The 69,850-nt window shown below is 48.0% G+C and overlaps 4 protein-coding genes and 1 long non-coding RNA gene across 26 annotated transcripts in view; 1 reads left to right on the plus strand and 4 right to left on the minus strand.

Moving 5' to 3' along the window:
• LOC102990752 (porcupine O-acyltransferase) overlaps positions 1–657 on the minus strand; it is a 16,025-nt gene extending 15,368 nt beyond the window's left edge. For 6 of the 9 annotated variants that reach the window (XM_055081504.1, XM_055081503.1, XM_055081502.1 and 3 more), the window contains exon 1: positions 194–319. The gene's annotated coding sequence lies outside the window, so the exon portion shown is untranslated. Of the gene's footprint in view, positions 1–193 lie in introns of all 9 variants that reach the window. The other 3 variants (XR_008616331.1, XR_008616330.1, XM_007115719.2) reach the window with 2 other exon arrangements.
• A 5,594-nt stretch (positions 658–6,251) lies between these two features.
• On the minus strand, positions 6,252–17,898 carry LOC129391700 (uncharacterized). Its single transcript, XR_008616332.1, has 4 exons — positions 17,005–17,898; positions 13,420–13,625; positions 7,829–10,133; positions 6,252–7,374 (listed from the first exon to the last, which is right to left on the minus strand). It is a non-coding gene; the product is annotated as an uncharacterized lncRNA (long non-coding RNA).
• Positions 17,899–23,406: 5,508 nt separating this feature from the next.
• Positions 23,407–34,826, minus strand: FTSJ1 (FtsJ RNA 2'-O-methyltransferase 1). Of its 10 annotated transcripts, XM_024116913.3 has the most exons (14): positions 34,783–34,821; positions 34,560–34,701; positions 32,862–33,031; positions 32,517–32,586; positions 32,328–32,418; positions 31,901–31,979; positions 30,432–30,484; positions 30,293–30,346; positions 30,104–30,206; positions 29,918–30,001; positions 29,114–29,217; positions 28,827–29,024; positions 28,569–28,610; positions 26,345–26,902 (listed from the first exon to the last, which is right to left on the minus strand). In XM_024116913.3, the coding sequence occupies exons 2-13, from the start codon at positions 34,697–34,699 to the stop codon at positions 28,578–28,580; spliced, it is 1,179 nt and encodes a 392-aa protein (XP_023972681.1). In that variant the 5' UTR covers positions 34,700–34,701; positions 34,783–34,821; the 3' UTR covers positions 26,345–26,902; positions 28,569–28,577. The 10 variants fall into 10 exon arrangements, with proteins under 10 accessions (XP_054937482.1, XP_023972684.1, XP_007115789.1 ...); XM_055081507.1 differs by lacking the exons at positions 26,345–26,902; positions 34,783–34,821 and adding an exon at positions 23,407–23,453 and having other exon boundaries at positions 34,560–34,688; XM_024116914.3 differs by having other exon boundaries at positions 29,114–29,211; positions 34,560–34,826.
• Positions 34,827–40,861: 6,035 nt separating this feature from the next.
• On the plus strand, positions 40,862–49,998 carry SLC38A5 (solute carrier family 38 member 5). Of its 5 annotated transcripts, none has more exons than XM_007115731.3 (16): positions 40,862–40,943; positions 42,377–42,430; positions 42,487–42,586; positions 42,930–43,045; positions 43,136–43,209; positions 43,768–43,860; positions 43,987–44,065; positions 45,775–45,857; positions 46,173–46,231; positions 46,333–46,455; positions 46,667–46,746; positions 47,412–47,512; positions 47,767–47,882; positions 48,682–48,826; positions 48,920–49,023; positions 49,523–49,998. In XM_007115731.3, the coding sequence occupies exons 2-16, from the start codon at positions 42,378–42,380 to the stop codon at positions 49,622–49,624; spliced, it is 1,428 nt and encodes a 475-aa protein (XP_007115793.1). In that variant the 5' UTR covers positions 40,862–40,943; position 42,377; the 3' UTR covers positions 49,625–49,998. The 5 variants fall into 5 exon arrangements, with proteins under 5 accessions (XP_007115793.1, XP_007115794.1, XP_007115795.1 ...); XM_007115732.3 differs by having other exon boundaries at positions 42,511–42,586; XM_007115733.1 differs by lacking the exon at positions 40,862–40,943 and adding an exon at positions 41,939–41,957 and having other exon boundaries at positions 42,511–42,586.
• Positions 49,999–68,591: 18,593 nt separating this feature from the next.
• The window catches only part of LOC102994465 (protein SSX1-like), a 5,581-nt gene continuing 4,322 nt past the window's right edge, over positions 68,592–69,850 (minus strand). The window contains 2 exon segments of the mRNA XM_007115734.2: positions 68,592–68,692; positions 69,679–69,818. Of these exon segments, the coding sequence (XP_007115796.1) occupies positions 68,592–68,692; positions 69,679–69,818 (241 nt within the window).

A 69,850-nucleotide genomic window follows, 5' to 3' on the forward strand; every position in this document is an offset into this window, starting at 1 on the left:
TCCCGGCCGCCAACAAAGCCCTGCCCAGGCCCGGGGGCTGCAGGGAGGTGGAGGTGGTGGTAAGGGACACAGCAGAAGGGAGAGTTGGAAAGGTGATGGAGAGGGGGCCCTAGCACACGCGCTGCAGACCCGCAAGGGGAGGCCGGCTCAGGATGCGAGCGGGAGAGCCGCACGTGCACTACCGGCGACCTACCTGGCAGTAAGAAAGCTGCGGTCCAGGGGGCCGGGGACGTACAGCCGCCGCCACCGTCGCCGCCTCCTCCGGGCAGCCTCCCCCGCAGGCCGCAAGGCCGGGACCAGCTGCGGCTCCCAGGGCGGCGCGGAGAGCGGGCCCTTTAAATCCCGGGGAGGCCCGGCCGGCCCGCTCGGCCAATAAGAGGACAGGAGCGGGGCGGGGACGGAGGAGGAGGGGAGCGGGAGGATTGAGGGAAGGAGGAGCGGGAGGTTGAGAGGAGCCGGGCGCGGGAGGACGTCGGCGCGTGAAACGTTGGATCCCGCACCTTTCCGACCTCTTGGTGTGCCAGTCCCTGAAGGGTCGCGTCGGGAGGTCTTCTGGCCGTCCAAGAACAAACTGTCCAAAAGCCAAATTCCTAATCCTTGGAAGCCGAGATGGGAAAGACGGGGGAGGGAGGAGAGAAAGTCCGTTTCCCCAGCCATCCACCTCGCCCCCGAAACTGCCCACCCGCTCACGTCTTCGTATCACTGTTGTGCCCCCTTTTCACAGATGGGAAAATAAACCGAGGTCTCTCCTTTCCCATCCTTTGAAGGAACTATGGGAATTTCCAACCCTCTCCAGCAGCAGGGACCGGCCAGAAACACCAGTACTGACTGTCACCTAGGAGCAAGAATTAGGCGCCTGTGCTTTCCCCTAGGGACTCCTTCCGGAGGCTAGTACGGAGCACCGATTGGGAGCATTTATAAAGCACTTACAGCGTCCCCAACAATGGTTTGTATTGGGCCCTATCTGCACCAACTCTGAGGATTTATGCAGCACTTGCTGTCTGCCTACCCTACCCTGCAGTGTCTGGACACTTCGCTCTGTCCCTAGGCTGATGAAGGGCCTTTTTCCAAAGGAGCATTTATTGGGCACGGACCGCATGCTTACTTAGCTATCAGGTGGAAGGGAGAAGGAAGCCAAGGTCAAGCTGGACCCCACCCTGACCTGAGGAGCTAAGGAAAACAGGTTCTAATCAGATTAATGCCTGCCTGTATGGAGCTGGGCAAGCCATGCCCACTCCCCGGGCTTCAGTGTCCCTTTCTGTTAAACAAAAGAGTGGGATTAGCAGTTCTTTGCTTGGAAATACCAATGGCAATTGAAGAGAAATGCATGTCTCCTCTCTTTAAAAAAATGTTAACATGAAGTTAAATGGAGTTTTAACTCATAAATGAATATGCATATATTACAAATGAAAAATATTTAACAGTTGACTCTTGAACAATGCAGGTTTGAACTGCACAATCCACTGATAGGTGGATATTTTTCAATAGTAAATACTACGGTACTACACAGTCCTTGTTTGGTAGATTCCTGGGATGCGGAGGAACTGTGGGTATGGAGGGCCGGCTATGAATTATACACAGATTGAAACCCCCCCCCAGTTGTTCAGTGGTCAACTGTAATGGATAATTGCATAGGCCAGATGCACAAATATTAATTCCTTTCCTTAACAGCAGAATACAGGCCATAAATTTTATGACTTAGACTTCATTCTAATTTTTTCCTCAGTTTTCAAACATACTCAAATCGAGTCAACAATGACCCACAGCACAAGCAAGAAATATTTCCTTTGGTTGCAAGACCTGGCATTTAAAACTGGAAGATCCTCACTATGCGTACCCTGAGCTTCACAGACTTGATTGTTTCCATCTAGTCTTTTGATGTGTGTGACAAAGAACTAGTCTCTAGATTCTAGGACATATGAAGGGCATCTACAAATCAATAAGAAAAGGACAAACAATACACTAGAAAATGGACAGTAGACATGAATAGGTAATTCACAGCAGAAGTCACCTGAAATGGCCAATATGTATAATATATGAAAAGATAACTCAATCTCTTTATCAGGGAAATGCAAAATTAAAACAACAGATATGATTTCATATCTACTAGGTGTGATATTTCATATTTTTACCGCTGGAGCTTAGTAGAGAGTGGGCACTCAATAAATATCTGTCAGGCATTATAGCCTTTGTAGTCATTCTGGGTTATAATTTCTAGGACATTTTAAAAGGTCTCCCTGTAATTAAAGATGAAAATTAAGACAAAGAGATCCCATTCTTTGCTTATTAGATTGACAAAAAAATTGCCAAGCCTCAGAATAATGTTTTCTCTCTCTCATTTTGTCGCTCTTTTTCTCTCAGTATCTATCTATCTATCTATCTATCTATCTATCTATCTATCTATAATTTTTTCTAAAGTATTTGATCGTAGTTGCAGGTGTGATGCCCTTTCAATTAAATACTTCAGTATAAAATTTCTAAGAACAAGGACATTTTCTTACGTTCCTACCAGCAGAGTATGAGGGTTCCAATTTCTCCACATCTTCACAAACACTTTGTTATCTGACTCTTTGATTCTAGCCATCCTAGTGGGTGTGCCAATACTGTCCTTTTATAGGAAAAGGAAATCCTAGGTCCCGAGCTGCATTCCTTTAACAGGTCTTTTTGGTCTCTTTCAATCTGAAACAATGTCTCCATCTTCCATTAACTTTCGCGATCTTGATTTTTTCGAAGAGTACAGGTCAGTGCTTTGGAAGAATGTCCTTAAATTTGGGTTTATCTGATGTTTCCTCAAGATTAGATTTGGATTATGCATTTTGGGCAGGAATTCCACAGAAGTGACGCTGTGTTCTCCTCAGTGTATCCGGAAGCACAAAGCATTGGTTAATTCCAAATTGTTGGTATTAGCTTTGATCATTCGATTAAGGTGGTGTTTTCCAGGTTTCTCCACCGAAATGTACTCTTTCCCCTTTGTAATTAATAAGTATCTTGTAGGGACATACTTTGAGATTATGTATCTTTCCTATTTTTCGTCAAACTTCCACTCACCAGTTTAGCATCCATTGGTGATTCTTGCCTGAAGCAATTACTACTATGATGGTGGCCATATGATGATTTTCTTTTACATGTATAGCTGGGATTCTACTGTGAGAAAGAGCTTTCTCTTCTTCCCCATGTATTTATTTATTCATTTGTTTATTTGTATCAGTGTGGGACTCGTAATTTACAGGTTAAAATCAGTTACTATCTTTTAAAAATTAATTTATTAATTAATTTATTTTTGGCTGGTTGGGTCTTCGTTGCTGCACGTGGGCTTTCTCTAGTTGCGGCGAGCGGGGGCTTGTCTTCATTGCGTGCTTCTCTTGTTGTGGAGCACGGGCTCTAGGTGCGCGGGCTTCAGTAGTTGTGGTGCGCGGGCTTAGTTGCTCCATGGCACGTGGGATCTTCCTGGACCAGGGCATCAGAACTTTTTAAATCTTTTCAAACTTAAACTCCATACCTGTTAAACATCAACTCCCCTCCCCTCGTCCCCCAACCCCTGGCAACCACCATTTTATGTTCTGTTTCTATGAATTTGGCTACTCTAAGTACCTCATGTAAATGGAATCATACAGTATTCGCCCTTTTGTAACTGGCTTATTTCACTTAGCATAATGTCCTCAAGGTTCATCCATGTTGTACCATGTGTCAGAATCTCCTTTTTTAAGACTGAATAGTGTTCCATTTTATATATATATACATATGCCACATTTTGTTTATCCATTCATCCATTGGTGAACACTTGGGTTGCTTCCACCTTTTGGCTATTATGAATAATGCTACTATGAACACAGGTGTACAGATGCCTCTCTGAGACCCTGCTTTCAATTCTTTTGGTTATATGTCCAGAAATGGAATTGCTGTATCATATGGTAATTCTATTCTTAGTTTTCTGAGGAACCACCGTATTGTTTTCTGCAATGACTGCAGCATTTTACATTCCAACCAACAGTGCACAAGAGTTCCAACAAGGTTATCCTAACCAACCCTTGTTATTTTTTTGTGATTTTATTTATTTTTATAGTAGTCACCCTAATGGGTATGAGGTGGTATCTCACTGTTTTTTTTTTTGTTTTATAAATTTATTTGTTTATTTTAGTTTTGGCTGCATTGGGTCTTTGCTGCGCACGGGCTTTCTTTAATTGCGGCGAGCGGGGGCTACTCTTTGTTGCAGTGCGTGGGCTTCTCATTGCGGTGGCTTCTCTTGTTGCGGAGCACCGGCTCTAGGCTCAAGGGCTTCAGTAGTTGTGGCACGCGGGCTCAGTAGCTGTGGCTCACGGGCTCTAGAGCGCAGGCTCAGTAGCTGTGGCACACGGGCTTAGTTGCTCCGCGGCATGTGGGATCTTCCTGGAGCAGGGCTCGAACCCGTGTCCCCTGACTTGGCAGGCGGATTCTTAACCACTGCGCCACCAGGGAAGCCCCTCACTGTGGTTTTGACTTGTATTTCCCTAATGATTAGTGATGTTTATAATCTTTTCATGTGGTTATTGGCCTCATTTATATATATTCTTTGGAGAAATGTCTATTCAAGTCCTTTGCTCATTTGAAAATGGTTGTTGCTGTTGTTGAGTTGTAGGGGTTCTTTGTATGTTCTGGATATTAGCCCCTTATCAGATATATGATTTGTAAATATTGTTTCCCATTCCATGGATTGCCTTTTCACTCTGTTGATTGTGTCCTTTGATGCACAGAAGTTCTTAATTTTGACATAGCCGACTTACCAATTTTTTTCTTTTGTTGCCTATGCTTTTGGTGTCATATCCAAGAAATCATTACCAAATCCAATGTCATGAAGCTTTCTCTCTGTTTTCTTCCAAGAGTTTTATAGTTTTAGGTCTAACATTTATATGTTTGATCCATTGTGAGTTAATTTTTGTATATGATATGACCCAACTTCATTCTTTTGCATGTGGATATCCAGTTTTCCCAACACCATTTGTTTAAAAGAACTGTGATTATTTATTTTAATGCTCAAATTGTTCTAGTTTTGGCCAGTGGGAGTCTCTTCGAGCTGGCTCCTGTGTCCTTTTGACATATCTCCATCATTTTTTAAAGCACATCTTTCCTTTAGATCACATCAAGATGTTTCAGGCTCATCTTGTACTTTCCCAGTCCTGGCCCTGGACTCAGACATTTCTCCAAAGAAACTTCGTTTTCTTTGAGTGGATAATGGCACTTAGGACACCAAGATCTGGGCACTAGAAGTGCTCATTGCTTCTGTAGTGTTGCTGATTCTAGGCCCTCTCCGTGGACAGAGTTAGGATATAATATGGATGTGTATATGTTGTGAATCCATATACACATATGTATGTAAATCCACACACACATCTATCTTTCTACTTATACATTAAAATCCATGAGTTCCTACTGACGTCTGTTGTACAATACCAATCCAACACCAGAGTGTTCATCCGAGCCTTTCTCTGTTTCCCTTTCTGTTTGTAACTCCCTTCTCCAACAGTGAGAAACCTGATTCTCATTAGCCACAAGAATTTTACTTATTTGCTCAGTCGTAAAGTACACATTCAGTAGTTTCAGATTCACTAACCTGATTCACTGTGGAAGAGAAGTCTACCAACTAGAGGTCAGTATTTGTTACAGTCCATTTTGTCTGTAGCCGTATGGATACCTTGTTCAAAAGTTACCTTAGTTTGGGAATTCCCTGGAGGTCCAGTGGTTAGGCCTCTGTGCTTCCACTGCAGGGGGCACGGGTTCAATCCCTGGTAGGATTTTTTTTCACAGCTTTCAGAAAGTTTTTTATTGGTTGCAATGATATAAAATGCATCATTTGAATTCCCTCCTGTCATTAAGTGCTTGCTAGCAACAGCATAAGAAAACTTTCTGTACATCTGACAAGCTCAAATGATTTATTTCATGCTGGAAGGGGAAAAATAGCAAACACCACTCTTAACTTGTCTGTCTATAATTAACCTCTCTCTCTCTCTCAAGGCTACGTTGGTTAAAATCAACGGACAACCCCTTTTGTAAACCCAATTTGTAAATTTTAATGTTTTCATCAGAATAGTCTTTTATATCACTCTCCAACAAGAAACAATAAAATTACTAACAGCAAACTTCAATACAAGAACGCTCTCCAGATGAACAACTCAAACAAAATGTAAAATGTAAATCCCGTATAACACAATTGAAGCGTCCAAAACAATTTAAATAATTTTAAATATTTTATTTTTAAACTGCTACAAATGCTTTATACAATATTTCAACATAAAGTCCCCATAACAGAAATGTAACAAAATGGGAATGATAGTGAAAGGGTTAAAGTAGCACAAATTCACCAAACAAGTACTAAACTACAAATTTTAAGAGGTAGATTACTTTTAAAGTTGAGAACAACAACAACAACAACAAAACACGAATAAAACAGCCATTTTCCACCAACTCAGTCATTAATTAGAGGGAAGGCATATAATAATGCATGGAGAAATGATACTTGTATACTCAGATACAGGCCAATTCGTTGGGTTTTTAAAATCTCTATTAGAGACTGATGTGTAAAACCTGATAAGTAAATTCATTTACCCTTAGGTGTAGACATACATCTATACAGGCCTGTGATGTATCCCGGGCACTGATATATTGCTACTGTCTCCGATAATATAACAGTTATAAGTTAGTGCCAGATAATAATCTGAGAGGATAATGTCCATTTGGATATATAAGCATGACACTGGAAGAGGCATAAAAGAGTCCATATCCAATCTGGTTTCCTCTCCATTATGCTGGCAATCGGCTTGTGATAAAAAACAACAAACAAACAAACAACAAAAAAAAAACAGGCTAAGAAAGAAGCTAAATGCCTCTGTCTACAATTCATTTAAAGGAAAGGCATCAAGAGCTGGTGTGACCAAAACGTTATAAAACGAGTGCATCAGAATCCGTCATCCCTGAAATCTACAACAAACTATTGATAAAACAGCGAACTCGCTTTGCAAGATTAGGTTCAACTCATTCCTTTCTCTGCTCTGTGCCAAAATCCAGGGCCACGCTCAAGTCTGAGTTACCAGTCCCGTGAAGAGGAGCCAGGTCAGCTAGCCCATCCTATAGCGCCCTCCTCTGTGCATCTCAATCACCTGCGAGCCCAGCACGTGTGTTGGGCGCCAGCGAAGGAGCGGATGCTTGACTCTAACCAGGGCAACAAGAAGCCCGCTGGCAATCAGCTGTGTGGTAGGGTTTCTGAGTCAGCTTCAACTGGTCTTGCAAGCTTGGTAGATTTCGTATCCTTTGCCGTAGTGCTTATCCTAAGTTGAGCATGCATTATCTTTATTTAGTCAATTAAGGTTTGTTTTGTTTGGGGGGCTTTTCTACAGGAAGTTCCTAGAAAGTAAGAAAACTGAAGATAAATGACAACATAACACAACCTTATACGAACTGACCATGTTAAAGAAAAGGTGGGAAGACCATGGGACAAATGTTAAGATAGCAACAGGATGACTCGGAAGGTGTGTGGGAACGTGGGTGTCCCACGCAAAAGGGACATGCTGGGAGGGACACAGACAGTCTCCTTGGAGTTATGTGGCAGAGATGGTATGTGAGAAATCAGCACCATTTTGTTTTTTTAACCCATTTCATGGTAAATGGAAAAGCTTGGTCTGGAATTTCGTTTTGCTTCTCCATCACTTATTTACATGTCCTTAACTGGCTGCAGTGGGAATATAGTATTAAACAACAACAACAACGAAAGCAGCTCTAAAAGCAGCGCTGAAGAATGTAAAAATGCCTTGGGATTTACACAGATCAAAGATGGGTAAGAAGGGAGTCGAAAATGTACCTCTTTCCTTATCTTTTTGTCTTACAGTCCATGGAAATGAGCCTTCAGCAACAGCTCTAAATGCAGTCCCACCGACAAGCCACAGGTGGGCTCCAACCCGACCCGTGGAAGGTGAGCCCGACACAGCATTCGCTGGATTAAGAGCTGTAACAGGAGAATCTAGTCGGTGGTATGCCTCTGCGGCTTTGTCCTAAGAAAAAGATTTGGAGCACATGCCTTTTTCACACCCAGATTGGCACAATGGCTTGTGCTACAGGAAATGACCAAATGGCAAATTCTGCTGAGCTCTCAGGGTAGAATGGAAAACTGACGTCATTCTCATGGCTGACTGCAAGTGTATACTTGAAAATGTGGAATCCTAAACTGGCATTTGAATGTAAAACGTCTGAGTGCTGAGGACTAGCCCTTAATCACAGTTATGATGAAACACACAGGAAAAGGGTGTGCTGCCAGTTCAGGGATGAGTCCTCGAACATGCAATGGGGCAAGGACAGCGAAATCACTGAAAACCAGAGTGAAAGTGGATATTTCCAAACCTGTGATATGAAATCACCCCTGAATAAAATTTACAAATAGAAATATACTGAAAAGGGAAGAAGACTAGTTAAAACAACTCCTTGGGCTTCCCTGGTGGCACAGTGGTTGAGACTCTGCCTGCCGATGCAGGGGACACGGGTTCGAGCCCTAGTCTGGGAAGATCCCACATGCCGCGGAGCAACTGGGCCCGTGAGCCACAACTACTGAGCCTGCGCGTCTGGAGCCTGTGTTCCGCAACAAGAGAGGCCGCGATAGTGAGAGGCCCATGCACCGCGATGAAGAGTGGCCCTCGCTCGCCGCAACTAAAGAAAGCCCTCGCCCCGAAATGAAGACCCAACACAGCCAAAAATAAATAAATAAACAGACCAATGAACCGACATTAAAAAACAAAAAACACAACTCCTTGCCCGTGTAATACAACAAACATGGAAAAGGACGAAGCCTCCACTAAGAGCCCTGGGCTGACACAGATGGACCATCACATCCCCAGGCCTGCGCCTAGGATCCCAGCTTTATACCAAATTCACTACAAGGTACTAAGACGACCACAACTCTCTGAAGAAACTCCCACTCTTCTGCCCAGATGATCAAAATATGATGTCCCACTGAATGCTCATTTTGTAATTCCCAAAGATATTTCCCAAGTTTATGGTCGTGGAAGCCTGCTTCTACCATCTACAGTCAGAATAATACCCGTGTCTTCTTAACTGATTCTTCCTTGTTTCCTTTTAGGCCAAATTTCATTCCAGCAATGTTAACTTTCAAACAAAGCACAATAATTAAAACTAACTGGAGCAAAGAATAGAGACACCATTTTATTAGGCACTTCAGTCCTTTGCAGTCTTAAGGGCTCTTCAGAAGCACTGGATGAACTTCACCCAGACAGTTTTCCTTTATAGTAAGTTAATTTTTTCATATCAACTTTACCCTCGAACTGTATAAATGGGATCCAGTACAAAATAAGTGATTCTTTCAGATACTATCGGAAACAAAGGAGAATACACATATACATTCTAAAGCATCAACCACCTGGGAAATGTTTTTTAGTACAGTCTGTGAAAACGATGGCATGTTCTGGGTTCTTTAACCTTGAAAAGGACAGTTCAAGATATTAAAAAAAAAGTTACTTGAGTTAGTTCTTCCTGGTCGCCTTCAGTGAAGCTGTGTTTGAAATATGATTAAGGTTCATTTGTTTCTGTCTGTATTCCATTTTAGGATTTTACCCCATCCTTGTTAACTTCATTTATTTTTTTAAGTATGTGAAACATTAACATGGTTTCAAAAGTCAGAACTTTATCAACAAGTATGTTGTTGTGACAACAAGAAGTGTCACTTCTCTGTCCCATTTCTTCTAGCTGGCCCTCACCCAGCCCTCTAGGCAACCAATCTCAATATGTGCTGGTTTAGCCTTCGCATGTTTCTTTTTTGTAAAGGTAAGCAAATATACGTATGTTTTCTTATATCATCTTGTTTATTACACAAAGGGTTGCATACCCTTTTATGCACTTGGCTTTTTTCCACTTAACAGTATGTCCTGGAAATCACTCCTCATCCATCCACAGCTTTCTTCCTCGATCTTTTTACAGCTGCATAGGACTCCCTTGTGTGACTGTACCACTGTTTTATTCGACCACTGTCTATGTATAGGAACTGACGTTGTTGTCAATATTTTGCAATTATCATTCATGCTGCAGTGAATAACCTTGTGCATATGTATTTTCACATTGTTGGAGGTGTATCTTCAGGGCCAATTGCTGGAAGTGGATTGCTGGGGCAAAAGAGAAACACGTATGCATTTTTGTTAGATGTCATATTCCCCGGCATTGGAGTTGTAAAAAGGGCATTTTTAAAAGCGCAAAGAAGAAAAGCTGCTATTCACAAGAGAAACCAAACAGTCTTTCTTGCTGCCATTCAATGGTCCATGTTGGTTTTAAGATTGAGGGATTTACTTTCACAAAGACTGGTTTTAACAGAGTGATTTAATTTCACCAACATTGTCGGAGCCTCTGCGGGTGGCTGCACCCTCCCCCACACAACCTGATGCTGCTATAAGAGCCGCTTATTTCCCAGAGGCAGCAACTGAGGTCACATGTGATAAGCCACATGAGGGGCCATCTTGGACAGGCGATTCAAAGCCTGTCTGGGCTCTAGGCGATTTTAGAAATTAAGCATTTGTTTCTTTGTGAGATCCCAGATCTCCCAGAAAATCTGATTAAAGCCCTCTCCTTAGGAGCACGCTGAGAAAGAGAAAAGCAGGCCCCATATCCAGGAGCTGGCGTCCAACTCACAAACAGAACTTGGTGTCCTCCCGTTGAATGTGAACAGTTTTGTAGCACATCAGCCTCAGACAAGGCCACTATGCAGCCGCCACAGATCAAGACAAAAACAAGACCACTCCATAATCACGTCTGAACACAGACAGAGTGTGAGGATTGTCCGAGCCACAAAAATGACCAAGTGGTCCCCTAACCTGGCTAATATGCTGCTTCTTTACCAATTACAACTTTAGCCTCACTTTAATCTTCCCTCTTTCTAGATAAGATTTACTGATACGTAATCACAGAATCACTCCACTTCCAATCCAGAGCAAAGCCCTGCTTCCTTAAGCCCTCTCCCAAATCACCTAACACCAGCCCAAATCCCAGAAGAAATCCTCTCTAGCACGCTCTTACTAAGACACCCCACGGTTCCCCACAGTGTGAGCTGTCTCTTGTTGCAACGAGCAGTCAACCCAACTTGTTCAAGCACAGGCGTATTCCTGGGGGTCTTTGGCTGGAGGGCTTTCACAGCACTTACAGAGTTCGCTGAAAATTCAAGGGCTCCTTGAAACCTCTGGTCCACAGGCTCTTAATTAAATGGCCTTGTGCCTAGAGCATCAGTAATGTCATTAAATAGATGGAAAACGTAAGGTCTAGAGAGATTAAGTGACTTCCTCAAAGTCCCAGCCCCAGAGCTGGTAGCTGGGTGGGAACTGGAAACCATGGTGGCTGACCCAAAGGGTTTCATCTTCCCTGGTCCAGCTGCTCCGGGTGGCAGAGCCTGGTCCCTCACAGACCCTGTCACCAGGAGCATGCCTTATTCCCATCTCTCTGCTTCCCTTCTCATACCTCCCTGCCTTTGCCCACGCCATGCCCTCTGCCTGGAATGCCCTTCTTCTGCTTCTCATCCTTGAGCTCTCCTGATTTCCCTTCAAGATCCAGCTTGGTATCACCTGCGAGGTGGGGGAAACCTTTCCCGCCTCCTGTCTCTGGCACTCCCATACCCTGGGCCGACCCTCCCTTCATAAGCCTTGTCACACAGAAGCTCCTGTCTCCCCACTAGGCAGGGCCTGCACATCTGTTCTGTCTGGGGCCCCCAGTGCCTGTGCTGGGCTGGGCTGGGCTGGGCTTCCAGGGGATGTCCAGGGAGGGCTGACTACAGGACTCCATCAAGCAGGTGACTAGAGTGGGTGAGGGAGGGGAGGTGCTGCTGGCCTCTGCCTGCCTGGAGCATGCCTGGAATGGGGCTGCCAAGAAGACTCTCTGGATCTGGGGGGGCACTGACACTCACCCTGCAGTCCTACTGCCTTCAGCTTCCTGCCCCACCACACCTGCAGGCTGCTGCCCGTGTTCCTTCCAGAGCCCGCTTGGGCCTCTCCATAGCTCCTGGCTCCCCAGAGCCCCCTGGTACACTGTCCCTTACCCTGGGCCCCTCTGGTGCCCCAAGATCTGACTGCACCGACCTCATGTCGAGCTGTTAGAGGTGTGGGCTTTTCCTAACTGGGCCTGACACCGGGAAGGCTGCAGCACGGGGGTTTGTTCAGCCACCAAGCCCCATCCCCTGCCAGGGATGTCATCCCAATGGCACATCCTCGACTGTCCTCCTGGCTCTTGGTCCCTGTGAAAGACAACACCATCCCACAGAGCCAACAGAGCCCAATGCTCCTGACAAGGGGCCTTGGATGGTTTCTTAGATAAAAATTCAGCTACACTCAGGAGATTTCAGAAGCTGCTTCCGTCGAGGAAATTCTTAAAAGAGCCCCAGCTAGGAGTGGCCTCCACTTCCTGGTTAGAGATGCTCACCAGCACAGCCGCCCAGCACTCCCCTCCCTCCTCTTCCCTTGGCGATGCGGCCATGCATCCTGCAAGCCCCCCAGCTCTGCAGAGCCGGGTATGTTGGGATGCACATGCCTAATGCCCCCAGCCATGCTGGGTCCCTCACACGTGTCCCCAGAGCACGTGGCATGAACCAGAGTTCACGATTGCATCTGCACACCAACCAGTCGTCTATGCATCCCTCTGTCGTCCATCTGTCCGTCCATCTCAGAGACAGTTCCCACAAAGGCATCCTTTCTGAGATTTGGAGTCTTTTTGTTTCTTTGAATTGCAGGCTGGGTTTGACACACATGGCTCCTTGGGGCTTGGAGCAAGAGTGGGCTGGCCACCCAAAGGTCTCTGGCTACACTCTCTGGGTGCTGGCTCTTTTGCTCAAATGTCACCCCTGGCTTCCCAGGGTCAGGAATGAAAGGTCCCTCCCCCTCTTTCCAGTGTCAACTTCTGCCTCGGCCCTTCATCCACCTGATTCTTCAACCACACTCATCTCTCTTACACCTCCCAAAATTTATCCATGCTGTGCCCACTTCCAGGAATGCCCTTCCTTCTCGTCTCTCTTGGGGTTTCCACAGAATTGATCACAGAATCATGCAGTGAGGTATGCCCGTGGATATCTCTCCAGCTAGACTGGGGGCTGCTTAAAAGCAGGGGTGGACATGATTCAGATCCATAACAGTCTCTAGTTACGTTGGGGGGGGGTGGATGGTTGGGTAGGTGTGTGAGTGGACGGATGGGTGGATGGATGAGTGGATGAATGAATAGGTGGGTAGGTGGGTCACTGATGGGTGCATGAATGGGTGCAAGGCTAGGTGAGTGGTTGGGTGATCGGTGAGTGGGTGGGTGGATGGATGGAAGAGAGGGTGATGACTGTTCTAATGTTTTGACCTGCCCTATTTGCTTCCTGGAGCCTCCCGTCTGACCCTCCCACACAGAACTTATCTGTAATCATCCAGAAGAACAGACCTCCCTCTTTAGGAAGCTCCTTCCTGGGCTTCCCTGGTGGCGCAGTGGTTGCGCGTCCGCCTGCCGATCCAGGGGACGCGGGTTCGTGCCCCGGTCCGGGAGGATCCCACGTGCCGCGGAGCGGCTGGACCCGTGAGCCGTGGCCGCTGGGCCTGCGCGTCCGGAGCCTGTGCCCCGCAGCGGGAGAGGCCGCAGCAGTGAGAGGCCTGCGTACCAAAAAAAAAAAAAAAAAAAAAAAATCAGGAAGCTCCTTCCTCAGTGTTAGAAATTGATGCTTGATGAATACACATCTACTCAACAGCTTTGGAGCAGAACTGAAGTGACAGGTTGACAGCTGGACAGACAGAGCCCTCAGAGGAAGGGAAAAGAACTGCCTGGGAGGGCCATCTGCCTTGCATGGAGACCTAAGATAGGAAAGAGATTTCTCTTTCCTCCTGGGCTGCCTTGGGGCCTCTAGATCCACTGTGTACTTGGAAGTCTCCCCAGAGACCTCTCCTTCCTATTGCCACACTGCCCTAAATTCCACCATTAGATTAAATCGTTTCCAGTGAGGCTTTGCCTTCTTCAGATAGCCTCTGCCACAAGCACGTTCACCGCTTCTGGAAGACATTGACATTTTAGTATAAAATACCTGTCACGAGAGGCAGAATTTCTGGGGGCTGAGAGAGATGAGGTTTACTGAGTCCATCCCTCAGCCCCTACAAGTTCCCCAGGCAGGCCTCAGGTGTGACCTAAGGACAAAAATCTCCTCTACGTTAGCCTTGCGCACCTGGGCACTTGGGCTCTTGGCCGACTCTGCCTCTCAACCTTTTGAGCAGCTTCCTTATTGTGAAGGGGCGTGCCTTTCCCCTTCTGGTCTGCAGTGCTTATCTCTGAAAGCAGGGCCTGGGGTGGGGAGGAGCTTCAGTTTCCAGCTGTTATGCTCTTGGAGACCATCTGTTCCTCCCTAAAAGGTGGCTGCAAAGGTCCTCAGCAGCCAGTTCCCAACTCCAACATGCCCATTGTGCAGATGGAGAAACCAAGGCCCCAAGAGGTGACTTCCCCCAGGGAGCCCCACAGTCACCTGATGGGAATTCATCTTTCCTTGTGCTCCTCCCCGCTTCGTCCTCTGGGTCCCAGGATCCCCTGGGTGGCAGCCATAGGGGTTCCAGAGACAGTGAGCCAGACACATCCTCGCTGGCCAGGGATCTGACTCACTGATCCATCACCCAGGGAGCACTTGCTAGGTGTCTTAGCCCAGGATAGAGAAGCTGGGCCCTGCTAGGCCAGCATCTGGAAGGGGTCCCAAGCATCCTTTCTAAGATGTCTGCCATTGGAAGTTCTGCAAACAGACCTAATGACTGGCAGCTGACATTTATTTAGTCGTTGCTCTGTGCTGGACTATTTAAAGAGCTTCTCATCGGTTAATCTGCTCCGCAGGAACCATAATTACCTGCATTTCATCGATAAGGCAGCTGAGACTCAGCTGTTGAAACAACCTGCCTGACAATAAAGCCCTTCCCACTGGTGTCACCAGCCCAGTGGCCCAGGATGGCAATGGGGCATTTCAGCACCTGTGTGTCCTGAATAAGCCCAACACAACTGGCACTGTCCAGGACGGGGAAGGGGAGCTGGCTGTGTCTTAGATCTGAATCAGGGCACAGCACTGAAGGTGGGAACCAACAGGGGGGCCCCTCACCCCAGAGGGTCATTCCACATCCTCAGGGTTGGGGGGTGTCACAGCCCCTCTTTTCCACACCCTGTGCAAAGCACAGCCCTTCCCTCCAGGAGCAGGGCAGAGCCCAGGATGGCCTGGATTCAGCTGTCTCCCCACCCCAGCCCCTGAGGCCCCCTTCCCCTCCCACCTCTGTACCTTATCTGTACTATGACCTGGCAGATGCGGTTAAAGAAAAAGTTCCAAAATGGTAATGTCACGACTCATACACATATAAAGTGAACACACGTCAAAGATTTTACTTAGGGTTTTTAGTAATGAGAACTGCTAAGACGTTACAATCAGCTCAAAGGAGAATCCGCAGAAAAGACATATATAGATGAATTTGCCAATTGATGCCCTAGGATATTTGGAGTCATCCTTTCTACAGGGTAGAAAGCACTTTATCTCGACAGGACAAAATTCACTTGCATGTTTAATAACGGGACTCCTCAGTTCTGCGCATGTTAACTCCTGTCTCTATAGAGTTTGAAAATGGCCCAGCCAGAGACAAGGGTGCTGCCCCTATGGATCGGATAAGCCATAAATGTCCCCTAGACACACGAGCGTTCCATTGAAACGACACCTGGGAATAGTTCTGCCCATTTAAAAGCCTCCCACAGTTTTTCCTGACAATGTATAGCACTGAACTAGACATTGGCTGAGACTTTTTGCAGCTCAGAGGCCTTCCTGAGTTGAGGCATGCCCAGCCCCTGTGGTTATATCCGCTTTCTGACTCATCTATCTCCTCACTTCTTTGCTTTTGAGACCTGGACGCTGAGGGGCGCCACTAGCTCACCTAGGACGTTTGCAAACTTCAGGAAAGGACGCCCCGGCCCCAGGCCAAGACCCAGGGATGCAAGAGGAGCCCAGGCCACATCTCTGTCCCCACCTGCCTCCTTGGCCGGGTGTCCCTGGTCAGGGCACAGCCTGCCCAGCTGTGCACGGTGGCCTGCTGCCCCAATATTATACAGTCAGTAGTGGTGACCCCCTTACTAAAAGGATCTAGAAGAAAGCGATCAGCTTGGGGCTGAGGTGGGGGCCCTGACACTACACCTGAGGGGCTTTTTTGGGGTGAAGGGCTAGGGTGCTGAGACTAGAAGGGATACCTCTCTGCTCTCTGCAAACCTGCTGTACATTTGGGTCAGCCTTGGAGCAGCAGTCCCCCTGTCCAGCCAGAGCCAGGAGGAGGGTTGGGGGTCCCTGTGCCTCCCCCTCTCTGTCTGGGCAAGTTGGTGGGGGACTGGGGCTGGCAGTGGAGCTGCCCCCTCCTAGCCCAGGGTGGCTGGCCTGCCAGGCCTGGCCTCCCCACTGCTGACAGGCCAGAGGGCATGGCTCCTTCAGCCCCTTTCCGAACCTTGCCCCAGGAGGAAGGGTGTGAAGACTCAAAGGTAGCAGAGGAGCAGGACAGTGGCCCAATGCTGGGGAGCCGCTCTTCTGCCCGCTCACTGTCTGTGGTTTACTCTTTCAGGCTAAATGCTTCCCTGGGCCTGGGCTGCAAGCAGGCAAGCCATTTGACAGCAAAGAGTACTGAGGCCCGGGAAGGGTGGTGGCTTACCTGGGCCCCAGTGGCCCTGGGAACCCTAAACAGCTTCCTAAGTGTAAGCTGCCCATTCCAGGGACAGATCAACAACTCCCCCACCTACCAACGCTAATCCATCTCTAGGCCCCTCCCAGGCCTGGCCTCTGGGTCTCCTACAAGCGATGAGAGAGCCAGATGAGGCTTCCTGACCGAATGAACACCGCCTTCCTACTCCTAGGCCTTGGCCTTCTGAGTCAAGGCCTTTGCCTTGACTTCTGTCTTCCTTTTCCTGTCCCTGCACGTCCAGGCCCTCCCTTGCCCTGGGCCCTCTTCCCTGTACCTTCCTACCCCACCCTCTAGGAAGCCTTACCTGAGTCTCTGCTCCCTGATCTGAGCAGCTTGCTGGCACTTCTGCTTTGTATCATGGAGGCTTATAAGCATTGCTCATCTTTCCTGGAGTCTGGAGTTTGGTCACATGGTCTCCAGGGTGCCAGAGCACACCACTGTGCTCAACTCAGCTGAATGAAGGAAGGGGCGTTTTCCTAGCTCTAGCTTTGTCCCAAGTAACAAGGTTGGAGAAAAGCAAAACGGTCCTGAATTCCACTCCCCGGCCTCTGCCAAAACCTGGATTCCTAGAGAAAGCACACTTCTTGGTTTCCCTTACAATCCCCAGCCAGGTGTAGGTGGAAGGGAAGCAGCATGCCCATCCCCCACACAGATGCCGTAAGTGTGCCCCCAAGGACACATGTGCACAGACACCAAGATCCAAGCTCATGGGCACATCTGAACACCTGAGCACATGCCATGCATGGGCCCCTAGGGATACACGTATACACATGCCCTTACCCAGGCCCATGTCCACACATGAAACCATGCACACACATGTGCATGGGCCCCCAGAGTTGTACATGCACAGATAGTGAGGCCCAGGACTGTGGGCACACCTGCATCCATCCACACACACACACATGCACATTTATACAGGGCCCATGGACCAATATGCACCTGGGTACACACACATTTATGGATGCCCAGGGGTACGCGTGCACAGACATCACAGTCCAGGCTCCTGGGCACTTGTGAGTCCATACAAACACAGATGTACCTTCATGAACCCCCCAGGGGACATGAGCACAGACAGCCAGGCCCATGGAAATAACTCCAGCCATGCCTACACACATGCTCAGGCCCAGGCTCTCAGGGGTACATGCTTACTGACACCCAGGCCCAGCCCCATGTGTGCACCTGGTCAAGCACACTGGCAAATGCACCGGCACCCGGGGTATACAAGTACAGACACTACACACACAAGCCTGGGCCAACGGGCTCCTCTGTACCTGTGCACTTACACACAGCCACGCATGTGCACCCTAGGGTACACCCATACACACACAGACACAAACACTCAGGCTTGCGCCCATGGTTAATAGGGGTTTGAACACGAAATCTCCTGCATAAGCATATCCCGGTGTGTGTACACTATTTCTATTCACAAACACCCTGATCAGGGTACAGGCCCCCGTGTCCCTGCTGGGCTCATCTGCACCCTAGTATCTCCACAGGTGCACACTTGCACCTGTGTAATGCACATACACACCTGCACCCAAACCAGCAAAGCCTGAATGTACATGCATGTACCACATATGCGTGCACGTGTGAACACTGTAAATGTGCACACACAGACATAAGCACACCAGGCATGCATGCAAATAATTTCACACATGCTGGAATGCACACTGTGCACACACACACGTCCATGTGGGCGTGCACACCCAATCACCCTTGGAAGCTTTCAATCACCAACTCTGCCTGGCTGGTAATTGCTTTCAGCTCCTGTGTCTGGCAGAACTTTCTTGTGAGCTGCGGTCTGTGATCTATGATCCACCCCAACTTTCCTCAGCCCCTGCCACCTAGAGAGATTCAGACATTTGTCCCTAACCTTGGGCTGCCACCAAGCCTGAGATGACACCATTACCGATACTCTCCCAAACCACGGCACCAGTGGCTCTAAACTGCATACGTGTTATGTGGGAGAACAGCCTGGCGTGGACCAGGTTTGGGTGGGGCTTTAGAAGGAGGCTTAGGGCGGTTCTGAAAACTCCCCAAACAATTCTTTTTTTAAAAAATTTTTTATTACCCCCAACAATTCTTACTCATCTTGCAGTGTGGCTGAGGATGTCCTGTGGATACAGCCCCCAGAATCCGATTTGTGGGAGTGCTGTGGATTTCACCCTGTGTTTCTCTGGCTACACATCCCCTCTCTGAGCTTCAGAGCCCCATTCAACTAGACAGGGAGACTATACTGAATTTTACTTCTTTCACTTGAATGCCTGCTGTCCTCAGACATGGCCAAAATGAGTCTCCTGGAGTCAGATCTGAAACTGAGAGGCAAAGTATTGGTTTGCTCAGTGGATTAGGGCTGCCATAACAAAATACCACTGACTGGGGGGCTTAAACAACAGACACATTTCCTCAAAGTTCTGGAGGCTGGAAGTCCAAGATCAAGGTGCCATTCGAGTTGGTTTCTGGTGAGACATCTCTTCCTGGCTTGCAGATGGCCACCTTCTCACTGTGTCCTCACATGGCCTTTCCTCTGTGCACGTATGCATGGAAAGAGCTCGCTGGTGTCTCTTTCTCTTATAAGAATCCCCCCAGTCCTATTGGATTAGGACCAACTCCTATGACCTCATTCCTCATTGAATTATGATCTCCTTAAAGCCCCCATCTTCAAAAACAGTCACATTGAGGGCTAGGGCTTCAACACATGAATTTGTAGGGGGACACAATTCAGGTCCTAACAGTCAACAAACAAAGCGCTACCTTGAGCTGTGGCAGGATGGCTACAGCTCCTCCTTTTCCTCAGATGCGTTCCTGAGACGTGTCTGTGCAGAAACCAGATGGAGAGGAGGAGTAACAACAGGCATGATCGCAGCCCGTCTTGTAGACATAGAATTCCTTACTGCTTGCAAAGTACTGCACTTTAAAAAAAGTCATATTTACTGAGGTATATTTTACATACAGTAAAATGTCTCCTTCGCAGCATACAGTTCTCTGAGGCTTGAAAAACAAAACTAGTTGGTTAACTGCCACTAGTAGGAGAGAAGTTCTCTCACTTCAAAATAGTTCTTTGAAAAAAAAAAGTTCTTTGTGTGGCCATGCTGAAGTCAGTCCCTCCCTCCACCCCTAACCACTCCCTGCCAACCACTGATCTGTGTGCTATCCCCACAGTTTTGCTTTTTTCCAGAATGCCATATAGATGGAATCGGACAGTATGTAGCCTTGTTATTCAGGCTCCTTTCACTTAGCCTAGTGCATTTGAGGGTCATCTATATTGGATGCATCAGTAGTTTGCTTTTCATTGCTGAGTAGTGAGGATGTGTCAGTTTCTTTATTTATTTGCCAGCAGTTGAAAGACATGTGGGTTGTTTCCAGGTTGGGGTGATTGCAAACAAAGCTGTTATGGATATTTGCGTATAGGTTTTTGTACAAACATAAGTTTTCATTTTTCTTGGATAAATACCTATGAGTGGGATTGCTGGGTTGTGTGGTAGGTGTATGCTTCACTTTATAAGAAACTGCCAAACTGTTTTCCAAAGTGACTTAATCATTTAACATCACTACCAGCACCATAGGAGAGTTTCAGCCTCGCCAACACTTAGTATGGTCAGTCTTTTTAAGTTTCGCCATTCTAATAAGTGTATAATGATATCTCATTGTGGTTTTAATTTGCATTTCTCTAATGATTAATGATGTTGAGCGTCTTTTCACATTTATTTGCCATCTGTATTTCCTCTTTGGTGCAGTATCTGTTCAAATCTCTTGCCCATTTTTTAATTGGGTTGTTGGTTTTCTTATTATTGAATTGTGGGAATTCTTTATATATTCTGGATACTGGTCTTTGTCAGATAATGCATTTTGAAAAGATTTTCTCCCAGTCTGTGGCTCATCCTTTCACTTTTGCATTATACATTTATATCTATTATTTTGTTTCATTTATACTTTCAACAAGTATTTATTAAGTGTGCCATGCACTGCTCTAGGTACTAAAAACACAGAAGAGAACACAACAGGCCCACACACCTGTCTTCAGGGACTTCCCATGCTCAGTATTATTCAATAGGCAATGGAAAACACTAAATTAACATGTTGGATATTCTACTTGTCCCCTCATCCCCGGCAATCCATTCTCCCTCCTTCCCTGTCCTGCCCTGTGTCCCTGTGTGGACTTCATCAGCCATGCTCTGCCCCATCTGGCTTCCAGCTGGGTTGGTCAATGAGAGACCCCGGTAGGTGACTGGACAACACAAGGACAGAGAAAGCCAGGTGTTCACTGGCTGGGGCTGGGTTTCAGCTTCTCCTGGGTTTCGGGAACACTGTTCCCTTTCCTGCCCCTTCAGGCCTAGGAATGGTGGCAGCACCCCTCTGATGTCCCTGGGTAGCTCGGCAACCTTACTGGTTTACTGAACTCTCTGCACCTCTGTAATGGTCCCTTCATTCAGGTCTCTTCGAAATTCCACCTGTGTGTGCTTTGTGTCCCTCCACCCCGACTGCAGGGCCCTGGCTGACTCAACAAGTATATATATTATATACTATTAGGATGTACTAAGTGCTATGAAGAAAAACAAAGCAGGATGCAGGGATACAGAGGTGCTATTTTGGATAGTCAGGGAAGGCTTCCTAAGGAGATGATCTTTAAGCAGAGAAAACGAAGGGGGAAGCCATGTAACTGTGAACGATGTACATATCTTGGGACGAGTGTTCAAGCACAGGGGAAACAGCAGGTGCACAGGCCCTTTAGTGGGAATAATGCTTTAGTGTGTTTGAGGAACATCAAGGAGGCTAGTGTGGTTGGAGAGAATAGGTGAGCAGAGATGCTGGAGAGATTGGCAGGGCAAGAATTATTATACTCATCTGCCAAAGGTGGAAACCCAGGGCCCAGGGAAAGGCAAGGCTGGCCTGAGGTCCCACAGTGAGGTCATCTTCATTCAATCCCCATGACTTTTCCCCAATATATCCTGTGTTTCTGAGGAACAGGGGGAGGGCTACCATATGCCCCAACGAGAATGTACAGCCCCCTGGGGAGGCCTGTCAAGTGGTTATGGTCCTGGCTCCTGGGGCCACTGCCCTCCATGGCTCAGCCTGATCTCTGATCTGATTTAAGGACTCCAGTCTGTCCTCACAGCAGCCAGAGGGTCCTTTTACAACCCAAGTCAGCCCACGGCCCTCCTCTGCTCAGACCCCTGCTCTGAGATCTCTCTCAGAAAAAAAGCCAAAGTCCTCCCCGTGACCAGAGAGGCCCTACAGAACCAGGCCCTGTAACCTCTCTGACCTCACCTCCTGCCACTCGCGCCTCGCTCACTCTGATCCCGCTCCACTGGTCTCCTCACTCTACCTCAAGTGTGCCAGGTATGCTCCTGCCTCAGGGCCTTTGCACAGGCTTTCCCCCTTTGTCTGGATTACTCTTTCTCTAGATGTAACCCCTCCTGGGGTCACACTGACTGGTGTATGGATCCTCCCAGTGTCACATAGCCTGGGGTGCGGCCACTCCTGGGATCAAACAGATGACAGGGTAGACATTCATGAGGTCACTAGATTTGGGTGTAAGCAATCCTGGGGTCACACACTCGGGTGTGGAGGCTCTAGGGCGTCACACAGCCTGGTGTGTGGTCACGCAGGATGGGGAGTGGCTACTCCTGAAGTCTCATGGGCTGGGATGTGTTCCCTTAGATTCCTACAGATTGGTGGGTGGACACTCCTGGAGTCACATGGACTATGATCTGGTACCTTCTCACACAGGTTCAACTTTGGACACCATCCGAGTCACAGACTTTGGGGTCTGGACCACAGACTGGGACAATGACATGACTGAGGACACATACACTGGGGAGCCACTGTAGTCAAAGGACTGTGGCGTGGACACTGCTGGAGTATCATAGGCAGGAGTGTCCACGCTCCAGTGTATGTAACACCAGGAGGACCCACAGTCAGCCTGTGTTTATCCAGAAGGAGACCTCTGTAGTCATGCTGCTTGCAGTGTGCCCTCTGCTGAGATCACACCAACCGCAGCAGAAATGCCTCTCAGGACAGGCAGATGAGGGTGGACAGTGGTGTGATCACACCGAATTTGGTGTGGGCATTCCTCTAGTCACACTGAATGGGTGACCAACGCCCCTGTGGTCACAGACACTGGAACATGCAGACTCCTTTGGTCACACAGATGGGGGGTATCCTCCCCTGGGTCACCCAGACTGGAGTGTAGACCCACCAGCCGTCACAGGCATGGGACTTTCATACTCCTGTGGTCACCCTGATGGGAGCACACCCTCCTGAGGCCACAGGCACTGGGTATAGACACGCTGTGCCAGCAACTGTGGGGTTTGGACAATACTGGGTCACATACACTCGAGATTGGACATTGCTTCTGTCACAGAAACTTAGGTGTGGACGTTCCTGGGCCACGAGACTGGAGTGTGGACACCTCTGTGATCACACAGTTTGAGATGAGCACACTCACGATGCCACTCACACTGTGCTGTGGAACCTCCCAAAGTCACACAGACTAAGCCGTTGCCACTTTTGGACTCTGATTGTGGGGTGGACACTCCTGGGGGGTCACAAAGGCTGGGCTGTGGACGTTTCTGTAGTCAAACATTAGGATGTGGGCACAGCCAGGGTAAAACCCACCGGACCCATTGGGGTCACAAAGACAAGGGGAGGATGTGTTTGTGGTCACACGCACTCAAGTGTAGACACCCCTCTGCTCACCTTGTTTGGGATGTGGACGCTTGTGGCATCACGCAGACTGGAGTTCAGCTACTCCTAGGGTGACAGGGATGACGTAGTAAATGAGCCTGTGGGGCCACAGAGACTGAGGTGGGGACACTCCTCGCTCCCACAGTGGGTGGAAAGCTCTGGAGTTGCAGGCTGGGGAGTGACACCCTGGTGGTCACAGATCCCAGAGCATAGAGACTTCACTGATCACACAGCCAAGGGTGTACCATCCTAGGGACACATGGACTGGGTGGTGGCCACTCCTGTGGTCACACAGAAAGTTGATCATCCTGGGGTCATGCAGACTATTGTGTAGACCCTTCTGGAGAAACACGAGCTGACTGTGGGTCCTCCTGGGGTTACATACACTGGGGTGTGGACACTCCTGGTGTTTCAAGCGCTGAGGAATGATCACTCCTAGGGGACACTGACTGGCAGGTAGAAAGCCAACAGTGACAGACTGGGGTGTAAACAAACAATGCTTTTGTAACACAGACTAGGGGTGTGCTTTCCTCAGGACACACATTGGCGTCTGGAGACTCCTGGGGTCAGACAGAGGGGGTGGACATTTCTATGGTGACAAAACCTGACATATGCTATTGGTGAGGTCACCCAGACTGGGATGTGGGCACTGCTGCTGACTGACATACTTTGCAGTGGGCACCCCTGTGGTCAAATAGACTGGAGTTTCTACAACGCTGCAGTCAGAAGCTTTGGGATATGCACACTTATGGGGTCACACAGACTATATTTTGAATACTCCAGGTGTCACACAGACTGGAGTATATACCCTCCTGTGGTGACACAGACTACACTGCAGATACCCTTGGGGGGCAACAATGACTGAGGTGTGGTAACCCTGGGGGTTACAGCGACAGGGGAATGGACACCCATTGTTGTTACACAGTCTAAGCAATTGACAAACCTGCAGTCATCTGACCAGGGCGTGTACACTCTGGGGGTAACACAGGCTGTGTTGCGGAAAGCCTGGGGTCACAAAGACTGGAGAATAAACATTCCTGTCATCACAGACTGGGGTGGAAACACTCCAGGAGTCACTCAGACTAAAGTAAGTACCCCACTGGAGACACACGGGCTGGGACGGATGTACCTCTGGGGACAAACTGACTTTGGCGTGGAAAATTCTGGGGTCACACTGAGGGGCGTGGACACTCCTGGAGTCGCAAGAATAGGGCCACGCAGGTGGAGAGTGGGCACTCCCAAGCTCAGAGAGCAGGCCTAGGCCGGGTGGGCCCCTCCTCGGCCACACACTTGCGGGTGTGGACTCCACTGGCTAGCACAGACTGCGAATTAGACACTGCTCCCGTCAGAGAGACTTTCGGTGTATACTTCTGACATTACACAGATGGGGGTGGACACCAGGAACACACAGCCCGAGGTGAGTATGCCCACAGGGTCCCAAAGGCTGGTGTGTTTACGCTCCTGGGAATTGAGATGTGGATACTCCTGGGATTATACAAACTGGGCTGTCCACACTCCTGGGGCGTCACTGACTCTAGTGTGGACACTGCTGAATTTACATGGTGATGGGTGTGGACACACTACCTTTTGTGTGGACACTTCTGTTTTACATTCCTGGAGTCACACAGACTGGGGTGTGGACATTCCTGTGGTCATACTGACGTGGGTGATAAGACTCCTGGGTTAACAAGCTGTGGTGTGGGCCCCCTGGGGTTAGACTCAGTATGGATACTCCCAGGGTCACAAAGTCAGGTATAGAAACACCTGGGGTCACAGACTGGGATGTCGGTAGTCCTGAGGTCAATGGATGGTGTTTGGACAAAGAACAGTGATTTTCTAAAGATAAGCGAGTAAGCTGCGGAAACCGGGTCTGCCCATGTAGCTGGTGTTTGTCAGCTCCTGTTTGCTAAAATATAGAAATTCAGGACGGCAGTCATGGCACACTTTCTGATATTCCTTTAAGAGAGGAGTTCTTAATGTAAAAAATTTGTTCTGGGGAGTTCCCTGGTGGCCTAGTGGTTAGGATTCTGGGCTTTCACTGCCGTGGTGCGGGTTCAATCCCTGATCGGGGAACTGAGATCCCACAAGCCATGCAGCACAGCTAAAAAAAAAAAATGTGTCCTGGGGAACCCTTTGGAATCTGATCTGATCAAGTCTGTGGACCCCTTCATAGAATATTTTTGAAAGCATGCGTGTGCATGTGCATACACACACACACTCAAATACACAGGATTATGGAAACTAAATAAACAGCATGGAGGTTCCTCAAAAAATTAAATAGAACCACCATATGATCCAGCATTCCCCGTATCCCAAATATATACTTCTGGGTATATATCCAAAGGAGATGGAATCACTGCCTCAAAGAGCTATCTGCACCCCAATGTTCATTGCAGTATTATCTACAATAGCCAAGATATGGAAACAACCTAGGGGTCTGTCGACAGATGAATGAATAAAGAAAATGCGGTATACGCATATGATAGAATATTATTCAGCCATAAAAAAGGAAACCCGCCATTTGTGACTACGTGGACAGACCTTGAGAGTATTATGCTAAATGAAATTAGTCAGAGAAACACAAATACTGTGTGATCTCACTTATATGTGGAATCTAAAAATGGGTGAAGGTGGTCAAAAGGTACAACACTTCTAGTTATAAATAAGTTCTGGGGATGTAATATACAGCATAGTGACTATACTTATCAGTACTATATTGTATATTTGAAAGTTGCTAAGAGAGCAAATCTTAAAACTTCCCATCACATGAAAAAAAACTGTAACTATGTGAGGTGATAGATGTTAATTAAACCTGCAGTAGTTATCTTGCAATATACACATATATCAAATCATTATGTTGTACACTTTCAACTTACACATTATATCAATTATATTTCAACAAAACTAGAAAAAGAGTTACCATGTTAAAATGAAACAACATTGGGATGCTATATGAACTTTTTTTTATTAATACATCAAATTTTAAGACCTTATTCAAAGTAGTGACCAACGTGAACAATATTTTAAGATGCCTGCAACGACTGTAACATAACATAAAAAAGTAACTGTGATCTGTATTCGTGGAAGTTGCAGGCACTGCCTTTACTTATTGCGATTTGATGCCAGCATTCAGATCCGGGAGTATAGCTAAAATTTCAGTTATATTAGTGAAAATAAAGATGTAATATTTCCCTCCATCAAATCCACACATAACACTGACTTCTACCCAGGTTAAGAACCCCCACTCTCAGGGTGAATTCTGGACATAATCAGGACACGGCTGGAAAGATTTAGAGAAGAGGCAAGACCCCACTCAAGAATCCCCTCTGCAGTGCAGACGGACATTCCGTGATGTTACTTTCCTCGCTGTGTTCCTGGTGGTTGCTGCAGGTTCCCACTCGGAGCTTGTATGTTCAGGACCGGTTGATGAGATATTTGAAAACAAGTTCATCAACTCAAGTTCTGGTTTTCCTGACAGCAAACAGCTTCCGAGTCCTTATCAGATTGCCAGCTAACTAAAGGTCAAAGTAAAAGGAAGTTTTAAACCAAAATATGTTTCCCCACTGTCTTCTACTATAATCATTGTTTGCTCAGCTACTAACATTTTTTGAAGTTTTCTCCTTTACTTTCATTGTGAACCATAACACACAGAAAAATGCATAAAACATATAATGTTCATTATTTGATGTGTAGTTCTCCACTGCGAATAAACCAGGATTTAACGATCCATTCTATAGCTGATGGATATTTGGGCTGTATCTAGTCTGGGGGTACTACAAATAGTGCTGGCTAGGGACATTCTAGTACTCATTTCTTAGGAGTGGAACTGGCACACATGCAGCTTTAGCAGATAACGCCTAACAATTTTCCAGTGGCTACACCATTATATGCTGCCATGGGTGTATTCAAGAGTTCCAAATGCTGCACATCCTTCCAGATGCTTAGTATTGTCAATCTTTTTAGTTCTAACCTGCATTTCCCTGATGAGCAGCTTTTCATGTGCTTACTGGCCATTCTCATATTTTCTTTTCCTTACTGACTTACAGCAGTTTTTTAAATATCAAGGATACTATACATAGGGATTATAAATATCTCTTCCCATTGTGATTTGCTATTTCATTTTTTTAAAGATGTCTTTTTTACTTCTTATTTTAATCGAAGACTTGGTCTGAATAACCCGCAAAGCCATTGCCAGACAGGGATGTCCTCTAATGTGGTATCCTGAGGATGCGAAGCCCTCCAGCACTGATAGGTTTAGCCCAGACTGTTCCAGGAAAACTGGCTCCTCACTGCTCCCTCACATACCAGGCAGGGTTCCACCTCAGGGCCTTTGTATTTGCTATTTCCTCTCCCTGGAATGCTCTTCCCCTAGATAAACACACGATTCCCTCCTTCATCTTCTTCAGGTCTCTGCTCAAACATTACCTCAGTGAGACCTTCCATGATAACCTTTTTAAAAACTGCAAACTGCCACCCCCTAGAATTCTTGACCTCTTTACCCTGCTTTAAAAATTTCTTCATATCTCATATTACTTTTACATTATATATATATATGTGTGTGTGTGTGTGTGTGTGTGTGTGTACATATATAGAGAGATAAAGATAAATAGTTTGTGTATGTGTGGGTGGAAACTCCTGCATTTAGACTGTGTTATTGCTTATCACCTCTTTCCCAAACTAGAAGCTCTGAGGGCCAGGATATTTGTCTGTGTTGTTCCCTGCTCTATCTTCAAACCTAGAACAATGCCCAGCACACAGCATATGCTCAATAAATGTTTACCGAGTGCCCCAATATGTAAAATACATATATAGAGAGATAAAGATAAATAGTTTGTGTATGTGTGGGTGGAAACTCCTGCATTTAGACTGTGTTATTGCTTATCACCTCTTTCCCAAACTAGAAGCTCTGAGGGCCAGGATATTTGTCTGTGTTGTTCCCTGCTCTATCTTCAAACCTAGAACAATGCCCAGCACACAGCATATGCTCAATAAATGTTTACCGAGTGCCCCAATATGTAAAATCCTTAAAGCAGTTCCTGGCACATAAGATCAGGTGTTTTAGTAAAGGTTTGCTGACTGAAATCTTACCAGTTGATGTAAAAATTTCAAAGGTGAAATTTTACTCAGCTTTTTCTTAAAGGTGCCATTTACTCAAATTCTTAGACAAAAAGGCAAACTTACCTTAACACCTTAAGGCGAACAGTTCATTTCACTGTCTTCCACCTACCCAAGAAAAAAAGAAGGGATTCAGATACTTGGCTAAGCTTTTCCATTCACTGTACTTGGTTTTACCCATTGATTTTTATAGCTATTGGGAGGCGGGGAAGAGAAGTTTGTCCCAGAAACCATGTGATTTGGGGCAGAAGGAGGCACACGAGGAGGGGGTCACTGTGGGCACAGAGAAAGGGCATTAAGGGCTCTGGGCCCATGTTTCCAGACCTCAGAGGCCAGCAGGGTGTGGCGCTGTGGGGTGGCCAGGGACTGGGGCAACGTGTCCACTGCGCTGATGGGGCAGTCCTGGGGGCGGATCTCCTTGGCCAGCCGCCCCTTCTTCTTCAAGGTGCAGGCCTCCTGGTACGGTGGTGAGATGGGGGGCTGCGTGGGCGGAGTATACTTGTATTCTGAGCCGTCCTCTAGCTGCAGGGACACATGTCGGCAGGGGGTGGTGAGGACCTGGGAACCTAGGACAGCACCCCCCATCCACCCACTGTTGGCTAGGTGCTTACATCCAGTGGGTAACTGCGGTCCGAATCATAGGCGCTCAGGTCCCCACAGGTCACAAATGGTACAATGATGCGGGTGGGACCATCTAATTGGTTGAAATCTGGATCTGACAAGCAGGGAGAGATGAGGCAGGACAGGGCTGGGGTGTCTGGGACCAGTTGTGACTCAGGCTGTACCCAGGATGGGTAGCGAGGCCTCCCTAACATATCCACCAGCTACTGTTACCCTCCTTTACCAGAAATCCTTCATTTGGTTCAGATCACTTCCTCAGAGAAGCCCTCCATGATCACCTGTTCTAAAACACACCACCCCCCAACCCACTTTTCTCCAACTGCACTTATGTCCACCTGCCATATTCTGTCTGGACTTTGTCTCACTCAAGTGCGCCTGCCACAAGAGCCGCTTTGTGCTTTTTCCCTCTAGGGGTCAGTCTGAAGGCCCTCACAGGGTGAAATTCCCACACAGGGGTGGGGTTTCCACCTGGGGTGTGACTGAGTCTTCTTAGTCTAGAATCTCTGCGGGCAAGTGGAGTCTCCCTTGGGGTAGAACTCAGGATCCTCCCATGACAGAATTTTCACCAGGTCCAAGAGTTACCACTAGGCCACTGGGCTAAAGATCCTCCTGGGACAAAATATCCATACAGGGGTAGAATTTCCAGAGGGTGGGGCTGAGGATCCTTTTGGGACAGAATTCCCCTAAGGGGCAGAGTTTCCACCAGGGGGTGGGGCTGAGGGCCCTCCTGGGACATAAATTCCATTGGTGGACAGACTCTCCCCAGGGATGGGGCCCAGGGCTCTGGCTCTCACCGTAAGAGTGGTCCAGCAGGGGTTTGGTCAGGTCCGGCAGGAAGCCCTCAGGGGGGTCATAACCCTTACAGACAGCAAAGGCCTCTGTGGGGATAAGGTTGAGAGAGGGGCGACTGGCACCACCACCCCGTGCGGATGGGTCCCTGAGATGCGCACCCTCCAGCCTGGCCCCTCCACCCCACTGACCAATGCTGGAGTTCCGGCTGCTCTTGGGCTTGGCACAGAGCACAGTGGAGAAGAAGACACGCAGTTGACTGTAGATCAGTGTCACATCCCGGCCTCGGAAGATCTGCAGGGTGGGGAGGCAGAGATGGAGGCATGAGGATGACCTTTGGAGACCCCTCTCTACCCCCTACCAGGTTCCCTGAGCCTTACCTTGGCCACAAAGCAGCCCCCTGGCTTCAAGACATGTGTAGCAATGTTCAGAGCCTGTGGGCAGGACAGATGGCTAAGGATGAGGTGGAGACAGCCAGGAGGGGGCCAAACTGAGGCAGGGGCAGCCAGGGTTACTCACGGCTAGGAGGAGCTGGGCCTGCATATACTCATCAACATCATGGAGACCGGTTACTGCATCAAGAGAACAGCATTAGGGGGCCATCCAGTCTAGCTATGCTCCTGTTCTAACCTCCCAGAGAGGTTAGAGCGCTAAAAACATTTCCTAGGCTCTCTTACTGCTAAGGTTCTGCATGCAAATACTACCTGCCAGCTAGATGCGTACTCTGAACTCCTAACCCTTAGGCACTCATTTTTATTCTCAAAACAACCTCAGGCGTGAATATTGTTATCATCATTTCTACCTCCAGTCCTGACTGTTCCTCTTAACTCCAGACTCAGATCAGAACAAACATCTCAGACACAATACATCCAAAAACAAACTCCCGATCTTCCTGCCCAAACCTGCTCCTCCCATCATCTTTCCCATCTCATCTGATCCTTCCAGTTGTTCAAGCCAAAAACCTTCGAGTTACCTTTGACACACACCCACCCACCACTCTCTCCTCACACCCACATTTAAGCCATTAGCAAATCTTCTCAACTCCACCTGGAAGACTGCAGCGGCCTCCCCTCCCCAGGTCTCACCCCTCACACTGCTCACAGCAGCCAGAGGGATCCTGTCACAACCCAAGTCAGGCACGACCCTCCTCTGCTCACAACCCTCTCATGGTTTTCCCCACGCTCTCATCTCAGTGAAGAAGCCAAAGTCACCACTGTGGCCCAGAAAGATCCACACAAGGATCTGTTCTCACCTCTTACAACTCTCCTGCTCACTCACTCCAATCCAGCCACACTGATCTCGCTATTCCTCACACATGCCAAGCACCCTCCTACCTCAGGGCCTTTGCATAGGCCAATTCCTTTACCTGGATTGTTCTTCCTCCAGACGTGCCCCTGGACCATTCCCTTGACTCCTTTAGGTTTTTGTGCTAAGGCCAATGAGGCCTTCCCAACTTCATTTAAAAGTCCTACAGGCACTCCCCTCTTCCCTCTCCTTTTCATTGACATCCCATGGTACCTATCACCTTTTGACAGGCTACATAGCTCAATCACTTGTTTCTCTTCTGTCTGCTCCCACTAGAACACCAGCTCTATAAGGTCAGAGATTAGTAGAGTTTTATTCACAAATATTTTCCCAACATGTACAACAGTGCCTGACACACAACAGGTGCTCAGTAAATGTGCTGAATGGATGGATGGCTAACTAACTGAAAAAAAAAGAAAAACAGTGAACACTAAGATGGAATTGGACAGCTGCAGAGAGATGAGCAATAAGAAGATGAAAGGGTGGACAAAACCCAAACGGTAGAGTACAGGGAGGGAGAAGACAGAGGCAGAGAATAGGAAACAGAGGTAGGGAGAAGTTGCTAGATGTAGGAACAGCTGACAGTGGAGAGGAGAGACAGTAAAAGAAGCCAACAAAGGCAGGACATACAGAGAAGGACACACACAGGGCCCCCGCCTGGCCTCCCAATCCCTGCTGTTTACCATCAGGAGCCCCGTCGCACACCACTAGGTCCGCGGGGCAGCCCTCAAAGTGCTGGATGATCTCCTTGGCAGTGGACAGCTATGGAAAAGAGGGAGGATGAGTGGCCCCAAGGTACCCCCTCCACAGCCCTCTAACCCCACCTGCCCTTGGCCCTGGCCCACAGCCCCTGGGTCAGCCAAATTCTCAGGCTTTGCCTAAGACTGGGCTCCATCTCTGGGATCATTTTTTTGCTGTCTCTCTGTGATGATGACAGGCTGGCTCTGTTTCTCTGCTGTTACACTCTCTTGGGTTCTCTCAGTTACTCTATCTCTGTCTGTCTTTCTCAGTCTTGTTTGTCTTTCTCTTTCTCTCTTCCACTTGCCGTAGCCCCCACGTTGGGGGGCCTTTGCCCAGGATACACCCCAACACCCCAAGCCATGCTCTCACCTGGGTGATATCCCCCTGGATCTGTAACACACCTGGTAGTGGAGCCATAGCCTGAAGGTCCACGGCCACCACGTGGCCGGACCCCTGGCCCCTGTGGACAACACGGTCCATGTCAGCCCAGTTATCACTCCTGGTCCACCCTCCATCTAACCTGCCCTCCCACCCTCCCATCTGGGACTCCACACTCACCCAATCTTCTGGCTCAGCACCTGGCTCCAGCTGCCCGGGGCCGCACACAGGTCAACTGCCCGCGTCACACCTGAGCATACACAGGAAGGTGTAGTGGTCAGCTGCACCCACCTCTCCAACCTGGGACCCTGCAAAGTTCACCCCTTTCCCCTGGGGAGCACCCGTATCTATCTGCTGCCTAGATGCCCATCTCCTTTCGTGTACCTGCCCATCTTCCTGACTGGCCTCTGCCCCATAGACCCTCCAAGTCAGCCCACCTACCACAGGGAGCTCTGTAGACCTAGCCCACTTGTCTATTCCTTTCGCCCACCCCATCCCCCAATGACTCGCCCGCCAAGTGGGGACCTTGGAAGAGCTGGAATTCCTCGTCAAGTTGTAGCAGCTTGAAGGCACTGCGGGCACGCCAGCCATTCTCCTTGGCTAGGCGGTAGTAGACATCCCGCTTGTCCTTTGACGTCCGTCCCATCTCACACACTGTTTGCCCAGGGACCTGCCAACAGTAAGCTGACGCCGCCCTATATCAGTAAGTGGGCCATCACCTACCTCTGCAGGGCAGCGAGAACCACAAAAACTAAACCGGGCTCATCTGACCCATGTGACAGCTCATTCAACAGGTGGGAAGGCTGGAGCCCAGTCACTAACCCCAATGAACTCACTGAACCTGAAGGACCCCACCACTGAGCTCTCAGGCTCCATCACTAACCCCACAGATCCCCCCCAAAGATCCCACAAACCCAACACTTATCTCATAGATGACCCATTACTGACCCTGTCCACCTCCCACTGCTGTCACTCACCCACCACATATTAAACCCCACTATCAACCCTTCTCTGACCACCTTATCCCCAATAACATCTCACTGTATTCCCAGCTCTCCTCATTGCCCCTAGAGTCATATAGCCCTACTAGCCCCCCATTAATCCCTTGCTTTCACCCCATTATCCTCATACTACCTCACTGCACTCCCCACCTCCTTAATCTCTCTCCCCTGAAGTGATTAGGCCCCCAATAATTCCTTTATTACTACATCTTTATCGCCGCCCCCCCATTAATGCCTGGACAATCATGGCCTATTAGCTCCCCATCGAGCTCTCAATTGCTATGATTTATCAGTCCCCATTAACCTGGCCCTCCAACTGATCCTTCATAGATCACACCACTAGCCCCCTGTAACCCTTCACTACCACACATTCATGTTAATCCCTGATAATCATACATCAGTTCCACATTCTCCCCTCACTGCCCACCCTTCTCCCCACCCAACAGCTTACTATTACCTCCTCTTTGCTCACTCTGCTCCTATTAATTCTTCAAGGATCATACCATCATCACCCACTAAAATCTTTTTATTACAACACCCCTTCAGCCTCTCATTCTCTCTTCTTTGATCACTACTCCCATTAGTTCCTTGATCATGACTTTTACCGGCCTCTATTATTCCCTCCACAGCCGCACCATTATCCTTTCAATCACTATGCCCCACCACTCTTTATTAACCCGTTGAATATCATACCTCCATCAGTTCCTCAAGGATCACACTCCTATGTGCCTCCCATTATCTTCTAGTTGCCCACTCTACCATCCCCTCATTAACTAATGAACACATCCCATTGGCCCCCTTGAACACATCGACTAAAACACGCCTTTTAGCCCTCACCGATTCCCCAATATCACTCCCACCAGACCTCTATTACACCCACGCAGCCCATCAAACCTCCACACCCACCCATGAACAGCCCTCTGGCTACACCGCCGGTCCCTCCTCATCATTACCTGAAAGCCCAAGTCCCCACTGGGACCACAAGACCGGCTCCGCCGGTATCTGGACCTCTGCGCCCCCCGCCCACCCCCAGACCATCCCGCATGAGTGGTCCCCTTCTCCAGACAAACCTTGGGTCTGGAGCCTACCTGGTGCCAGCTGACCGGACTACGCAGCTGCAGCGCCGAGGGCGAACTTGCCTCCTTCCCTCACCGGCGGGGCAGCGCAGGCATGCCTCAACCGTCTTGGCCGGGACCCAAGTCCTCCGCGCCCCAGGGCCTACCTTAAACTTTCGGAGCGGGGAGAAGCGGAACGAAGGAGACCGGTCCGCAAGCAGCCCGAGCCTCGGCGAAAGCACAAACCGGTGAGAAGTCGTAGGGCTTCAGTTTGTATTCTTAGTTGATCCGAATGTCTGTCGCGCATGCCTAAGGGTGACCGGAGCGTGGAAAGCCTGTCATCGTGGAACGCGGTGGCTCGCGCAAAGCGGGGACCCGACCTGAACGTACCACGTGAGTTCCGGCATCTTGCGCCGACGTAGCCGGTCAGGCGAACTGCCGTTCCCAGCATGCAACGGGCGCGAGTAAAGCCGCCGAAGTCGCGCACGGCATGGCCGAAAGGTCGCGAGGCACGAGAACTGACTTTGTTCTTTTGTTACAAGGCGAAAATAGACGTACTCTCCGCCCCTCCCTTCTTGTACAATAGTATTCCTTGAGCCTGTGGACTACATTTCCCAAGATACAACGCGCGCGGCGGCACCTATTTATTTTTCGCGCGCCGCGAAGTGCAATCACCTCTGGGGTAGCGAATTTGAGAGGAAGGAGAGTGCGTTAATTAAGTGCGCGAGCGCGCAGAAGCTGCTCGGCTGCAATTTCAAATCCCACTTCCGCTAATTGATAGCGCCTTCTGACTGTTACCGTCTCAGAACTGCGGTTTCTCCTTCTGTAAAATGGGGATAACAAGTAGTTCAGACTCCACAGAGAGTCATTGGCAGGATTAAATAGGTGTAGTTCCGCACACTGTCTCTAATTCTGTGTTCTTCAAACACTTTTAACTCGGACCTAGAAAAAAAAAACTGCATCTCGACCCAGTGCACAAGCAAATATAGTAATGGAAACATTTGTTATAGCGTTTACCATGTGCCAGGCACTCTTTTGAGTGCTCTCAGTGGTGTGCTGGTAAATGGTTAACAATCAGCTATTTAGGTGGAGAGGGAGAGGAAGCCCTGATTTCTAACATTTGCCAGTTTCCATGGTTTACATACTATCATGTTGTCAGATTTCAACTTACCAAGGTGTAGTCACGGAACACAGAGTCTGGAAGAGACGCACTAGTGCACCAGTGTGTATTATTTCTACAGTACAATTAAAATAGGGATAAATGATCTCAGGAGCATAGAAATAATGAAATGTAGTAAAATAATAATTAAGAAGTGATAAGTTTTGAGTATTTATCACCTTTTAAAATCTAATTTATTTAATTATAAGTTTACATAATTTCATTTTTAATAATAGGTGTGTTTGCCCCAGTTTACAGATTAAGGAAAAGGAGACAAAGGAGCATATATATATATATTCGATGTGTAAACATACACCATTTACTGCATATGTGATGATATAGAAATATATAGTGATGTCTAATATTTACTAGTATATAAATTATATATTAGAAAATAAATATAAATATGTCAAGTGGAAATATTTATTTATGCTTTTCTGTATAGTTTATGTATAAAATATACATATCTTATATAAATGTATATGCTGATAAATATATATAAATCTGCTAGTATCTATACATATCTACTTACTAAAGTAACTACTAAATGTAAATATACTATTAAGTATATAAATATGTCAGTTGGTGATAAAAGCTATGAAGGATAATAAAGGAGGGTGAAAGGATTGGAGAGTAACAGGGGTTGAATTGCTATATTAGACAGTGTGGTCAGGGAAGGCTTTCTGACGAGGTGACATTTGAGCTGAGACCTGAAGGGGAGCACACCCTAGGAATATTTGGAGGAAGAGCATTCCAGGCAGAGGGAACACCCAAGTGCAAAGACCCTGAAGTGGGAATGAGCTTGGCGAGTATTCAAACAACTGAACGATAGATTCATCATTCCTTAGAAATGTGAGCTTCGCTAGGCAGGGGTTTCTGTTGTTTTGTTCACTGCTGCCTCCCTGGCACCTAGAATAGGGCCTGGCACACAGGTGGTGTTCAATAGATGTTTGCTGAATTCACCCTTTTGTTGCTTTGTTCCTTCACTCTTTCCGTAGTGGTGTGCTCTGCATTTATGTGGGGCCCTGGGAGGAGGTGTAGACGGCCGCGCAGAGACTCTGGAGAGCCAGAGAGGAAGCCACAGCTTGTCAGCAGAGTTCAAGGGCATTGTGGGGGGTGGTGGGAACATGGCTCCCCTGCAGAGGTGAGCAAGTGTGAGAAAGCAAGGGTTCAAGCCACCAGGCACTGCTCCACAGAGAGGAGGGGGTGCCAGGCATTGGGGGCCCATGTTCACCCTGTGGGATGCTTCCTGTTTTCTTGCCTCTCACAAAGAGGATGTTTAATTTTTTGCAAAGAAACTTGCTTCCTCCAGCAGGGCTGGGGGGATTGGGGGACAGGAGCCAGGCTCTGAACTCCCCAGGCTCTTCCCGAAGTGGGGTGTCCGCCTGAAGCTCCCACCCAGCACCCCACTGAGTGTAAAGGTGTCCTCCCCTCAGCCTCCTGGAAAGGTCAAGGAGAGGGGAGCTGCCAGGCCGGCCCTGTGCCGGAGGGCATCTTACCACGTGAGGGAAAGACGGGGGTGGTCCAGGCACAGGGGACCAGACACTAACTCAAAAAGCCTTGCAGTCCAGGGGCTGCTTTGAGGGACGGAAGAGTTATCTGTGGGGAGCCTGCATGAAAGGAGAGATTAGAATCCAAACCCAGATCAGTGGGGGGATGCCTTCACTGGCAGAGAAGAGTTCATTAATTCCTTTCACAAAGATGTTATTGAGCGATTACTGTATGTCAAGCATTGTTCTTAGTGCTTCACCTGTATTCATTCATTCAGTCTTCCCCATGGCCCTGAGTTAGGCAGTAGTAAGCCCTGCGGGAAGCTGAAACAGTGAGGTTTCGAAACTTGCTCCTGGCCACACAGCTCCTAAGTGGCAGAGCTGGGAAAGCTTGCACTGTTAACTGCTTTGCTCCGTGGCTCCCTCCCCTGAAGACTGCTGAGTAGTGTTTTAATGAAAAGCAGGGGTCTGCTTAGAAGAACTGACAAGATCCTAAACTGACTTTTAATAGATTCTATAGGAATCCCAAATGTCCCATGAGGGTCTGCTTTAATGAACCAACAAAAGCCTTAAAACGACCCTGAGAAAGGGCCCTACTTTGATGAACGAACAAAGCGTTCTTATCCCTGGCACGGCCTCAAGGCCTCGGTCAAGCTTAAAGACATCTGTTCCTTCTAAAGCAGGCTGCCTCTGCAGCCAGATTTCACTTTCCCTTTGTTTTTCCTCCTACCAGCATATGTGGAACACCTGCTATTTGCAATGCCCTGAAACTTAGCTGAGCTATGGGGTGCAGAGCTGGATGAAGATTTGCCCCTCCCCTAGAAGAGTTCACTCGGCAGAAATAAAAATAATGATGATAATATGACACTTGATAAGTAGCATTCATTGACCTCCAGCTGTGTGCCCAGTTGGCCTTGTGCTGGGCAATGTTGGAGGGCAGGGCTGGCCCATGGAGAGGAGGACAATGATCAGAGGAGGAAGCTGCTGCTGGGAGGTGGTGGGTGAGGGCATCTGTTTTTTGTTGAAGTTTCACTAGTTCTTTGGATGGGACACTTCAAACTTTTCTTGAAATCTAGACACCTGCCTAGCCAGTCCCCATCCCCCCGCCCCTTAGTCATTTGGGCCAAGGCCTCTGCTGACAGGTGTCTCTTTCCCTGGCTGGCCTGGAGCACAGATGTTTAATGGCTCTCAGGGGGGAAGAGGAGAGAGACGAGAGACACAGAGTAGGCCGGGATAGACAGGGGAGTGGTGTGTGTGTGTGCACCTGCTGGCTTGTGCCCGCACGCCTGTGTATGAATACCCTGAGGGTATCTCAGCTACCTGTACATGTTCCCAGCAAAAAACACATGTATGTGAGTTCCACATGTGTCTTACTATGTTACTTGCCTTGTTGTGTCTTGTGTCTATCGCTGCCTATCCAACTCGTGTGTTTCCTTTTTGACCACTGTGTGTTGGTCCCATCTGCTTGTGCAATTCATCTATATGGGGCTGTGTGTGTGTGTTCCCTGGGTGCTTATGTGTCTCCTTTGTAATGCTTGTGTGTGAGAAGTGTGTTTATCTGTCTCTCCTCTGTGTGTGTGTCTCCGATGTCTGTGTGTCTTTCTTCTCTGGCACCATGTTTGCACCTCTCCTCCGTGAGTGGCTATAGGTGTGTGCTCCCTAAGGGCATTACTTCTGGTGCCAGTGTATGTTCCCTTGTTTCCTCTTCATGCAGCTTTAGGTGTATTTTCTGCATTTCCTCTTTGTAATGATAGTAAGTGTACTCTCTGCATCCCTGTTTCTCCAGTTTGTGAGCCTATATATGCATTCCCTGTGCATTCTTCCCTGACTTGATTTGTGTGAATAGCTGTGTATACACGTCTGTGTGCACCTGTCTGCTTGAATGCAGTTGTGCATGTGTCTGTAACTGCGGCTTCTCTGTCTGTACAATCGTGTCTGCCTGTGGGTGCCTCTCTCTCTGTGACCAGAGCTGTATGTGGTCACAAGTTCATACACAAATTCACATGCACAGAGGTATCATGATAGAGGCTGAACCTGGATGTTAGCCTCCAGGGTCATCTGAACCTGGAATCGCGTGTGTGGGAGATGCTGGGCCTGTGTATGATGTTGTCGGCTCTGTAGAATCATATTTGTCTGTGTGCTCTGGCTCTGTGTGTGGCTGTGAGTCTGTGTGTGATTTGCCTGTTGGTTCTCTTTGGTGTGGCTGTGAGTCCGTGGGTGATGCTGTCTGTGAGTCTGTAGTGGCTGTAAAGCAGTGTGAGCCTATCCCTGCATCCGTCTGTGATCTCTGTGTGCAGCTCAGTGGGTGATGATACTTATAAGACTAAGTCACTCTGTGTGGCTGTATGTGGCTGTCCCATGGCCTGGGCTCTCCATGTGCTGTTTGCGCGTGTTCATATTGGTCAGCCTGTATTCTCTGTGTGTGGCTGGGAGTCTGCACGCGAGTTTGTACCTCTGTGGGTGATGGCGAGCCTGCCTCCATCTCTAAGCCCCTGGATGGGGCTGTGATCCCTGAGTGTGCAGGAGTCTCTCTCCTGCTGTGGGGAAGTGAACGCCCCATCCCTCACCCTCCTCCCACTGCGAGTGGGGTGGGAGCCTCCAGGCTAGCTTTGAAGCCCCAGCCAGCCCCTGGCCTTTCCGGGAATTCTGTGCTCCCTGTGGGGGGTGGGCAGGTGGGTGGAGGGGCCGGGACAGAGGCCTCTTGTCCACCTGGGCCTCAAACAGCCCAGTCGAGTCGGGCCTGGACCCCATGTCCACCCCGCCTGACTTCCTGCAGGAGACACATGCTTTGCCTGGGACAGACATGCCTGTCACATGCCCGAATGGAATCAACTGACAGACCCCTATTTAAGAGAGACAGGCAGACAGACAGTGGGGCTCCTCCGTTAGGGTGTGGACAGGCTCCACCCAATGCCTAGGCTGGGGTCCAGGACTTCAGGGTGTGCCTAGTTTGCAGACAGTGTGTATCCACACTCCCCGCCCAACTACAAGTGCCCTCCCTGCCTCCCTCTGGGGACCCCCCCCCAAGATCTAGGGTCCTCTCTTGGCTGGGCTGTCTGTCTGAGGTCAGCCTCTGGTGGCCGGGCCGGGCCTCTCCCTGCACCTGTCCCACTGCTGTCCCCAGGTCTGTCTGCTCCTCTGCCTGAATCTGACTTTCTCTGCCTGTTGCCACCTGCCCCTCCATGTGTCTCTCTGCCGCAGCCACTTGCTCTGTCCCTTTGAGCCAGTGTGTCTGTTCCTAACCTCTGGGGATGTGTCTGGCTGTGTCCACCTGTCCATCTGCATTCATCCAGGAGCTTGCGAGAGCCTCTCCTTGCCCACCGTTTCTGAGTCTCTTTCTTCGCTGACTGTCCCTCTGCCTGTCTACCACTCCCTCACACCCTGTCTTTCTGTCCCCTCCTGTTGTCTGTCCTTGTGCTGTTTCTTCCGCCTGCCTGTCTCTATTTGGGATTGTTTCTCTTCCTATTGCTGTCTCTCCTCCTGCCATCCATCCCATCCTGCTGTATGTCTGACCCCTGAGTCAGTTCTGTCTGTCTGTCCCTCTCTCTAGGAGTGGATCTACTCCCTTGATCTTTCAGCCCATCTCCCCCACCTCCCCCGAAACCTCTGTTTCCCTCCATGTGGGTTCAGATGAAGGGAGGCACACACACACCCCGACTTCCCCCTGCCCAGAACCAGAAGAGGGAAGCTGAATTAAAGTTAAAACTTTACAGGAAAAAAAATCCGCCTGCCAGATGGGGCCCGGGCAGTGCTGATTAGCTGCCGAGCAAGCCCAGCGGAGTTGATTGGTCAGAGGGCAGGCGAAGGCAGGGTCTGGCTGAGCGGGAGCCCTGCCGCCCGGCGGGGTCCCAGAGCCCTAGTTCTGAGTTGCTGCCGCTTCAAGAGCTGAGAGGAGCAGGGAGGTGAGGAGGGGGTGCTGGCCATCGAGGGGGCTTCTGAGTCCCCAAGGCACGAATGGGGGTCCTGGGAGAGGGCTCAGGGGTTCCCTGGAGGCATTTTTAGCACTAGTGCGGAATTGAATGGGAGGGGGAATCCTTTTGGTACCCTGATCCCAGGAAATGAATTCAGGAGTGGGTGAGAGGCTCCAGAGGGTGCTCATGGCTGACGATGGGGCTCCTTGAGAGCCTTCCCCGACCCAGGAAGGGGATTCAGGGCTTGGGTAGGGGGTTTCCTGGAGGGAGTTTTAGTCACGATGGGGACCTTGAATGGGGGTTTCTGAGATACGGCATTCCCAGGAAGTGAGTTCAGGGCTGGGGGCTTCTTCAGAGACACTCCATCCAGAAGAGGGAGGCTCCAGGCTTGCGTGGGGATCACAGAGACACCCCACCCCAGGAAACACATCAGGCCCTGGGAGGGGGCTTTTGATGATTGTCTCAGAGACAGCTCCTCTTCAGGAGGGGAAATTAGGGTTTGGCCATGTTCCTGAGACACCCCAAGCCCAGAAAGGATCTCAAGTCTGGAAGTGTCTCTAAAGTGACTTCTACTGGAATAGGAGTGTTTAAGACTTGACGAGGGTCCCAGAAAATACTTCTCTAGTCCCTAGAAGGGGGATTAAATGAGGGTCCCTGGGTCACTTCTATCCCTGGAGGGGGGTTCAGTTTGGGGAATTGCTTTTGGCCTCTAGTGAGAATATTCAGAATTGTGGCAGAGAGCAGTTTGCTGCGTCCAGGGGGTGGGGGGTTGGGGTCGCTAAACCCGCCTCCCATCCTCAGCCCCTCCAACAGGTTGCATCAGCTCTGGGCTCAGGCTGGCGGCCCAGGCGGGGAGGAGGGGGGTAGGGGGCGTTAGGAGGGGTGGGGCAGTCAGGCGGACACGTGTCCCTGTAAGGAGTGAGAGGCATGACCACGCGGTGAGGGTGGAGGGAGAGGGGGGTGCGCGGGGGACCGGGGAAGGCAAGAGACAGACAGCAAGAGACAGTGAGTCTGGGGTCTGGGAGGAGAGGCTATCCCAGCTCCAAATGGCCATCTCATCTGCTGAGGGGTCGGTATCTCTCTCTTTCTGTCTCTGTCTCTACCCCTCTATCTCTTGCTGCCCTCTTTTTCTCCATGTCTCAGTGAGTAACTGTTGGCGTCTCTCCCCTGAATCTCTCTCTCTCTCTCTCTCCCATCTCTTTCTTTGTCGGCCTCTCCCTCTTGTCTCCAATTATCTCCACTTATGTCCCTGTCTCTCTAACCCCTCTGTTCCCATTCCCCTCACCTCATCTTTGTGTCTCTGTTTCTATATCTATCGGTTCGTCGCTATTGGACCCCCCCGACCCCCTTCATCTAGTTCTCCCCACTTTGTAAGCCCCCCTGCTCCGTCTCTGAACCCCCCCACCCCATTTCTCTGCCCACAGGATGGAACTGCAGGATCCAAAGATGAACGGAGCCCTCCCCGGGGGTGCTGTGGAGTGAGTTGGGGACCCAAGGGGGTTGAGGTCAGGGATCAGAATTACCTTCTCATCAGCCTCAATTTCCCTGCCTGTTCTAGCTACAGGCAGGAGCACGAGGGCTTCCTGCCCAGCCATAGTCCTTCTCCTGGGAGGAAGCCAGCCCAGTTCATGGATGTGAGTGACCCCACAGGATCTGTCCCAGCTGCACCTTGCCCGGCTCAGCCCCTCCCCTACTGCTCTCTCTTCCCGGTTATTCCCTTCAGCTGTTTTGCCTCTGGTCGCTGCCCCACCCTGCCCTGTTCCTCTCCACTTCCAGCTGCTCCCCTGTAAAATCTCACCTAGCCTTTCCCTTTCCAGCTCTCCTCACCTTCAAATCCGTTTCCTTCCTCTGATGGCCCTTCCTGGGCTTCTCCTCTGCCCCAGTCGCTTCTTCCCTAGTCTTTCCCAGGCCCCAGCACTGGTCTCCTTCCCTGGTCCCCCTCCCCATGTGTGCCCGGGCCTTGCCCCTTACCCGCAGTTCGAGGGGAAGACATCGTTTGGAATGTCAGTGTTCAACCTCAGCAACGCCATCATGGGCAGCGGCATCCTGGGGCTGGCCTATGCCATGGCCCACACAGGGGTCCTCTTCTTCCTGTGAGTCCTAGGCAGTCGGGGGTGGGGGAGGGGTGTGGTGGGCAGGCGGGAGGCCTGGGGGCCAAGTCCGAGCGGTGCCATCTGCCACAGGGCCCTGCTGCTCTGCATCGCTCTTCTGTCTTCGTACTCCATCCATCTCCTGCTGACCTGTGCTGGTGTTGTAGGTGAGACCCAGAGCTCAACCTAGACCTTGGACCCCAGATCCTGGACCCAGGACCCCAGACACCACGCTCAGCTCTCTGGGCTCCAGACCTCAGATGGCACCCTGGCCCTCAGACCTCATCTGGGCTCCCAGATTCCCAACCCTCAGCCCTCAGTCTGGCCATCAAACCAGACCCCCCTACCCCAGACCACTCCATGCCACTTCTAGCCCCCACCCCTCAGTCTGCAGCACACGTACCCATTTAAGCCAGCCCCGCAACCCTGAGACTACCGGTCCTCAGCCCCCAGCTCACAGACTTCACTCCTGCCATGGCCTCAGTCCATATCCTGCCCCAAGACCCCAACGAGCCACATCCGGCCCCCAACCTTCTCCCTGGCCCGCAGATCCACCTACCAGACTCCAACCCCAGCTGCTTAGCCCTCACCTCCAGCTCCCAGCAATGAGGCCCAATTAGCCCAAGCCCCAGCTCCCCAGCTCCCAGACTCTCTGGCCTCCAACTCATCTCTGGCCTGGTCTCCTCGACCTACAACCTGTTCCTTTCTGGTCCCCTCCCCTCCAGGCATCCGAGCCTACGAACAGCTGGGACAGAGGGCGCTGGGGCCTGCGGGGAAGGTAGTGGTGGCCGCGGTCATCTGTCTGCACAATGTTGGGGGTGAGGACTCTGGGGGATGGGGGTCAGCTTGGGGGAAGAGGGCGGGCTGAGGTGGGCTTCCCCAGGCTGGGGTGGGAGGGAGATGAGAGGGACCCTTCTGCTTACGCCTCCCCCCACCTGCACCAGCCATGTCCAGTTACCTGTTCATCATCAAATCCGAACTCCCCCTGGTTATCGGCACTTTCCTGGACATGGACCCTGAGGGGTGAGTGTGCAACACCCCTTGGCTCTGGCCCACAGACCACTGATTCTGCCCGTGAGGTCTGGCTACTAGCTTCAACTGTGTGTCCAGCTGACCCCCAGGTCTTCCATTTTGAGACAGTTGGGCAGGCCAGTTTGTTCAGACTGCGATTCCTGTGTGTTGTGATGCCAGTAGTATGTGTGACTGTTGCTCTGGCTGTAGGAGTCCAGTAAGACCATGTGTTGATTTTTGTGACTGTTCTGGCTGACTCTGTGTGTGCAGTGTACTCTGATGTTGACCGTGTGGCTGTACCTATCCGGTTGACCTAAACTCTGTCCTTGGGTTTGATTCTGTGACTCTTATACTGGCAGGTTCTCTGGCCATCTGTATGCTAGCTGACTACAGCTGTGTCCTGTATACTGTGGCTCCAACCATGTGTGTTTGACATTTGCTTACTCTGACTTTCTCTGTCCAGTGGATTCTGTTTGATTCTGGGTCCATTAGGCTGGCTGAATCTGTCTAGCTATAAGTGTATGGTCACTGACTCCAAGAGAGTATGTGCGTGTGTGTGTGCAGTGTACCGTGCTGCCAGCTAAGTATACATGATTTGTGTTTAACTTTCTGTGTTTAACTTGGTGACCATCGTTCTGGCAAATTCTATCTGGCTGTTTGTGTGTGATCCTCAACTACAACTGTATATGTCTTCTGTATTATGGTTCTAGCCATGTATGTTTGCCTGTTGTTCTGAGTATGTATCCAGCTGACTGTGTGTTTAATTCTGGATCCATCAGCGGCTGGCTGAATCTTTTCAGTTGTTTGTATACGATAGCTGATTCTGTGTATACTGTTAGATCTTTGGTTTGATCCTGAAACCATCCGGGTAGCTGACAGTCTATGTGACTAGGTGTGTCTAATTATTATAATTAGTTCCCACTATATATATGACCAATGGTGCTTTGTTGGTTTATGTCTGTGTAACTGTGTGTCTAAGGTAGAAAGAGAATGTGTGACTACCTGGAGCATAGTAAGCACTTAATAAAATTCTTTTGAATAAATGAGCAGTTGTTCAGTCAATTCTGTATTAACAGACTATCTTGCCTGGGCACCTCTCTCCAATCTCTGTACAGATCTTGCTCTTTCTTTGAGCTTGGTTCCAACTGAGTGGCCAGCTGGCTGATTCTGTCTCTATTTCCATCTTTGACTGTGTGGCCAAATCGGCCCAGCCACTTTCAGGTGCTCAACAAACCTTGAGTTATTCAAACAACCACACATGTGTGTTTCTGACTTTTTGTCTGACTCTGCATTGTTCCCTGCCTGCCAGATCATCAGACTGGTGTTCTACCTATCAGACATACCAGGGTCATGACTCTCTCTGTGTCTGGTACCTTGTGTTGGACTATGTGAGTCTGGCTGATGTGGGGTATTGTTTGCTCATCTGGTTGTATGTCCATTTGAGGTCTGATGGCACAGTTTTGTCCAGCTGTGTGTGTGTTTCCAGCTATATCCCTCTGACTGTGTGTGACTGACAGTCTGATAATCTGTCTGGCTGTTTCCATCAATCATTTTGTGCCATTTGTCTCTGTAACCACCTGGATGACTTCTCACAGCTGAGGGGTCAGCCCATCTCTCCTGACTGCATGCAGAAACCTCTCTGTCCAGCTGTCTTCTATGAGCGTCTGCCTGACAGTTTTCTTTGGTAGGCAGCTAGTCACTATGTTTACCTGTCTCCTTAGGGACTGGTTCTTGAAGGGAAACCTCCTCATCATCATTGTCAGTGTGTTAATCATCCTGCCACTGGCCCTCATGAGACACTTGGGTAAGAGGCTTCCTGCGTTGGTCCTTGGATGGTGGAATTAGAGAAGGGGAGCCAGATTCAAAGAATCTCCACTTTCAAGGGCTGTGGAATACCAGAGGAGAGCTTGTTTGGTGTGGGTTTTTAACAGATGAATAGGAGTTTTCTAAGTGTGTGTGTGTGTGTGTGTGTGTAGGGGGGTGGTCCAGGTAGAAGTAGAAGTTTGTGCAACGTGTGGCAAAATTGGGGTGAGGGGGCCTTGAAAGCCAGCCTGGGGGGTTGATATTTGCTCTGGGGGGTTACCTTGATTTCTGAGGCTCCATATATTGCCCCTTGCAGGCTACCTGGGGTATACCAGTGGTCTCTCTCTGACCTGCATGCTATTTTTCCTCATTTCGGTGAGTCTGAGGGAGAAGGACATGAAAAAGTGTGGAGGGAGTTTGGGGCATTGGGACATAGCCTTCCCCATGACCTCACTTCCACACTCTCCCTCCCCCAGGTCATCTATAAGAAGTTCCAGCTTGGCTGTGCTATAGGCCACAATGAGACAGCAGTGGAGAGGAAGAGCCCCCCAAGCCTCAACACAAGCTGTGAGGCCCAGATGTTCACAGCTGACTCACAGGTTGGTGTGCAGGCATATGTCTATGCCTTGCACCGCACTCAGGTCCTCTGGTTCTGTCACACAGTGCACTCTGCTCAGAGTGGAGCCAGGTATCAGACACTGGGGGCTTCCATGTGTCTGATATGGAGGGCAGTGGTGGGGCTGGGGGGATGGGGAGGAGAGGATGGAACCCTGCAGGCTCTAATCTCTTGTACTTGGGCCACTCCCCCAGATGTTCTACACAGTGCCCATTATGGCTTTTGCTTTTGTCTGCCACCCTGAGGTGCTGCCCATCTACACAGAACTCTGCCGGTGAGTGGGCAGGCAAGTGGGCACACGTGATGGGGCAGCAGGTGGGGTGATAGTCATAATGTCTGATAAGCTCTACAACAGTCCTTGTGCTGTAGCTTGATTGTGGCTAGATTGTGCCAAGGGAGGGGTTTGAGGTGGCCAGGAGGCCTTGGGGACACAGGGCAATGACTGTTTACTAATTGGGACTTAAGTATTCTACTCTTTTAACATCCAGTACAAGTGTGAATGGACAAGTGGGGAGGCTGAGAAGATGAGCTGGAGGGGTGGCATACGTGGATGGGATGTGGAGATGGGGATGGTCAGATGGAGAGGGATATGGATGGACAAAGGGAGGGCAGAGATGATATGATGGGGGGATGTGTGGATGATCAGTCAGAGGGACAGCATGGATGATCAGAATGAAGGGAGAGGCTGTGACAGTCTAATGGAAGAGAGAGGCAGAGATGGGTGGAGAGATAGGCAAAGATGATCATATGGGGTAAGATGGATGGACAGAGAAGGGGGGCGTGGCTAGTACAGGGGAGGCAGAGATGGGCATCCCAGTGTGTACTAGCTGAACTTCAGCTCTGGGAGGAGGGGACTCTGGAGGGTGGGGGCTGGTTTTGAGGGGCCTGGACCAAGTCCAAGGGTCTGGGCATGACAGTTCTATGACCTCTATACCTCAGGCCCTCCAAGCGCAGAATGCAGGCCGTGGCCAATGTGTCCATTGGGGCCATGTTCTGCATGTATGCACTCACAGCGACCTTTGGCTACCTGACCTTCTACAGTGAGTGGGGCTGGGGCCACGGTTGGGTAGGGAGCTGGGATGGGGACTGGGCAGACTGCTAGGCAGGAACCTGAGCATTTTCCCTCCATGCCCTCAGTCCTATCAGTTTCCAAAGGGACTGTATGCATCACACATGGAGATTTTGTCACCGTGTGTGTGTGTGGGGGGGTGTGCGCGCGTGCACACGTATATGTTTCTGGGACGCTGGTCCTGGTGCTCCAATCACATCCCGTATCCCATGTCCCATGTCCCAGGCAGCGTGGAGGCGGAGATGCTGCACATGTACAGCCAGCAGGATCTGCTCATCCTCTGTGTGCGCCTAGCCGTGCTGCTTGCGGTGACTCTCACTGTGCCAGTCGTGCTGTTCCCTGTGAGTTGGGGGCGAGGGTGGGCCCATGGAGTGGAGGGACATGGATGGATGGGTAGAGGGCATAGACAGGAATGTTTGGATGGACAGTGGAGATGGGAGTGGATGGATAGAGGAGGCTGGGATGGACAGACAGGGAAGGCAGAGTTGTCAGATGGACAGAGAGGGCAAAAATAGATGGTCAGACACAAGGTGGACATAGATGGCAGAGCAGAAAGAATCAGGAGGACAGGGGCAGTCAGTTGGAGGGAGGAGGCGCAGATGTCTGGCTAGACAGAAGAGGGAGGCAGGAATAGTCAGACAGGGAAGAGGCACAGATAGACATTCAGAATGGAGAAATAGGGATGGCCAGAAAAAGGGTGGAGGCAGGAGTAGTGAGGTGTAGGAGGGACAAGGCTCTCAGATGGAGAGGTGGGATGACTAGACGGGGGCGGGGAAGGTATGGAGGTTGTCAGATGGAGAGAGAGGGACAGGGATCTCAGGGTGAAAGCACAAGTGGGTGGTCAGACAGGAGGAGGCAGATAGTTGGATAGAGGAGGAGGACAAGATTTCAGACAGTGAGTGGAGGAATAGATGGATGATCAGACAGAAGGAAGAGTCATGGGTTGTCAGACAGAAGGGAGGCAGGATGCTCATTCAGAAGGTGGAAGCACAGAAGGATGGTCAGACAGGGTGGAGAGACAGTCAGATGGAGGGGAAATCAGGGATCTCAGACTGAGGGCAGTGTTAAAGACAGATGAGTACATGGAAGGGGAGGTAGTGCTTGAGCCCTGACCTGTGTCCTACCCTACTCTGGTCACAGATCCGCCGGGCTCTGCAGCAGCTGCTCTTCCCAAGCAAGGCCTTCAGCTGGCCACGCCATGTGGCCATAGCCCTGATCCTCCTTGTCTTGGTCAATGTCCTCGTCATCTGCGTGCCAACTATCCGGGATATCTTTGGGGTTATCGGTCAGTACCCCCAACCCCAGTCCCAGACTCCACCTAATATGGGCCTTGTACCCCAAACTTACATTGATTCTGTCCCTCCTGCTTGTCCTTCAGGGTCCACCTCAGCCCCCAGCCTCATTTTCATCCTTCCCAGCGTCTTCTACCTCCGCATTGTACCCTCTGAGGTGGAGCCCCTCTACTCCTGGCCCAAGATCCTGGTGAGCATTCCAGGGGAGGGCCGGGGAAAGAGGGAGCATTCTGAGAAGGGAGCACTCCAGGATGGCTAGAAGTTGAAGGAACATTTTCAAGAGGAGGCTCGGTGGGGAGGGGTGCAGATGGTCTAGAAGAATGAAAGAGATTGTCATAGGAAGGGCCTGAGCAGACAGAGCACAAGAAGGGTCTAAGAAGACAGGAAGCACTCAAAAGGGGGCTGGCTTATAGGAAGCATTCTTCAGACAGATGGAAGGAGCACTCTTAGAAGAGGGTTGGAACGTTTTCAAGGAGGATGTGGGAGAGTACTCCCTGAAGGGTTCTAGGAAGTTGGAAGGAGGATTCACAGGAAGGCGCTGGTTTTAAGGAAGGAGAGGGAGCAGGAAAGGAGGGTCATGAATGAATGGGGCAGTCTCTGGAGGGGGTGGAGGGCTTGAGGAACATCCTTTGGAGGAGCTTGGGTGTAGGTACCCAACCAGCTCCATCTTTTCTCCCTCACATCCACAGGCTCTGTGTTTTGGTATCCTGGGGGTCCTCTTCATGGCGATCAGTCTAGGTTTCATGTTTGCCAACTGGGCCACAGGCCAGAGCCATGTATCTGGACACTGACCAAGCCCTGCTCCGCCTGGGCCCCCGTGTGCATATGCCTGTGCACGTGGAGTAAGATGGGGCTGCTCTCCCGGGTCCCTCCTGCCTGGGGTGTGGAGGTGGCTGGTTCCCATCAACGTGGCTGTTTCCCATCAACATGGCTGTTGGAGGTAGGGGGCTACAGAGGCTGAAGAGTGGTCCTCTCCCTTCCTCCCCAGGGAATGCTGAGCTTGGATCATGGCCCTAACCCCAACTCCAGCCCCACAGGAGGAGGGGGAGGCCAGGTCCTTGGGGAGCCCCTGCCCAGCCCAGTCTTTTCTGCCTCCTCCTGGCAGAAGCTGTTTGTCAGGATCACCCTCGAGCTAAAGGGGAAGAATAAAGATGCTGAATTGCAACTCTGGCTTCAGTTTTTTTATCTCTTTCTAGGACTTCTTGGGGGACCTTTCCTAGGTTCACACAGGGGTAGATTGAGACAGGATCACCCTCGAGCTAAAGGGGAAGAATAAAGATGCTGAATTGCAACTCTGGCTTCAGTTTTTTTATCTCTTTCTAGGACTTCTTGGGGGACCTTTCCTAGGTTCACACAGGGGTAGATTGAGACAGGATCACCCTCGAGCTAAAGGGGAAGAATAAAGATGCTGAATTGCAACTCTGGCTTCAGTTTTTTTATCTCTTTCTAGGACTTCTTGGGGGACCTTCCTAGGTTCACACAGGGGTAGATTGAGACCCCGAGAGTAGGACTGCCAGCTCTCATCTGTTCACCCATATCTCCACAGTTCAGTAGCTCGCTACACAACTCATAGGTCTGTTCACTTGCTCACTCAGGAAATATCTCTTGAGAGCCTACTGGCTGCCAGGCACTGCTGTAGGTGCTGGGGATATAGCAATGTATCAAGCAGACAATAACCCCTGAAGTTGATGTTCTAACACAAGAAAGGGCAAACTATTGCCTGCAGGCAAAATTCAGCCCACTGCCTTCTTGTATGTCCCCCAAGCTAAGAATGGTCTGCACATTTCTAAATGATTGAAAAAAAATAAAAAGAAGAATAATTTGTGACCCTTGAAAATTAATATGAAATTAAATTTCAGTGTCTGCAAATAAAGTTTTATTAAAACACAGTCACGCTTGTTCATTTACACATTGTTGATGCTTCTTTAGTGCTACAGCAGCAGAGCTGAGGAGTTGCAACAGAGACCATAGGGCTCACAAAGTCCAAGCTATTTATTATCTGGCCCTTTTCAGGAAAAAATTGCTGATCTCTGATCTAGTAGAAGAGAGGAAAACAGATAATCATTCCTGATAAAGATGAGCACTATGAGGAAAATGAGTGATGACTGTGACGCCGGGGGCGGTGGTCGGGGGGTGGGGGCAGTCAGGGAGACCTCACTGAGGAAAGGACAAGAAGCTGGGTCCTCGATTGGCTAGAAGGAGCAAGTCCCATGGTTATTTAGACAAAGTTCCAGACAGAGGCAGCAGCAAGTGCAGAGGGCCTGAGGTAGGAGCAAGCATAACAGGTCCGAGGAGCCAGGGTGGCCATTTTGCTCTCTCATCAGCCAATTACACCACAGCCTTGCCAACAGCCTGTTATGAAACATGGAATTTTGCCCCCCAATAGGTGAAAATGGTATTACTTTTAAAATTCACATGTGTTTCTTGATGAAAGAAGTTTTCAAGTGTTTAAGAGACATTCATTTGTCTTCTCAGATAATTTTTATGCATATACAAGCCACTACAGTTATATAATCTTTTTTCTCCTCTCCATATTTAGAAATGGGGCAGTTGACTATAGTTGATTACTTCTGTATACTCCTTGTTTCACTGTTCCTTCCTTCCTTACTGCCACTAAAGTTAAGCACAACAAGCTTGCTTTTTAAAAAAAAAATTATTTTAAAAATTTATTTATTTTTTGGCTGTGTTGGGTCTTCATTGCTGCATGCGGGCTCTCTCTAGTTGTGGCGAGTGGGGGCTACTCTTTGTTGCAGTGCACGGACTTCTCACTGCGGTGGCTTCTCTCGTTGTGGAGCATGGGCTCTAGGTGTGGGGGCTCAGTAGTTGTGGCTCGCGGGCTCTAGGGCGCAGGCTCAGCAGTTGTGGTGCATGGGCTTAGTTGCTCTGCAGCATGTGGGATCTTCCTGGGCCAGGGCTCAAACCCGTGTCCCCTGCACTGGCAGGTGGATTCTTAGCCCCTGTGCCACAAGGGAAGCTCAACAAGCTTGCTTTTTAATAATAAATGCTAACTTGAAATTCCAGTGCCTGGCCTTAAAAATGTAAATCTTCATATTGAACACCACCCAAAGAGATCATCCTCTCAACAGGGTCTCTTGCAGAGTGAAACTTAAATTTTGATGAAGTCTAATTTATCTTTTTTTTAATGGGTTGTGCTTTTGGTGTTATGTTTAAGAACTCTTCATCATGCTCGAGTTTTAAATTTTTATGTTTTACATTTAAATCTATGATCCATTTGAATTAATTTTTATATTAGGTATGAGGTTTAGGTCAATGTTCTTTTTGGGGAGCCTATGGATATCCAGTTGCTCCAGCATCATTTCTTAAGAAGACAATCCTTCTTCCACTGAATTACTTTTGTAATTTTGTAAAAAAATCAGTGTGCAACTATTTCTGGGTTTTCTGTTTTGTTCCATTGATCTATGTGTCTATTTACTCCCCAACATCACAGTTCTGATTCCTTGAAATTTGGTAGAGTGATTCCTTCCACTTTATTCTTTTTCAAAATTGTTTTTAGTTATTCTAGTTCCTTTGCCTTTCCATATAAACTTTAGAATAATCTTGTCTATAGCTACAATATTGCTGGAATTTTGATAAGAATTGCATTAAGTCTGTATATCAGAATGTGGAAAACTGACACCTTTACTATGTTGCGTCTTCTCTGGTTCTTTTCCTCAATGTTTTGTAGTTTTCAGCATACAAATTCTATACATGTTTTATTAGATTTATACCTAAGTATTTCATTTTCTTTGCAGCAATTGTAAATGATATTATGTTTTAAATCTCAGTCCTCATGTGTTCATTGCCCACTATTCCCACTATTGATCACTATTCGTCAATATTGATTTGGACATGATGCCCAGTGCAATAAGAGGGATAAGTATTTTGAAATGATGGTAAATATAATATTTTTTTCAGATGATGAGATTATCTACTTAGGAGGTCCAAGAAAATCAACAAAAGTATTAGAATTAGAAAAAGAATTCAGTAAGTTGGCATGGACACAAAATAAATATCCAAAAATCAACTTGTATTCCTACCTCTTGGCAATAATCAGATAGAAATTATAACGGGGGAAAATATTCCATTTACAACAACAATAAAATGGTTAAAAAAACTCACTAAGAATAAACTGAATCAGAAATATGCATGACTATAGTAACAACACTATAAAACTGAACTCAAGAATAGAAAAGAAAATAGGAATAAATTTGCAGAAATATTCTATTCCTGGATGAGGAGATTCAATATTGTACAGATGTCTTTTTTTTTTTTTCGGCGGTACGCGGGCCTCTCACTGCCGCGGCCTCTCCCGTTGCGGAGCACAGGCTCTGGACGCGCGGGCTCAGCGGCCATGGCTCACGGGCCCAGCCCCTCCGCGGCATGTGGGATCTTCCCGGACCGGGGCACGAACCCACGTCCCCTGCATCGGCAGGCGGACTCTCAACCACTGCGCCACCAGGGAAGCCCAGATGTCATTTTTTTTTAGTTTATTAATTTATTTTTGGCTGCATTGGGTCTTCGTTTCTGCATGGGCTTTCTCTCGTTGCGGTGAGCGGGGGTTACTCTTTGTTGCGGTGTGCGGGCTTCTCATTGCAGTGGCTTCTATTGTTGCAGAGCATGGACTCTAGGCACGCGGGCTTCAGTAGTTGTGGCACATGGACTCAGTAGTTGTGGCTCGCGGGCTCTATAGCTCAGGCTCAGTGTTTGTGGCGCACGAGCTTAGTTGCTCCACTGCATGTGGGATCCTCCCGGACTAGGGCTCGAACCCGTGTCCTCAGCATTGGCAGGCAGATTCTTAACCTGCCACCACTGCGCCACCAGGGAAGTCCCCAGATGTCATTTCTGATATCTATTTTATACAATTTCTATGTACTGCAATTTTCTACTTAATGCAATTTCTAAACAAAATCCAGGTGGGATTTTCTTTGGATTATGACTGGGTTTTTTTGGATTATGCTATATTGATTCTAAAGTTTGCCAGTGGAAAACCAAGTGGCAGAAGAATAAATATATCGGAATAGCCAATAATTATTTTTAGTTTTTACGAATTATTTGAAGTTTAGAAAATTATGAAACATTTTTATTTATTCTTTTGAGAAAATAATCAGATGTACAAGCCTGAATTCTTTTTTTTAAATTGTGATATAATTGACATATAACATTATATTAGTTTCAGGTGTACAACATAATGATTCAATGTTTGTATATACTGTGAAATGATCACCACAATAAGTCAAGTTAACATCCATTACCACACATAGTTACACATTTTTTTTCTTGTGATGAGAACTTTTAAGATCAGTTCTCTTAAGCCCCACACGCAGCAATGAAGACCCAACGCAGCCAAAAATAAATAAATAAATAAAATTTATTTTTTAAAAAAAGATCAATTCTCTTAGCAACTTTCAAATATACAGTATAGTATTATTAACTATAGTCACCATGCTGTACATTACATCACCAGGATTTATTTATTTTACAACTAAGATTTTTTTGCAAAAGAATAGTAGGGTATTCTTGCCTTAACAAATGCTGAGATGTACTTAAAAATCAGTAAGGGGCCTGGAATAGTGCCTCTTCCTACAGAGGTGTCCATATCCTTATCCCCAGAACCTGTGAATATGTTGTTATATGTAAAGGGGAATTAAAATTGCAGGTGGAATTAAGGTTGCTAAACTTTTAAAATAGATTATCCTGGATTATCTGGGTGGGTCTAAGGTAATCACAAGGGACTTTATAAGTGGAAGATGGAAGCAGGAGTCAGAGAAAGAGATGTGATGACAGAAGCAGGGTCAGAGAGATGGTATGTGTTGGCTTCATGGATGAAGGAAAGGGGACCATGAGGCAAGGAATGTGGGCAGCCTCTAGAAGCTGGAAAAAGCCAGAAAATGGTTTCTTTTCTGGAGCCTCCAGAAAGGAACACAGCCCTGGGAACACCTTGATTTTAGCCCAGTGAGACTCATTTTGAATTTCTGACCTAGAGAGGTATAAGATAATAAATTTGTGTTGTTTTAAGTCACTAAGTATGTGGTAATTTGTTATAACAGCAAGAGAAAACTAATACACAGAGAAACAATTAGTGAAACAAAATAGAAAGATGATAAAATAAGCTGACCTATATACAAAACTTTAACATGCATTTCCAAACAATGGGCAAAAGACAGATTGTATAGTAAATGAAAGTTTGACAAGTGTCCATCCATTTGGAAAAAATAAAGATTAAATTCTTACCTTTACCACATAAAATAATAAATTCAAGAAAAATTAGAGATTTAAATGTGAAAATTTGAAGTCATAAAGAACTAGAAGAAAATTTATGAAAATATTATGATAAATCTTGAGGTGGCATGGAATTTCTTGTCATTACACCAAGGGTAAGAGCAACAAATCTGCCATATTTAAGATGTAAAAATTAAAGTGGTACCTAAGTCAAAAGACACCACAGACAACCATTTGAAAAGCAAATTTGAAGGAAAATGTTGAAACGTTGTAGGGGAGGAAAAAAATCTTTTCCTTCTACCATCCTAGGTTCTTGGTTGGGGCTCTGTAACAAAAGACATTAATAAGAGGAAAACAAGTGGAAGTTTACTAATATGTGTAAATCATATACAGATGGGAGAGACTCAGGGATGAGTAACTCAAAGTGTTGGCTAGAGCTTGGATTCACATAGCAACTTGGCTTAAAACAAAGGAAAAAGGGGTTTGGGGCTTCCGGTTGAGAGGCAAGGTATGGGAAAGTGACCAGGGCAAGTATGGTAAACAAGGATAAGATTTGTTATGCAGATTTGTCAGTGCTTTCTTCATGGATAAGAGTTTCTTGTGATTTAGTCATCCTTCTCTTCCTAGCACAGAGAAGGTGACAGTCTTACAAATGGAGATTTCCTTTATAAATGTAAATTTCCCTTACAAAAGAGTAACTTCTCTCTTTCTAGAACTTCTCCAGTGTCCGCTGTTTTTCAAAATAATCAGCTTAAAGTAATCTTTATGCCAGAGAGGCATATTTTAGGGTGGCATATTCTATTCTCCTACAATATGCAACAAATTAAAAGCAACTATCCTTTTTTTAAGTACCTTTTTTTTTTTTTTTTTTTTTTTTTTGCGGTGCGCGGGCCTCTCACTGCTGTGGCCTCTCCCGCTGCGGGGCACAGGCTCCGGACGCGCAGGCTCAGCGGCCATGGCCCACCTACGGGCCCAGCCGCTCCGCAACATGTGGGATCCTCCCGGACCGGGGCACGAACCCGTGTCCCCTGCATCGGCAGGCGGACCCCCAACCACTGCGCCACCAGGGAAGCCCAGCAACTATCCTTAATATATAACAAAGCGTTTACAAATCAGTAAGAGAAATTGGAGCAAACCAATAAAAAATGTGTTCAGGTAATGGCATTACTTCACAGTATAGCACAAATGGATTAAGAAGTAGAATGTATGAAAGGAAAAAAATAAGGGAAATGGAGAATAGATGCCAGAAGTTTCAACATTCATCTAATAGGAGTTCCAGACATAGAGAATAGAAAGACTGGAGAGAAGGCAATACATGAAGAAATAATGTTCTAGAATTTACTAAGCTGAAGAGAGAAATGAATCTTCAAACTGAAAAGAGACACTAAGTTCTGAGCATGACTCAAACACACACATACATACACATACACACACAAAATAAAAATTTTAGGTTAAAGATAAAAACCCAAAAAGTAAAGGGAAAATCCTGAATGTTTCCAGGGAGAAAATGGAGAGAATATAATGGAGAAGTTCTTCAAAGAGCTGATGAGAAATAACTTTGAACCTAGATTTCTAGATCCAGCCAAAATAATCCAAATGAGAGCAAAAATATTTCAGAAAGTTCATCATACACATACCCTTTCTGAAAGTATGATTAAGGTATGTGATCCAGCAAGAAGAAAAAAAAATGGATTTAGGAGGAAGGAAGGGGTTCCAGTAAAGCAATGCTGAGGGGGAAAACAATAAAATTTATTGAAAAATCTAAATAAGTTTGATTGTAAATTTAAAAAATTACAATGTTGGGACTTCCCTGGTGGCACAGTGGTTGAGAATCCACCTGCCAGTGCAGAGGACACGGGTTTGATCCCTGGTCCAGGAAGATCCCACATGCCTCGGAGTAACTAAGCCCATGTGCCACAACTACTGAAGCCCACATGCCTAGAACCCGTGCTCTGCAACAAGAGAAGCCACCGCAATGAGAAGCCCGTGCAGGGCAACGAAGAGTAGCCCCCACTCGCCGCAAGTAGAGAAAGCCCGCGCGCAGCAATGAAGACCCAACGCAGCAAAAATAAATAAATAAATAAATAAAATAAAAATAAGAAAAATAAAAAATTACAATCTTGAACTACAATTTCAGGTAATATAAGCATGGAAGATGAGGGGAGGGACAAGAAAGAAAAGAGAAGTTCTTGTGTTGTTTAAGGGATGGATAGATATGCTAATTAATGGTTGAATTATAGAATAATTAAGAGCATTAGCCTTTTAGAGTGCAAACTCTTAAGCCAGAATTTATGGGTTCAAATTCTGGCTTCCCACGCAATTTACCAGCTGTGTGACCTTGAAGAGGTGAGAAGGTGGTTGGGTTTCAGAACAGGTCCCAGCAACAAAACTCTTGATGGTTTGTGGGGAAAGGCCAGAGGCCACAGATGGAGGATAAGCTGAGATGGAGCTTTCTAATTGCATCCCTTTTTCTCCTATTTTCTAGAAGGCTAATTACCTGTCATTTAAACACCACAGAGCAGAAAAGTGGCTGGGCTGGTCCAGTGCCAGTCCAAAGTGGCATGGTCACATCAAGGCATAGTGGGGTTGGAAAGCTCATAGAAAAAGTGCAGTCAGGCTGACTGGTAACTAACCATTCCTTCCCTAGCACTCCCTCCATCCACTGGGCTAGGCAATTATAACAAATAACAGCCCCACCCCTATACCCCCTCTGCATACCCCTAGACACAGTGAAATGTAAAATTATGAAAGATAAGCAAAAATTGTTTTTAAAACTTTCAGAGAGAAAGAGTAGCTTACTTACAAAGGAAGAATAATTAAACTGACATCAGATCTCTCAGACACCACTGTGGAGGCAAGGAGACAGTGGTGTAATAACTCCAAAGTGTTGAAAGAAAGGAACTTTTATATTGGGCGGATTAAAAACAGTCTCAGGCACGCAGAGTCTTGGAAGGTTTAAGACAGAGAAAGCACAAGCATTAAAGACAGCACAGCAGTACAATTAATGTATGATGAAGGAGAATTTTTGCGCATTTGCTCAATAAAGAATCTGCATTAACCGTTCATCTTTTGTATGACATATTTAAGGGTTTTTTTTTTCTCCCAAGGTGAGTATTATCTTAAACTTTAAAATTCATTCTATTGTATTTCTGATGATTGCTTTACTTTGTGTCTTGCTATGGACTTACTGGATATTTAGGCACTGTAAACTATCCAGAGAAAGGCAGAAATGGCAACGGAGATAATTAAAGAATGGTAGTGTAACTATAAAAGAATAACCAAAGGGGAAAATTGTTAGGGTAAATAAACACAAAATTGAATTTTCCCTGTTGTCAAAAGGGAAAGACACTTCCGCTTCATTTTTCATCAAGCATTTCCTTGAGAAACCTAGTATTTGTGAATACTTCCTCTGCCCCTTTGATATGTATGTACATATTTTTAAAAGCTAAATAAGCCTCTTGCCAGCCCATAAGCCAGGAATGTCTTTCTTAAAAGCCTTGGAGCCATCTCTTTGAAATGTGGATGTTGAGGAAGATAAGCGCCCTGGCTCCCTGTCACCTGAGAGTTTAGCCTAGGCGCCCGGCTCCAGGCTGTAAGCACCTGCTAGTCTTAGAGACAGGAGTTTTAATCTTTCCTTCGGATACAGGCAATTAGCTAGCACAGATGGCTACTCCAACTGCCAGGTGAATTTAGGACTTGCCTGGGAGTATTTAGCTCTCACCCTTAAATGCCATTGTAAAGCCAGGCAAATGAGCAGCATGCCTGGACTTTCTGGCCCCTCCCACCACTTATGGCTCCTCCCACCACCTTTGGATTGTATGAAACACTACACCTCAAAGTGTGAGATCTGGCTTCCAAAGAGCTGCCCAAGTGGCCAGATGATGCAAGTATGGGGGAGTTAATGGCTATGGGGTACATTTTGATCTATAAGAAAAGAAACTGGGAGTGAACCAGGCAGTTAAATTCTCCTTTCTTCCTCCCTCTCACGCACTGTTCCAAGCAGGGTTTCTATGTATAGTCTGTCTGGAGATGTCCTATATGGCCCAAAGGCTGTTTCCTTGGGAACCTGAGCTAAAACAAGAGCATTTAAGACAGTGTTAAGTGCTGAGTGTGGAGGACCCAGGTCTGGAAAGAGTAAAATTGTCTCAATAAGAAAATGGACATTTTGAGGATTGGGGATAGAGGAAAGAAATAGAAGAACCCAGTTGTAGAATAACTAAGGGTGATATTTTTGGACAAAAAGGAAGTTCAGGTGATTTTTGCAGTGAACTGCTTAGCTTTGTAAAATATATACTTCCTTCACTTCTACCAGTCTTCCCTATGAAATCTTCAATGAAGTATCCTTCTGTAACCATTGTCTTGTGAAATGAATTTTTTTTTGGAGAATAAAACAGATTGAGTCCTGCACCAAACTTGGTGCAAGGAACCTGCAGAGCAGAGCCTGGGGAAGCAGCAGGTCTCAGAGGACCTAAGCCTGCTACGTGAAGAAGCCCAGGCTGGCCTGTTGGAGAATAAGACCACAAGAAGCAAGGACTCATCCTAGCTGAGGCCTCAATCCACCTGCCAGCTGACTGTAGTTATATCAGTGATCCCAGGTAAGACCAGCAGAAAAACCACCTGGCCCAGCCCAGATAGCTGACCCACAGGATCCTGAGCAAATCACATGTTTCTTGTTATAGGTAATAATAATAATAATAATAATAACCATTTAGAAAATAAAATGGAGAAAAATTACATTCATATAGTGACAAAAATGCACAACACACCTAAAAAGAGACAAGTGGAGCAAGGTGACAGACACAGATCATATGTCCACCTCACATCCCACCCAACATCCCATTGATTTGGGAGGAAAACTGTTTTTAAGGATAAATTCTTAACAGTCCAGGAAAACAAGAAACGGTTCTTGTGGGCACCAGAAATACTGAGGCACTCCTGGGAGATAGAAAGAAGGTGGGATCAGACTTGTAGAGAAATCTGAGGAGATGAGATCACAACTCAAATCACCAGAGGCAAGAGCTGTGCTTTGTAATCAAGCCTCTGAAAAACTCCAAACTTAGAATCAAAAGGGAGAAACAGCAGGAGTGGGCCTTAGAATAATCAGGTTAAGTTAATTTAAAGGTTCATTTGTAGACTCCCCTCCCACACCTCACAGATTGGCTGATATCAATCACTTTCGCCTCTAAGATGAAACTCCAAGAATTGCTCATTAACGAAAGTGAAAAATCTGCCCAACCTTCTGTATAATACCCATAATAGGCCATAAATACAATCTTGATAAATTCCACCACCACCAGCACCACCCATGGCAAAATGTAGAAGAATACAAGGGACATTCTCTGAACACAATGTAATAAAACAAAAACCACTTTTTCTCTAGGAACTTTAAAAAACACCCTTAAAGACTATCTGAAGATGGCTGTTCAAGCAAACTTGTCTACCTCCCCACTGCTCCACTGAAATGATGGAAAAATTTCGTAAAGTACTGGAAAAGAAGAAAGGGTGCCATCCAGGAACCAGAAACTGTGAAGAATTCCTAAAAAGAGAAAGCAGTTCAGATAAGATTTACAAGGGTGAAGAGAACCGGAAGCCAAAAGGAGCGGGCAGAAACAACTAAGAAGGTTAAGAGTATATCCAGAGAAACTGCAGGTGGAGGGTAAATGGATAGAAAGAGCAAGAACTACCCCCCAGAACTACAGGGGGGTAGTTGGGTCCTCAACACCCTTACATGGGGTGGACGGCACTTTAATGACTTCTAATGACAGTGAAATCCCTATCTGCTACCTGGGAAGGGCCCCGAGGATAGGTGTGGGGAATGCTGAGAGAGAAGCAAATTAGAGCCTGAGGTACCTTCAGCCTCCACAGTAATAATGAAAGAGAGAAACACATTTGTAGAGAGGAGACCGCTTCCAGCCTGTCTGTTCCATGGCTAATCACCCCAAAGCGGACAGGATACTCAGATGTCCTACCCACTTATGAAGAGTCTGAACGGGTGATACCTTGATCCATGCATTTTATGAATATAATATTCGGATAAAACTGTAAAACACATAAAATGTTGTCCAAAGCATCATTGGCCTATGTCATGGGCTCAAAAACTGTGTTCCTCCAAGACCATGTGTCTCCCTAAAGGAGAATAAATCTTAATTTATTAAGTCAACAAAATAAAGTGAACTGGACTAAATCCAAAGTAATATTATGAAGCCAGTATAGTTTTCTCATTGTCTCTCAGTCTCCCTTCTGCCTCTGTCCCCCACCCAGTACCTTCCAGATTTCTAAAGTCTAGTTTTGCATTGAAAGTAGAAATATGATTACTGTGGTTCCCATATAATTTCTTCTACAGTGTGGTTGGTTGGCTGACTTTCAGTGCAAATGGCTTCTGCCCCCAGCAGCGCACCCCAAGCCCTCTGTCTCTAATGGAAGAATAAATCTGTCCTCTTTTACAGTTCCTTCAATTGTGAACTGGAGAGTGGGGTCTGGCCTCTTCTCTGAATCTCAGGTCCCCACCAACCCCATAGGTTCTTGTGAGAAATAGAGACAATAACAGAAAATAAATCTAACAAAAAATGTGTGAACTGTGGATGCAATAAATTATAAAACTTTATGGAAGACTTAAGAAAGTTCTTAAAAATGGAGACAAAACCCAGGTTCTTAGGTAGGAAGACTCAACAGAGTAAAGATGTCATTAACCCCCACGTTGATCGACAAATTCAATGAAATTCCAGTCAGAATTCCAACAGGGACCCTTTTTTTCAATCCTGGAACTTGACTGGCAGATTCTAAAATGTACCTGTATGTGCAAAGGACCTAAAGATGGACAAAGAGGAAGGACTTGCCTTCTGAACAGCCAGTCATATTGTGGAGCTACGGTTCCTGACATAGGGCGGTGCTGGCACAGGGACCAACAGACTGTGGGACAGAAAAGAAAGCTGAGAAACAGATCCATACACAGACACCCTTGACTTTAAGCTGAGATGGCCCTCAGAGCAGTGGGAAAAAGAGGACACATTCACCATCAACTTTCTCCCCTAAGATGATGACAGGAACCCGTCTCTTACCTTGTCAGCCTTTCCCACAGAGTTCTGTACACAGTCAAGGCTTAATAAGTGCCTTGTGATAAATTGACTGACTGAGAAAAACCGTACCATTCTCCTTCTTGCCTACCCTCGCTGAGAGATCGCCTCTGTCTAATGCCTGAAATCTTTCCATTTAAATAGCATTCCTTTAGCTAGGGGTTTCAACCTTGGCACCATTGACACTTGGGGCTGGATAATTTTTCTTGGCGGGGGGACAACACTGTCCTCTGCATTGTAAGATGTTTAGCAGCATCCTTGACCTCTACCCACTAGATGCCAGTAACCTTCCCCCCATCAAGTCATGACAACCAAAAATGTTTCTAGACATTGTCGAATGTCCCCTAGGGGACAAGATCCACACCCGCTCTCCCCCATTGAGAACCACTGGGTTAGGCCGTTCTCCCACACCACACTCTTTTATGATGCCTCACTCTCCTTGTGGCTGACTTTAGAATGTTCACAAATATCCTAGCTCTCTCTGCTTCCAGAGGACCGCACTCTCTCACACCTTCGAGGGTCAGACTTGACCATTTGATGAGACAGTTCATGCTTAGCCACTCTCTTGTCTCTGCTAGGCCACCCACGTGGCTTCTCTGTGTCCCTGGGACCTAGCATGAGGGTGTTGATAATGTGGAGAAGAGCCCCAGTCTACCTGCGGTGGCCAAGCAGCATGAGTGAGAAATAAACTCTGATTGTCTGTCATTTCTTTATAACCCAATCTACTCTGAGCTGGTATCCCTCCCCACCAAAAGGGTGATGCCTGCTTTGAAATAACAGAAAAATATATATATTGGTCTCTGACCCTGGTTCCTGGCACAGAGCTCCTAAAGCCCACATAATTTCCTATGTGATAAGAGTACTAGCAGCGCCTTTTGTCCTCATGAGGCGACTCTGGGTGGGATCCTGGTCACCAGAAAGACCAAGCTATGATTTCAAACTTGGCATTTTCAGCCCCAGGCCCCCATCCTCCAGAGAAGGGAAAGGGCTGGAAATGGAGTTAATACTTGATCATGCCTATGTGAGGAAGGCTCCATAAAATCCCAATAGTATGGAGTTCCAGGAGCTTCCAGGTTGGTGAACACATCCATGCTGGGAGACTGGGCACCCCAATGCCACAGGGACAGAAGCTCTTGTGCCCTGAACCCTTCCGGACCTCGCCCCAGGTATTTCTTCACCTGGCTGTTCATCTGTATCCTTTATCATGTCCTTTGTTATATAATAAACCAGTAAATGTAAGTAAGTGTTTCCCTGAGTTCTGTGAGCTATTCTAGCAAATGACTGAATTCGAGAAGGGGGTCATGGGAACCTCTGATGTGTAGCTGGTTGGTCAGAAGTACAGGTGACAACCTGGGACTATCAGTTGGCATCTGAGCTGGAAGGGGCCGTCTTGTGGGACTGAGCCCTTAACCTGTTGGGTCTGTGCTAACTCCCATTAGTGTCAGGATTGAATTGAATTGTAGGACACCCAGCGGAGGACACAGAGAATTGCTTTGGTATGGGGAAAAAACCCACACGTCCCAGAAGTGTTGTGGGTGTGGTAGTAGTGTGAGAGTAAAGAAGAGACATAGGAGTGTTTTTCCCAGACATCTGGGTTGGCCTACCCCTCCATACAGCCCTCCCCCGGTCAGGCCTGTGCCAGGGGAGCAGGAAGCCTCCAGGTCAGCACCTTTCAGGGGACCCTGGATTAGAGGGACATCATGAGGCTTCCTTGAACCTTCCCTGCAGGACCCGAAGCAGCAAGTCACCTGGTGGACACACACTGGGACCCTGGAGAAGGACTTTCCACAGGTTGTGACTCATGATCAAGAAAATTATGGATCCTGAATAGAATTGCACATTTTATTTATTTATTTATTTTAATTAATTAATTTGTTTGTTTGTTTATTTATTTATTTATGGCTGTGTTGGGTCTTCGTTGCTGTGCGCGGGCTTCCTCTAGTTGCGGCAAGCAGGGGCTACTCTTCATTGCGGTGCGCGGGGTTCTCATTGTGGTGGCTTCTCTTGTTGCAGAGCATGGGCTCTAGTTGCGTGCAGGCTTCAGTAGTTGTGGTGTGCAGGCTCAGTAGTTGTGGTGCACGGGCTTAGTTGCTCTGAGGCATGTGGGATCTTCCCGGACCAGGGCTCGAACCCGTGTCCGCTGCATTGGCAGGCGGATTCTTAACCACTGCGCCACCAGGGAAGCCCAGAATTGCACATTTTAAATTAATTAGAATGAAATAACATAGCACATCATAAAACAGAATAGAAAATATTGGAGAGTATCACATGTATAAGGGTCAGTATTGTTCTGTGAAGCATTTGTTTTAGAGTCACTTGTAAAATGTGTTCTTTACTATGGGTCTTGGTGAATAAAGCTCAGAACTGTTTTCTTGTGATGGATGTACTGTTCTCTCTCACATGTCCTTGCATTTTCCCAGTTCTCTACTATGAATAGGATTTTTTTTTTGGCTGCGCTGTGCGGCTTGTGGGATCTTAGTTCCCCAACCAGGGATTGAACCTGGGACCTCAGCAGTGAAAGCGCGGAGTCCTAACCACTGGACCGTCAGGGAATTCCCAGGATTTTGCTTTAGAACCAGTTTTTAAAATTATTGAAAGAGAAACAAAACAGACTGGAAATTTAATAAGTCATTTTGGACCCTTATCATAAGAGCACGTGCGTCCACACTGGGCCCCAGGCTTGATGCGGGGAGGAGGCTGATTGGGGGTGTACTTGGGTGCCACATACAGGCTGACTTCTGGGGTCGGGCAAACCCATAGTGTCCCTGCATCTCAAAATTTGGATCTGTCACATGGAGGAGGAGAAGGAGGAGGAGGAGGGGGAGGAGGGGGGAGGAGGAGGGGGAAGGAGGAAGGAAGGGAGGAAGGAAGGAAGGAAGGAAGGAGCTGTATCTACCCAGGGAACCTAAGGGAAAATGCTCCCTGTCATGACTCCGGAGTGTTTTCAAGCCATCCTTCCCTGTACCCGTCTCCTGTGCTGAGAAATCCAGCTCGTGGATCCCATCTTCCTTGGGAGAAAGAAAAATCAAATCCTTCTATATCTCTTTTGGATGTCCTCTTCCGTATTTGCAGAGAATAGGGTACACAATGTCTATTAGCAGAATATTAAATTTGAGTAAAGAAGAACAGCACTGGGGTAAAATTGAATTTGTTTCCTCTGAGGCACAGGTAGAGTGACCTCACTGACCTGGACAGCACCCACCTCTCCCTGCAGCTCCAGGCAGGGGGTCTTCAAAGTTCTGGGGAACCTCTGACCCCAGCCAGCTGACCCCTCATGCCCTCCTTCCTGGCACCCTCTCCCACCGATGGCTGTGATAACCCACACTTGGCCCTGGGTCTCCCTTGCCTCACTGCTAGCCCCTCTTCCACCCACCCTGTGTATATCTGTCCTCCCCTGCCCTCACTACCACCAAACCTGCCTCTCCCTCTGGGCACGCTCCACCTCTAGGGTTCCTTGTCTTGGAAAAATGACTCCACATTCTCCACCCTGAGATTTGGGGCAGAACTCAGAACTCATTCAAGTCTCTCCACCCCCCCCAAATACATACCTATCTTCCTTAGTGTCTCTGAAGTCACGGTGAGTTCCAAACTCAGCTCCTCCTGCACATGCCAGCTGTAGGTACTCTGGCAAGAAGCTGGACGTCTGTCTGTGTCTCCATCTCTCATTACAATCTCTCTCTCTAGCTATATATAACATCTATAGTATCATAATGATGATAGTGTCTGTGCTCAGACGTTGATTGTGGAGATAAACAGGAAAATCCATACGAGATGCTTAGTACCAGCCCAGGCACTTTGCAAACATAAGATGAATATTAATTGTACTTTCTATGGTTATTATGGAAGGTGGGCTGAGAGGGGGAGACCCCAGTGGACCACACCTCCCTCATTCCTGCAGATGTTGTTCCTGGCCTGGGATGCAGACTCCTGGGCCTGGGACCCATCTCATGCAAAGGTATGACCCTGAGTGGCGAGACATTATTATTCTTGGAGGAGTAGGTGGGGACTCAGGTAAACTGGGACGCCCTCACCATGCAGCCCACAGGAGGTGGCTCTGCGGGGAGGGTCACCCCTGTGAGGAAGGCTGTGCCTCAGAACATGCTGGTCAGGGAGGGTTTATGTGGGTGCCCACATCTGTCCATACCCAGGGCCACGCCTCCTTTCCCACCTGTCTGTCACAGTCGATGCCAACTCCCAGGTCTAGAGCTCCACAGAGTGGTGATTCTCTGAGGCTCTCCTCAGTCTCCCAGAGCAAGGTCCTCTTGGGCAGGGTCCCCCATCCCCGAGGTCTTTAGGAGACCCAAACCCCGGCCCGGCCCCAGGGCTGCTGTGTGGACAGCAACCTGCGACCTGCAGCTATCATAGAGTGTTTGTGGGAGGGGGTAGGCCCAATTCTGGCCCAGCAACCATGGCTCCAACCTGAGTCACAGTGACCAGAGTCCAAGGAGAGACTTGATTCTTGCCCTTCTCCAGGAGCCCATTATCTGCTGGCTTACGGTTCCTCTCGCCTTTGATTCAAATCTATTGGGGTGAGGGGATGGGTCCAGTGGTGGGATGAAGGCAGAGGTAGGGGAGATGGAGGCCTCAGCAGGAGAGTGGAGACCTTCCAAGGCTGGATGAGAGCCAGGAGGCTGAGGTGATGGGCAGTGAATGGTCAAAATGGTGCAACACTGCCTCCATCTGGGGCTGGTGTTTGATGTCCCATGTAAGTCACCTTGGATCTCCGTTTGTAGCCTTAATGTCCCCCAACACACACAATGGTTTGTTCTAAAATAGACTCCTCTCTTCCCTTCCCCAGAACCGACTGTTCCAGCTCTGTGGCCTGCAACGGTTCATTTGGGACAGGACTGTCCCATTCTCAACACTTGACCCCTATCCCAGCTCCCAAGCCCTTGGTTGTGAGATGGGCAATTTCATGCCTTTGTCCAGTGGACTTTTCCATCTGTTGCTCCCCTGAATCATGACTAAGTGGACTCTTCCATTCCTGTCCACCACGGTCCTCATAATGGACCTCTCCTTCCCTATTCCTCCATGTTCCCCATTTGACAGTTTCATCTCTGTCTCCTCCCACATACTCCCAAATGGATCATCCCAGCCCCATGACCCTGAAGATCTTAGAAAGAGCAAAGGCCAAGGTGTCCAACCACCTGCAGAATCCTGCCCCAGGACTGGGGTGTACAGCATCCATCAGAATAAAAACTAGCAACATCCCCCACTAGACTGTCACCTCCACATGGGCAGGGACAAGGGACAGTTGTTTACCTTGTTCCCAGACATCTCTCCAGCACCTAGAATGGCCCTTAGTACACAGTACAAACCCATTAGGTGTTGGATGAATGAACCCTTTGACACAGCAATTCCACTTCTAAGAACGTATTCTAAAGAAATACTCACACAGGTGCACAGGGCTGTGTGCACAAGAACGGGAGGAGCAAACAACTGGGAAAAACTTGTAAATGTTTATTAATTGTCAGTGACTGATGCAGGGTAAATGAATAATGGAGGTTTGTAGCATGGAGCACATGCTGAACAGGAAACAGAGTGAGACAGACTTGTCCAGGACACGCTGCTAGAGGGGAAAAGCAGGTCAGAGATGCTCATGGTGGTACCCTGTGTGTGCGTGCGTGTGCGTGTGTGTAAATGCAGAGAAAAACATCTGGAATCAAACACCCAGAACTGCTCTCAGTAGTTGCATCTGGAGAGAGGGAGGTTAGTGCCGTTTTGTACAAAGAATACTTGACAATACTTGTTTTTTTAAGGTAGATGCATGGATACCCAGAGAGAAATACACATTAGGTATATGTCTTGCTCATCAACGCAACTCTAATATCTAGCAACGTTTGGCACATAGTAAGAAAAATCATGTTTAACTCTTCACTGTTGTGAACTCTTTCTTTCACTTGCGATACAGCTGATGGCTAGGAGTTCACAGCCATGCCCATGTTCATGAAAGGCCACCAGGTTCTGCTTCTTTTCATGGGCACTTGTCACATCCCCGAGGCTGAGGCACGGAAAGAGAAGGAAAATAAGCGGCGGTGAGCTCCCATTGACTGAAAAATCACTACTTAACTCTGACCTAAACAGCCCTGTGCACTCCGATTCCACCTTGCCTTGTGGTCTATGCTTTCCTCCCGCTGCTTCTAAAGACCAAACTTCTGCTCAGGCTACAGCGACTCCCTCATCTGTCCTATGAGTTTCTAGGCTAGAGGAAGGTGTGGCCTACACGCCAGTAGCTGACCTGGGGTTTGGGAGCCCACAGCATACTGGGGAGGGAAGATCTCTGGATATACGGAGCAGGGAGTAGAAAGAGAATGGGAAACCTCCTCATTTAGCCTCAGAGCTGCACCCCAAGGGACAGGGAGAAAGGAATGATTTGGGAACAAGCAACAAGATGGGGTACAAGTACCATAAGAGAACAGTGCATTTTGCGGGGATGTGGGGATGGACTGAAAGGTCACTTACAGAGTTAGTCGTCTTCCTTGGGATCACAGATTTCTTCATAGACCACTAGGTTCTTTTCTTCCTGCAGACTGTGGGTCCAGACATCAATCTTCCTTCTCCTGGGTCCTGTGGTGGAAAAGAGTTGGTAAATGGGGGTTGGGTGGGTTAGGGGGTGTTGGGCCCTGTTTTGTCAGATAAGGAGATGCCTCCTCCCTCCCAAGTGACCACAGGCCTTTTACATAGTCTTTTTTCCACAACTTCTGGCTCAGAGAGGCTGAGATACTAAACCTGCACCATTACACACCAAACACCAGTTAGTTTTAGCTTCTGGCTCCTTCCATTGTCAGGTTTAGATTCCCAACCTCTTTACTCACCAGAACATTTATTCCGACCTTCTTTCATTCAGCACGTATTTGTTAAGGGCATATTGTGTGCCAGGCATTGAGCTGAAGGTGGGGATAAAACTCCGAGTAAGATATGTTCCCAGGTTATCACAGACGGAATAATGACCTGAGCATCTTTCATGGCGTCAGGGCTTGTAGACTGAATTGAACACTTTTTTTTTGGCTGCTCTGTGTGTGGCATGCAGGATCTCCATCAGGGATGGAAACCATGCCCCCTGCAGTGGAAGCACAGAGTCTTAACCACTGGACCACCAGGGAGGTCCCTTGAATTGAACACCTTTGAATAACCTGTGAACTCTGATTCTTTATTTCCGTTTTATGGACTAGGAACTGGAGCTCAGAGAATTTGGAAGGCTTGACCTGAGTTACACAGCTTTCATATCGATGAAACTCAAGTCTGTGATTCTGGAAATCAGGTTTTTAAAAATCTTGTTTTATTTTTAATTTTTGGCTGTGCCATGTGGCTTGTGGGATCTTAGTTCCCCGACCAGGGATTGAACCTGGGTCCCGGCAGTGAAAGCGCCAAGTCCTAACCACTGGACCACCAGGAAATTCCCTGGAAGTCAGTTCTAATGTTTCAGCTGGAGCTGGGTGAGGTCCTCAGCCCAGCCTGGCCCCAGGCCTGTCCAGGATCCATCTCCCACACCTAGCCCATGCACTTGAACGTGGCCAGGGAAGCCAGAGGAGTTGTTCCCAGGTTCCTCTTACCTGATGTTTCCGTACTCTGCTGACCAGAGGTATTTGCTTTTCCCGGGGGGCACAGCTGTTCCTGAGCCTGCTCTGAGCCTGATGTTTCTGGTACTAACTTCGAAGGATATTTTTTCTTTTCGGACTTCTTGGGCATCACCCTTTTAATGTGAAGGTCACATACAAAGAGTAT

This window comes from Physeter macrocephalus, chromosome 21 (assembly GCF_002837175.3).
Source record: "Physeter macrocephalus isolate SW-GA chromosome 21, ASM283717v5, whole genome shotgun sequence".
In the NCBI taxonomy this organism is placed as follows: domain Eukaryota; kingdom Metazoa; phylum Chordata; class Mammalia; order Artiodactyla; family Physeteridae; genus Physeter; species Physeter macrocephalus.

What these genes read in the sequence shown, in the direction of transcription:
- FTSJ1 (XM_024116913.3), bottom strand. Translation starts at nt 34,699, where the DNA reads ATGCGCGACAGACATTCGGATCAACTAAGAATACAAACTGAAGCCCTA. An exon ending in GGAATTCCAGCTCTTCCAAG is followed by an intron (nt 32,587 to 32,861) that starts GTCCCCACTTGG and finishes GTGTATGCTCAG; the next exon opens with GTGTGACGCGGGCAGTTGAC. An exon ending in CAGCCGGAACTCCAGCATTG is followed by an intron (nt 30,002 to 30,103) that starts GTCAGTGGGGTG and finishes TTATCCCCACAG; the next exon opens with AGGCCTTTGCTGTCTGTAAG.
- SLC38A5 (XM_007115729.2), top strand. Translation starts at nt 41,999, where the DNA reads ATGGCCATCTCATCTGCTGAGGG. An exon ending in AGCCAGCCCAGTTCATGGAT is followed by an intron (nt 42,587 to 42,929) that starts GTGAGTGACCCC and finishes CCTTACCCGCAG; the next exon opens with TTCGAGGGGAAGACATCGTT. An exon ending in TGTTCACAGCTGACTCACAG is followed by an intron (nt 46,456 to 46,666) that starts GTTGGTGTGCAG and finishes CCACTCCCCCAG; the next exon opens with ATGTTCTACACAGTGCCCAT.